Raw genomic sequence first — 70,528 nt, 5'->3', positions numbered from 1 at the left:
GTTTGGGTGTGGTGGCTCATGCCTGTAATCCCAGCACTTTGGGAGCCCGAGGCAGGATAACTGAACCCCGGTGTTTGAGAACAGTCTGGGCAATGTAGCAAACCCCATCTCTAGAAAAAATACAAAGAAAAATTAGCCAGGCATTGTGGCACACACCTGTAGTCCTAGCTACCTGGGAGGCTGACACAGGAGGATCGCTTGAGCCCGGGAGTTAGAGGCTGCAGAGATCCATGATGGAGCCACTGTACTCCAGCCTGGGGGATAGAGCAAGGCCCTGTGCATCTCTGAAATAAACCCCCCCCCCAAGTCATGTCTTGTCAGGACCCCACCCCACCCCCGTCTCACTGTAAGGGGTTCATGACACCAGCAGGGGTTTCCAGCACCTGAGGTGGACTTGGAGGCTTAGGCCCCACAGACCTCCCCACCAGCTGCTGTGAGCCCCACTCTGAGCCGCTCTCCTCTTCCCCACTCTGCCCGGGCAGGTCCAGGTGCTGCTGTACTTCCTGCAGCTGGAGGCCATCCCTGCCCTGGACAGCAAGAGACAGAGCATTCCCTTCTCCACTGAAGTCTAAAGGCCCCAGTCCATCTCTAGGAGGCGGACAGACGGCCTGGAAACTTCTGGCTAATAGGGCCATCTGTAGAGTGGGAACCAAACCTTCCTGAGGTGTCCTTGGGCCACCCCCCCAAGTGTCGGGTCATCTGCCAAGAGACAGTGACCTAAAGCAGAAGGACATTTGGCCTGGGTAGATCCCACCCAGGTCTGAGAGCTCCAGGCTGGCCTCAGACTGTGGTTTTTCCATGTGGCCACCTGAGGGCGCCCCAAGCCAGTGTATCTGAGTCCAGGCCTGGCCCTGGGAGACAGAGTGAAGGGAGTGGTTTTTATGAGCTTAATTTATAGAGTTTAAAAGGTTTCTACTGGATCACTTGTCAAGATGCTCCCTCTCCGGGGAGAAGGGAACGTGACCGGATTCCCACACTGTTGTATCTTTTTTTTTTTGAGACAGTCTCGCTCTGTCGCCCGGGCTGGAGTGCAGTGGCCAGATCTCAGCTCAATGCAAGCTCTGCCTCCTGGGTTTATGCCATTCTCCTGCCTCAGCCTCCCGAGTAGCTGGGACTATAGGCACCCGTCACCTCGCCTGGCTCATTTTTTGTATTTTTTAGTAGAGACGGGGTTTCACCGGGTTAGCCAGGATGGTCTCGATCTCCTGACCTTGTGATCCACCCGTCTCGGCCTCCCAAAGTGCTGGGATTACAGGCTTGAGCCACTGCGCCCGGCCTCACTGTTGTATCTTGAATAAACGCTGCTGCTTCATCCTGTGGGGCCATGGCCCTGTCCCTGTGTGGGTGGGGCCTCTTCCATTTCTCTGACTTAGAAACCACATTCATTTAGAACAGGGTTGGAGAGGCTTAGTCAGCACTGGGTAGCTTTTTTGACTCCATTCTTGGCTTTCTTCTTTTTCTTTCCAGAAGGGTTGTTGTGCAGAAATGGGTCTTTTGTTGCCATGTTTGTCCTCCTTGGAAGGCAGCTCCAGGAGGCCTGTGAAATGTCGGGGGACAGGACCCCCGGGGAAGGAGTCCCAGGCTATGCACTTCAGGGCTTGTTCTCCAGGGAGAGTGACCTCATCCCCGGATCCTGACCGCCCTTCCGGCGCACACTCTCCTGTTTGGCTTCCACAGGCCTGGACTTCTCTGGCTTCTCTCTGCCCACACACTCCCTGCCCCAAGTGTCACTGCCCCTGCCCCAGCACAGGTGACTTCATTTCTGGTGACCTGGCTGATCTTCCCTTGCTGTGCTGAGCCCTGGGACAGGGAGGACTCCCACCACACACAGCCCGGTCCTGGGTTCTTACCTGTAGCCACCGCTCTGGCATGAGCCCCTCAGTCTCCGGTGGTTTCTGCTTGGTCTGGGATTTGGTGTTGCTGCTGAATCCAGCCTTTCCACCACCTCCACATAGGCCATGGGTGTTGTCAGCCACCTCCCTCCTTGGCCTCAGTAGTTCACCCAGCTTACAGGGGAGCTGCCCCAGGCTGGAGATGGGCGTGCAGCCTGGGTCCTACTTGGGTGAGTGCAGGTTGAGTAGACCTGGCTACATCCACTGGGCCACAGGTTACCCTCAGCAATGCCCACATCAGCCGTCAGCCTCCCCAGGAGAGCAAGGCTCACATGACAAAGACTGTCTGTGGCCAGTGAGGAGGCTGAGCCCACGCAGAATCTTTCTCTTACTCCTGGCATGTGGCTCTGCTCGTGAGCTGCCTGGTCAGCTCTCTCATGGTAAGAGGGGCTTGTCACACGGGCCCCTGCCTGCAGTGTGACCCTTCTCAGCTTCTCTCAACAGCTCTGCCTGCAGAGTGTCACCACCACCATGGCCATTTCCCTGACACTGCGAGGGTGTGAGGACTGTCCTGGGTAGAGACAGGCCCATGGCAGCAGCAGGCTCAGGGGCGCCCTGCACTGGTGGGCTGGGGACCTGGCAGAGACCACACCAAGGGCTGGACAAGGGGACGAGCCTCCACCCTGGCCTCTCCGCAGGCCTCAGCAGCCCCTCCCACAGGCAGAAGTGTTGACACTGGGTTCTGCCCTCGCTGCAAGAGCTGCGAGTGCCACGTGCTCTTCTGCCCAATCTGGTGTCTGCAGGCAAGGTGAGGGCTGCTGCTGGCCCATTTCTGAGTGTTCAGCACCTAAGGGTGACCGCACTCTCTGTGCCCTACCTTCTGGGTCCTGTTTGAAAATCAAACCCACCCTCACAGGCCAATTTTGTTTTTCTTTTAGAGACAAGGTCTCACTTTGTCACCCAAGCTGGAGTGCAGTGGTGCCATCAAAGCTCAATGCAGCCTCCAATCCCAGGACTCAAGGGACCCTCCTGCCTCAGCCTGCCAAGTAGCTTGGACTAGAACTGTGTGCCATTGCACCTGTTTTATTATTATTATCTTATTTTGCAGACATTCGGTCTGGCTGTGTTATCCACACTATTCTCAAAACTCCCAGCCTCAAGCAATCCTCCCACCTCGACCTCTTAAAGGGTTGGGATTACAGGTGTAAGGAAATGCACCCAGCTCAGCCACAGAGCCCTATTGCGTCTCTCTTACTAGAAGCTAGAGCTGACTGCCCCCTCATTCCCATTCCAGATGTTGGGGCTGTGTTCAGCCGAGGCTGGACCACTGGCATGACCCAGGGAGCAGGATCATTCACTGCTGCCCCAAATCTGAGATCATTCCACCTTGACGAGACTTCCTCATCCAATCCTTTTACTTGACAGCTGGGGAAACCAATGAGCACAGAGCACCCCCAGCTTACTCAGGGTCTCAGAGCTGATCCATAAGCAGAGGCTGAGATCCTGGGATCTTGTGCCCCAGCCTGGGCCCTGCAAGCTCGCTCCCTTTCTGCTAGACAAGATGGGGCCAGACCTTGACTGGCAGCCCTGGTCTTGACATGGCTGTGCTTGTGCAGGCACCTAGGCCAAGATAAATCTGGCATCATGCATTTTTTTTTTTGTTATTATTATTTTGAGATTGAGTCTTGCTCTGTTGCCCAGGCTGGAGTGCAGTCGCGTGATCTTGGCTCACTGCAACCTCTGCCTCCCAGTTAAAGTGATTCTCCTGCCTCAGCCTTCCCAGTAGCTGGGACTACAGGTTCATGCTACCACACCTGGCTAATTTTTGTATTTTTAGTAGAGACAGGGTTTTCCCATGTTGGCCAGGCTCATATCGAACTCCTGACCTCAGGTGATCCACCTTCCTTGGCCTCCCAAAGTGCTAGAATTACAAGTGTGAGCCACCGCATCATTTAAATGTAGTGAGAAGCTGGGCACAGTGGCTCACACCTGTAACCTCAGTACTTTGAGAGGATGAGGAAGGCAGACCACCTGAGGTCAGGAGTTCAAGACCAGCCTGACAAACATGGTGAAACCCTGTCTCTACAAAAAAATAGAAAAAATTATCCCTACATGGTGGCATGTGTCTGTAGTCCAAGTTACTCGGGAGGCTGAGGCATGAGAATCGCTTGAACCCCGGAGGCAGAGGGTGCAGTGAGCTGAGGTGGCACCACTGCACTCCAGCCTGGGCAACAGACATCCTGTCTCTAAATAATAAATAAATAAATGTGGCCAGGCACGGTCCCTTAGGCCTGTAATCCCAACACTTTGGGAGGCTGAGGCAGGTGGATTATGAGGTCAGGAGTTCGAGACCAGCCTGGTCAAGATGGTCAAACCCTGTTTCTACTAAAAGCACAAAAATTAGCTAGGTGCAGTGGCGGGCATTTGTAATTCAAGCTACTGAGGACACTGAGGCAGGAGAATTGCTTGAACCTGGGAGGCTGAGGTTGCAGTGAGCTGAGATTGTGCCACTGCACCCTAGCCTGGGCAACAGAGCAAGACTCTGTCTCAAATAAATAAATAAATAAATAAATGCCTGTAATCTTTGCACTTTGGGAGGCTAAGACGGGTTGATCACCTGAGGTCAGAAGTTTGAAACCAGCCTGACCAATATGGCAAAACTACATCTCTACTAAAAATACAAAAATTAGCTGGGTGTTTTGACTTGCCCCTGTAGTCCCAGCTACTTGGGAGGCTGGGACAGGAGAATTACTTGAACCCATGAGGTGGAGGTCTCAGTGAGCTGAGACCACACCACTGCACTTCAGCCTGGGTGACAGAGTGAGACTTCGTCTCAAAAGAAATCAATAAATAAAATACGAAATAAAAAAACAGACATAGGGCCGGGCGCGGTGGCTCATGCCTGTAATCCCGGCACTTTGGGAGACCGAGGCGGGCGGATCACGAGGTCAGGAGATCGAGACCATCCTGGCTAACACAGTGAAACCCTGTCTCTACTAAAAATACAAAAAATTAGCTGGGTGTGGTGGCGGGCACCTGTAGTCCCAGCTACTTGGGAGGCTGAGGCAAGAGAATGGCGTAAACCCGGGAGGCGGAGCTTGCAGTGAGCCGAGATCGCACCACTGCACTCCAGCCTGGGTCACAGAGCAAGACTCCGTCTCAAAAAAAAGAAAAAGAAAAAAAAAAAAGAAAACAGACATAGTAAGATTGCAGAGTCGTGCCGCAGAAGCGTGCTGGTCCTATCCATGTAGCGAAGGCTGATTTCATACACAAATGTCCCAAGAACTTTTTTTTTCTTTCTTTTTTTTCTTTTAAACGGAGTCTTACTCTGTCACCCAGGCTGGAGTGCAGTGGCGCGATCTCGGCTCACAACAAACTCCGCCTCCTGGGTTCATGCCATTCTCCTGCCTCAGCCTCCCAAGTAGCTGGGACTACAGGTGCCTGCTACCACACCCAGCTAATTTTGTTGTATTTTTTATTAGAGACGGGGTTTCACCATGTTAGCCAGGATGGTCTTGATCTCCTGACCTGGTGATCCACCTGCCTCGGCCTCCCAAAATGCTGGGATCACAGGCGTGAGCCACTGCGCCCAGCCACAAGAACTTTTATACCCACTCCTGAAAGAAAGCCCCGATTGCCTTCCAAAGAAGCAGTACATGGACTAACGCATGGGCTGTCCCAGACAGTTCTGGAAAGATAAACAGAAAACAGAAAATGACATGCTTAGCTCTTGAGACCAAAATGCCCTTCCCCAGAGCAGCTGCCAGAACACAGGAAGCAGGATCAGGTTGGAGGTCACTTCTGGGTGAAGGGGAGAACGGTCAGACCCAGGGCAGGGGTCAGACCCAGGGGAGAATGGTCAGACCCAGGGCAGCTGCTTCGTGATGCTCAGCTGACTGGCAGAGCCTTGCATAACCCAAGTTCTCACGGTACAGAGAGGCCAGCCAGTGCGGGGACAAAGACAGGCACACACTGAAATGTTTTTCTGGAAGACAGGGGCCAGTTGCATCTCTCAAATGTGACCAGATTGGAAGGGAGAGCAACTACTTTGGGCAAACGAGGCCACTTCTGGATGAGCTCCCAAACTAGACGGTGCTGAGGGCCCTGGACCTGGCAGCTGGGCTGGACATCACATGGCCCTGTATTCCAGGAAATGGCATTTCATCTCTGGCCAGTTCTCCAAAAGAACCATCCACAGGCCATTTTTCCATTCCCCTCCTATGCACAGACTGGGCCGGGCCTGACCAGAAACTCCCCCTTAGGGTTTTCAGTCACTGCCAAAATTTGAGCCCAGCAGTGAGGATGTAATGTTAAAATGTGACTCTGCCCCAGGTGGTGGCTCATGCTTGTCCACCCAGTGCTTTTGGGAGGCTGAGCTGGGAGGATCAATTGAGGTCAACAGTTCAAGGCCAACCTGAGGAACAGAGATCCCTACAAAAAAAAATAAAAATAAAAATTAGCCCACTCTGGTGACGTGCACCTGTAGTCTCAGCTACTCAGAAGGCTGAGGTGGCTTGAGCCCAGGAGTTCAAAGCTGCAGCTCTGATGGTGCCACTATATTCCAACATGAAAGACAGAGTGAGACCATGTCTTGAAAGAAGGAACAAACAAATTAGGCATAGAAGAAACCTACCCTGAAAATGGCCGGGTTGGGCCCAGTGCCTCACGCCTGTAATCCCAGCACTTTGGGAGGCTGAGGTGGGTGCATCACCTGAGGTCAGGAGTTCGAAACCAGCCTGGCCAACATGGTGAAACCCCATCTCTACTAAAAGTACAAAAATTAGCCTGGTGTGGTGGTGCATGCCTGTAATCCCAGCTACTCAGGAGGCTGAGGCAGGAGAATCACTTGAACCCAGGAGGTGGAGGTTGTGGTGGGCTGAGATCGCGCCACTTCAATCCATCCTGGGCAACAGAGGGAGACTCCGTTTTAAAAGAAAAAAAAAAAAAGGAAAGAGTTATTAATTTGATGCACTTTTATGCCTGTGTTCTTCAATTTGCTTAGGAAATACCCACACTTGAGAGCTGTGACTGTGGCCCTGACTGTGGACATGAAATATATGTTTTCTTGCAAAAACCAGACACTAAATAGTTACAATTTAGTTTTGAACTAGAAATGCATTTGGTTTCTTCCACATTTTTCCTGTTTGTTTGTTTATTTATTTATTTATTTATTTATTGAGATGGAGTTTCGCTCTTGTCCCCCAAGCTGGAGTGCAATGGTGCAATCTCAGCTCACTGCAACCTCCACCTCCCAGGTTCAAATGATTCTCCTGCCTCAGCCTTCGGAGTGACTGGGATTATAGGCACGCGCCACCACGCCTGGCTAATTTTTGTGTTTTTAATAGACATGGGGTTTCACCATATTGGACAGACTAGTCTCAAACTCCTGGCCTCAAGTGATCTGCCTGCATCTTCCTCCCAAAGTGCTAGGATTACAGACGTGAACCTCTGCGACCAGCCCCATCGTAATATTTTAATCATATTAGAATTATATATGAATGATTCCTGATCTCCTACATGATATCATAATTCTTGCTACATATGTGATAATTTATCATTTCCAGATGGTTCCAAACCTGAGAGAGGCAATATGAAACGATAAAATGGCAAGAAACAGAAATAGTAGTTATCTTTTACATCGAGATACACCTTCAAAATGTTATAAATGGTATGTACTGTAAAGTATAGAAAAAATACACTCTTTCCTGGGCACCAAGGAAATAAAAATGCATATGTTCTGTGAGGATTGACAAAAAAGGAAAAGTTGTGTAAAAGAATTTGATTAATCATAAATATTATGTGGATATAAAATTGAGTCTTGGATAAAACAAACAGCCTGTGATTTATTGGAACTTGAAATATTCTTTCTTTCTTTTGTACTTTCTGATAAAAATTTTAGAAAAGACGTGTTATTGTCTAGTTTCATGTGTGTCTGGGGACATTTTCTGCTTTTTGTTAATAAACTTCTAAAACTACACCTCTGTGATCACCTAGAAAAGTATTTTGGAAGAAATAATTGTGTCTACTGAGTGACATTTTTAGGAAACACTTTTGATGATTTGGGAGGCTGAGGTGGGAGGGTGGTTTGAGGCCAGGAGTTTGAGACCAGCCTGGGCAATATAACAAGATCCCTGTTTTACAAAAATAATACTAATAAATTAAAACAAAAAAATTAGCCAGGCTGGTGGAGCGCATCTCTAGTCCTAACTACTCAGGAGGGTGAGATGGGAGGATCGCTTGTCCCCAGGAATTGCAGGTTGCAGAGAGCCATGATCCTGTCACTGCAGTCCAAACTGGGGGACCCAGTGAGACCCTGCCTTTGAAGAGAGAGAGAGAGAGAGAGAGAGAAGAGAAACTTTTCTTGACCTAAAATGAGACCATTTTTATTTCTTTGTCAGGAACTGGATCTGTGACTACATTCCATACCCATAGATATTATCCCCTTCATATTTGGTTAAAAGACCCCATGAGGCATCCCCAATTCTCCTAGATCTCCAGATCTAATAGGCAGGGTATAAGTCAGGAGCTGTCAACCTCAGCACTACTGAGATTTGGGGATGGCTAATTCTTTAGGGGAGGAGGGTTGTACATGGTAGGATGTTTAGCAGTGTCCCTAGCCTCAACACACCAGATGTCCAAGTCCATATTATGCAAAATATGCTTTAGTCCCTGTGCGAGCTCTCCTTCAGTTATTCCCTGGAGTCAGGCCTGGCTTGCTGGATTCATTCCTTTGGTGACTCCTTCCACAACAGTCCTCAGAGACCTCATGGATGGAGGTTGTGCTGAGAGCTAGGGCCTCAGAGATCAATCAAACTTCATTCCCTCCCCCCATGCCAAGGGGTTGCACTCGGGCTCAGGGGCAAGGGGACAAACAGGTACAGACCTTTGTGCTTTAGGGGGCACAAGCTCCCACGGAGGACTGCTAGCTACTGTGATGCCCTTTGGCTCCAATTACGCTCTGGTGCAGAACTTTCTTCCTGCTCTGATTTAAGCAAAGTCACTCCCCTCGGGCAGGGCCAGGGACCTATCTGTCTTTTCGGACTGTCACACCCCTTCTTGGGGCAGAAACTCTGTGCTATGGCCTGGGAGCTGTGTGGGTTTGGGTTGCTCTGTCCTTCAGCAAATGACTTCTGTGAATATTTTCTGTACAGTGAGAGCTGCCAACTGGGAGGACGGTCACAGCCCAATGACTGCAGCCACCTGCTTCCCACCAAACCTCCAACCCTGGAGATCCTCAGCATGCAACCAATGTTTCTTGACTTATATCACCTGCCCAATGTAGATCGTCTGCACCAGCGAGTTGGGTGGGTAAGAGCTGCCTAGTCTGCCCAGGTGTCTACTCTGCCTGGGATAGCTCTTTCACAAGGCAAACCTTTAGGGGATAGGAGGCTTCATTCTTTGCTGGCTGCTCCACTCAAATCCTCCCTTTGGAGTGAGAGTAGGAGTCTTGAAAGGTGCCCCCACAAGCCAGATAGATCTCCTGTGCAAGAACCTGGGGTGATGGAACCTGCCAATATATACGCTGGCTGCTGTCACTCACCCAACATCAGTCTTTCACATGGGGAGCTGGGGAAGAGGGGATCTGCCCATGTAGCTTTCAAGTCCACTTGAAGAATTGATCTCACAGCATAAAGCTGGGCAGGTGGGAGTGGCCCCATCTCCAATGCTACAGCCTTCCATGTTCTTACTGAGTTTCAGTGGGTTTTGTGGAAGAATTGCTGCTCATCCACTGCTGACAGGAATGCAAATTCGCATAACCTCTCTGGAGGGAAATTTGGCAGTGCCTAACAAACCTACACCTGCATTTAACTTTGATCCAAGCAATCCCACTACCATGAACACTACCCTGAAGAAATACTTCCAATGACATGAAAGGACATAAGCATAGCGTATTTATAGCAGCCATGTGTGCAAATGCAAAATGTGGGAAAATCCTAAATGGCAAACATAAGAGCTGGCTGTATCAACTATGGCGCATTCACAGAGTGGAGTTGTGTGCAGTGTAGACAAAGAATAAGGATGATTTCAAGGAAATACTATGGAGCCCTTCCAGGATAAACTGCGAGTGAAAAACTCAAACTGCAAAACAGTATTAATGCATGCCGCACTTCATGAAAGAAAGAAAGGGATGGAAGGAAAAAGACACCAATCAGCTCATCTGTACAGAAGTAACATAGCCAGGAGAACGGAGGCACTAAGGGGATTGTTACCTAGAGAACACACATGGGCGAAAAGAGAGTGAGAATAGGAAGTGGATCATGGGGTTGAGGAAGAAGCGCCTCTTAGATCTAGCATCATACTCCACAGATCTGGAAAATAAATCATCAAAATCAGCCAGGATCTGGAGCAAACCCTAAACAAGGACAGCTGAATCTCTATCTCTCATGAGAGAATAACAGCCACCCTGAAAGGGGCTGTCTAAATTTCTTTCAAAACAAAAAGTTACATATGAAATGAAAGATGGGCAATTGGGAACCATTAATTGGAAAAATATCACACTTGCATTAAAATGCAAATAATATCCTTTTATGAAAAATAACTATAATCTCTGCTTCAGCATAGCATTATGGCATAAAAGAGAAATAATTATAATCTCCAAAGCAAATAAACAAAGAAGGGACTGAGTGGCCTTGTTGTACATTTTTGCGAAATAAACGATGGTTGGATTCTCCTGTCTCCTCCTGCATTCAATCTGTCTCAATATCTTGTTTGATTGAAATATAGAAAGACAACTCAATCTCACTCTAATATGTCTGTGGAAAAGAAAGTTTGATTTTGATTTCTCTTGATCAGCTGCACAGGAAGGGGAGTGCTGGGTCCTATGGAAAGTACGTTCCTCCAAACCTGCGCTGGCCTACCACAGTTGCCACCTAAGCAAGATCTGGGTGGCCTATGCAATGCTCTTCTAAGCGACGCTCCCCTCCAGGAATTCCAGCAAGGAGGCAAGAGGACCCACAGGTCCTGATCTCAAAGCTGTCACCCCTTGCACCAAATGCTGGGCCACAAATCCTGCTTCCCTGCAGTGCCCTCTCTAGCAGGCGGGGACCGGATCCTGGAAAGTGCACCGACAGCTCTGAGGCCCCGCCAAGGGGAGAAGGAAGCTCTACCCTAGCAAGAAGCTCAGCCACCTCCAGCCCAGCACCCTCAACCCTCAGCAGGAGAGTGGGAACCTCCAGGGGGCTGATCCACAGCCTTTGCACAGGCCTGTACCTCCCACATCCTCTGAGCGAGCCCTCTCTGTCCAAAATTTACTGCCGGGCACCCCGCTGTTACCCGCAGGTGCCTTGCCCGTGGGACCATGCGGCGCCAAATCGTTATACTCCCCCGTTGCTCACCAAATCTTCGCGCTGGTTTGAAAGATGCATTACCCGGCCACAGGTGAAACTGCGCTCTTATTCTTAAGCTGAGTTTACAGCTAGAGGAGGAAACTCACAACCCAGATCTCAAGAATTCAAGCATCTGATGGGTCCCCATTGCTCCCAGGGGCTGTGTCCCTCACCCCTGTCACATCCGGGCCAGAGGACCTGCCGGTAGGGCTCAGTTGCCTGGAGCCTCCCCACTCCATCTCCCAGTTCACTTTGCTTGTGGACAGAGTGGCAGGCCGTCCTACAAGCACCCGGACACTTGGCATCAGTGTCAAGACAACTCCAAGAAGGCTTTCGGTGATCCTGCAAGCCCTGTGTTCCTTCCTGGCAATCCTGCCTTCAATTTGAATGCACAGGTACCACAGCAAGCCAGTGCTGTGTGCTCCAAATTCCAGGATGTCCTGCATCTGAGCCAGTGCACTGAGCACAAGGACTCTCTGTGGGGCTCAGGAGCAGGGAGTCACCCCTTTGGGGCCCATAACACCCCACTGTGTGTGCCCCAGACTTCTGTCTAGAGAAGATCATGTTGAGAGCCCTCAGGGAGAGTGGAGCAGGGATGTCTGAGCAGGACAAGGACCCCAGAGTCCAAGAGAATCCTGATGATCAGAGAAGAGTCCTCAAGGGCACCAGGGATGCACGGTCTGCATTTAGTCCCCTCCAGGACAATGGAGGCCTCTCTCCCTTCATGCCCAGGCCTGGGCCTCTGCAGAGAGACCTCCATGCCCAGAGGTCAGAAGTCAGATCCAACCAGAAATCCCAGCCCTCCTGGATGAGCTTCTGCCCCAAACGAAATGCCATCTTCAGCTCCTACAGCCCCACGGGAGGCTTCCTTTCACTAAAGAGGAGGAGAAGACCTGCCTCATCCCACTGCCAGCTGCCCCTAAGTTCCCCAAAGACAGTGAGTGAGGACAGACCTCAGGCTGTCTCCTGGGGTCACATCAAGTGTGAAAAGGTGGCAGATGCAGCTCCAGAGCAGAAATTCACCTTCAGGAACAGCTCCCCAACATCCCGGATCTCTAGGCCCCATAGATGCAAGGTTCCTCTGCTGTCACACAGGTGAGGGGAGCCTCTGATGCTGCCACCTCCATTAGAGCTGGGGTTCTGGGTCACTGCTGACGACCTGGACCTGGAGAAGGAGGATGGTGCCCCGGTGCATAAACAGTGCACTGCGGGGTGAGGCCAAGGCCATCTGGGACTGCAGACCCTCATGGACTTCCCATGCTTTGTCCTCGCCCACAGCAGGGGCGGCTCATCTTCCTCCTGCACCTCTAGCACCCAGCATGGATGCACAACAGGAAAGACACAGGTGCCAGGACTACCTGGGCCCAGTGGCCCTGATAACATCTGCTGCAGGGGCCCCCCTCTATGCCTTTTGTGTCTGGGAGGAAGCACAGCTCACCAGGCTCCCTGTTCTCCTCCGATCCCCTTCCTGCCATCACTTCCCACTCCCGGGCCTCGGCACCATTCACCTTGCTGACCCCTGCCCCCTCCCCAGCCCCAAGCATGGACTGCACCAGGAGAAGCCCAAGCCCTGCCTCTCCTGCTCCTGCAGCTACTTCAGCAGCCCCTTCCCCACTTCACAGTCAACCCCACGTGGGGGTCCCCTCTGAACGAGGAAGACAGAGGCCCCTCACATTCCTGGGCCTCAACCACAGCTGCAGCAAGAGCTGGCTTTGCCTTCCCCGTCTCTCAGCACCAGCAGGATGGAATTCCCATCCCCAAAGTGCATGGATTTTCCTGTGTTCTCCAGACAGAGCCCCACATTGCCCCTGACTCTAGTGCTTCTCTCTGCCATGGTCTGTGGATTGCTGTATCTGGAGCCAGTTCCAGCCCTGCAGCCAGCACATCTGCTAAACTGGCTCCCCAGCCAACAACTGACTTGGAGGTCACCCCCATGGATACCAGTCCCCCTTCTCAGCTTTTCCTCCTGGGGCCTCCTGCTGGCTCCGGTGAAAGCTTCTTTCTATCTACCCAGGCCCTTTTGGTGCCCCACAGCGACAGCACAGTCCCAGCCAAGGACACCACCGGCCTGGCTGACCTGAGGTTCTCTGGCTTCATTCCAACATTGAAACTTTCTGTTAGACTGCAGCCACAGTCTAGGCCGCATCTGGGATCCCGGATGTGCAGCAGCATGGAGCCCCCACCTGTAGAAGCTCTCTCTGGTTTCTAGGCCTGGCATCTCCAGCTCCAGCCCCGGCCTCAAACTCTGCTCCAGCCAGCCAGGTCGGGGCACCACACCACACTCAGCCATAGGGGGTTCAATACCCACCACTTCCACCTTGGGCACCCCTGCCAGTACCCAGCTGCCTTTTGCTGCGCCCCTGGCTGTGTCCCATCCTGACCCATCCACTGCCTCTGCCTGTGAGCTGCTGCCCACAAACCCCTCCCTCGGCCAATATCCTCCCCAGCATTAGGCGGCTCTGCTCAGCATTTGGCAGCAGGAGTCCAGGCCCCTCAAGCTTGGTGGTTTCAGCCGCACTTACAGGCTTTGGGAGCAGAGAGGCGGCCCCAGCTCTGGGTTTCAGAAATGAATCCCTCAGCAGCAAAGCAGCAATGAGAAGGGCCCCGAGCACCACAGACAGCAGTGAGATGTGGGGGTGTGAACCCCAGGGGCCCCCCAAGCGGAGCACCCCCATAATGACAGGACCCAGCATGAGGAGCAACTCTGTTGGGAGGCACTGTTTCAATCACATCACCCGTGGGGGATCAGTTAAGTAGACACCCCTAGTTACAAGTTGGGGACCCAGTGCCACTGCAAACAAGGCTGGCTTCAGGTGCACGTCTGAGCTGGCCTCTGACCCTAGCAACCCCACTACCCGCGGGGGCACAGTGAGTAGGAACCTGGCCTTTTGCATCCCCTAATCTCCAGGGTTCTGCTGAACACAGGTTGGCTGGGCCATCCTCCAGCTCGACTTCCAGCTTATCCTCCCCCATGGCAGGATTTGAGGTCTTAGCTATAAATTATTTGCCTAGACCAAGGTCCAGAAGAGTTTTGTCCATGTTTCCTTATAGTATTTTTGGAGTTTTGGGTCTTATGTGCAAATCTTTGATCTATCCTGAGGTGACTTCTGTATTTGGTGGAGCACAGGGGCCCAGTCTAACTCTTCTGCTTGTTGTTATCCAACCTTCCCCTACTGTTGAACCGGGTGGCCTTTCCCCGATGTGTGTTTCTGTCGGCTCTGTTGAAGATCGGTTGACTATGCATTTGTGGCTGAGTTCTGTCCCTCTTACTTTGCAGGGTTCAGCTTCCTAGGCTGTTCTCACAGGTTGTTGAGTGGCTGCAGGTTTTCCGGGTGCAAGCAGGGAACACGCTATCAGTGGCTTTACCATTCTGGGTTCTGGAGGACGATGGCTTCCTTCCCACAGCACCATTAGACAGTGCCTCAGTGGGGACTCTGTGTGGGGATTCCAAGCCCACATTTTCCATCCGCTCTGCCCTAGTAGAGGTTCTCTGTGAAGGCTCTGCCCCTGAGCAGGCTTCTACCTGGAAACCCAGGCTTTCCCATACGTTCCCCGAAATCTAGGTGGAGGCCGCCAAGCCTGCTTCACTCTTGCATTCTGTGCACTGCAGGCTTAACTCAACGTGGAAATTGCCAAGGCTTGTGGCTTGCAGCCTCTGGAGTGGTGGAGGCTCTAGCTACATCTGGGACTCTTTGAGCTGAGACTGGAGCCAGAGTAGCCAGCATCGGGGGAGCAGTGTCCCAAGGCTGCGCAGGGCAGTGAGCCCCTTGGCTCTGGTACAGGAGACATTTCATTCCTTCTAGGCTCAGGGCCTGTGATGGGAAGGGCTGTTTCTGAGTTTTCAGCCTGCCTTGGCCTCCCAAAGTGCTGGGATTACAGGTGTGAGCCACTGCGCCTGGCTTATTAAATAGGTTTTTAAAAACCTTTTGATCTCTCTTCACTTTCCAGAACACCAAAACTTTGAATATTTGCTCACTTTTTAGTATCCCAATGTTTTGAAGGCTTTGTTCATTTTTCTTCTTCATTTTTCTCTAACTGGATTATTCCAAAAAAACTGTATTTGAGTTCTTAGATTTTTTCTTCTACTTTGCCTCACCTATTGTTGAAGCTTTCAAGCATATTTTGTATTTCTTACAATGAGTTCTCCAGTCCCAGAATTTCTGTTTAGTTTTTAAAAAAACATCTCTCTCCTTGGTGACTTTTTCACTCATATCCTCAATTGTTTTCCTGAGATTTTTGTATTGGTTTTCAGATTTTTCTTGCATCTCATTGTTTTTATAAAATCAATATTTCGAGTTGTTTATCTGGGATGTGAAGAATTTCTTTGTTGAAATTCTAGTGCTGGAGAATTATTGTGTTCTTTTGGGGGTGTGGCTTTCCTTATGTTTTCACAGTTCCATTGTATGTTGATACTGGCATATCTGGTATAGAGTCACTTCTTCCTATTCTTGAATTTGCTTTCCTTTTGTGGGGGAGGTGGGCTTCTTCCTGGACATGTGTCTATGGTGTTGGTTGAGTAGGGTGCCTTGGCTTTCCTTCTGGGTGCACGCAATAGTGAATTCTCTGTATGATTTCATCGGCTATAAATAGCGTTAGTGATATCTGCAGTCTCCTCGGTGTGTTAGGGTACAGTTATCAGCAGAGCTGGTTGTGTGGTTGTTCTGGGAACTGGATCGCCACATAGGCCCATCTCAGGTTTCAGTGGTAGAGATGGTAGGCTCAATGTGTCTGTCTTTGTGCCATGGGACAGCATATAGTGGCCCCTGTGGTGGGCCAACTTGTTGGTCTCTGAGAGGCTTTCGTGGCTGCTGGTCTGGTAGCAGTGGACTGTGTGGAAGAGCAGGAACTTAAGACAGTGGGCAGCTGGCATGGCATAGGTCATGAGAGTTGCAGTGATTAAATGCTCTTCTGGATCCCGTACACTGATGTTGGCAGTGGTTGTGTGGGCTGTGCATGCCAGCCTCCGGGCCACTAGGTGGTACTTGCACATCGGAGTCAGATGAGGTGGTAGTGGGAGGGTATTGAGGGCCAACTTCAGTCTTTTGAGACTCTGCCTCTGGGTCATGAATTTGGTTGTATAATCCCGAGGACCCTGAACCCTGCATTCTGTCTCAAGAGGCAGACAAAGCCGGTGAAGCCAGGCAGGGTGAGTGTCACTCAGGCCCGTCAATTGTGACTGTGAAGCAGCCGTGATTGGCAGGCAATGAACAATAGTCAGGCCCCAGGTTAAATCTGTGGATGAGTGATAGCAGCTTCCATGCAGAGCCACTGCCACAAGAGGGGTGGGGCCACCTACAGTGGCCACAGCCATGGCATGCCGGTGGCAGATGCACATCCTTCTCATGGCCCAATCCTGGCAGGCTTTCTACTCAGTCCCAGCTTTCACAGCAGACCCAATGGTCTGTCCAGATCCAGCCATATGTGCATAGCTCCCAACTCAGCTCCACGCCATAGGAGCCCTTGCCTAGCTCAGGACAGAGTGTCAGCAGCAACTTGCCCATCATGTTCAAACCCCAGTCTGGTTCTGGTGGTGCCCACTTTCCAGCACTGATGGCTGCAGCCTGTGCCACACTTGCTTCCTACCGGCTGCAAGAACCCACCCCCCCTTTTTTTTTGAGCTGGGGTTTCACTCTTGTTGCCCCGGCTGGAGTGCAATGGCACAATCTGTGCTCACTGCAACCTCCACCTCCCAGGTTCAAGTGATTCTCCTGCCTCAGCCTCCTGAGTAGCTGGAATTACAGGCACCCACCACCACACCCAGCTAATTTTTGTATTTTTAATAGAGATGGTAGTAGATGTTGGCCAGGCTGGTCTTGAACTCCTGACGTCAGGTGATCCACCTGCCTCAGCCCCTCAAGGTGCTGGGATGATAAGCACAAGCCACCGCACCAGGCCGAATCCATCCCTTACATATGCCCAAGTTCCACAAGCAACAGCCCAGATTTCCTGAATGCCTAGGACTGGTGCCACTGTGTCCCAGGACAGCACACAGTCTATTAAATGATGAGATCAAAAGTGATGTTTTGCTATAGCCACCTATGCTTCAGAGAGGATTTGGGATCCAGGGCAGTCTCCCTTCCTAGATATGTTACCTCTGGCTGTCTCCCAGCAGGTCCTTAACTGAGATTCACAGACTGAGAACATCAGAGCGTACGCCCATTGCCTGGACTGCATGGTGCAGCAGAGGGAAAGGGGAGCACAGAATGTCTCTCTCACCCTATCCCTGGAATTTGGAGTCATTCCCGGCTCCTGGCCAGTCTCTACCAAGTATGGTGACTCTTTTCCTTCTCCTCCCTAGCTTTTTGTGTTTTCCATGTCTTCTGTTGAGATCTCATGTTCTCTCTAGGATAATATTCAAAGTGTGGTTGTCTGCACACTATTTCAATTCTTATAAGTAAATCAGATGACTATGAATTGCTTCTAGGCAACCATTTTTTTTTTTTTTTAAATGAGCCCCTTTCAGTGAGAACCACAAGGCTCACCTTGACCTCTGCAATCCCAGAGCAAACTAGAGGCCCAGAGACCCCGACTCCCTCCCCATTCCTTCCCTGCAGCTTTGCCCTCCATGTGGGTGGTGTGAGGCTCTTCCCTTGGTGGATCCCAGTGGTCAGAGTCTCTGGACAGTAGACGGAGGCCCTTGGCTGAGCTCCCTTCAGTCCTGGAGCTGGCATGACACCCCCTACATCCTAGAGCTGACTCCACTCTGCCCTCCCCGACTCCCTCCTAGAACCCTTGTCCTTCCCCATACCTTATCATAAAACTTCTTATTTATATTATTCCCATGTGTCTGTGTCATGTGGACCCAGGGGGAGAAAGCCTTGGTTTGTGTGAGTTTTGATGTGCGAGGTCTGAACTAACTGCTAAGTCTCCTGTGGCCCAGTCAATGGAGCGCAGGCAGTAGCACAACTTGATGGCTATAATGATGGACACCAATTTAAGTGTTCTGTGTTTAAGGGATGGTGGCTCAGGATCAAGCAGGCCCCAGGGAGGGATAGTCTGGGAGACTCATTCTGCCTCTTAATTACTGCTGCTCCCTCACCTACATACACATCTCAACCAGAGAGTATGGGCCTGGCATGGAAGCTCCTGGGCCAGGGAGAAGAAGGAATGAAAAATCACTTCTGCTCTGTCACCAAAGGAAACGTTAATTGTAGTATGTCTCATGTCCCTGAGCAGGGTGTGGCATCCTGCTTTGAAAAAAGAAGGATTCCTTGAGTATGTCTTTACCCTTTTTCAGAAATAGGGATGGTAAGAGAGTATTTGCACAGGAACAATCTAAAGCTAGCGAGATTTTAATTCTAAGAAGGGACTAAAACACTTCCAGTTTGCAGGTTAATATGTACAGAGCTTTGAGGTCATCACTCCCATCCTCACAACAACAAAGCTGAACAAACTGGAAATCCACAACTCTTCTTAGATCCATCAGAGAAGTGAGATCACAGCTGAACCACTGCTCTGTAAATTGGAAAGACAGCAGATGCAGAGAATCACAGCTCAGATGAGCAGAGGCCTGTGTTGGAGCCAGTAGTTGGGCAGGCAAATTTCAGACGGTAATTGGTGGATTGCGGGAGGCTCAGTGAAGACCAGGTTGAGAGGTGAACACTCTGGAGGGAGGGGCTGTGTTATGGGGGTCCTCACATGATCATACGTTTAATCTCCAGAAACACCCCCGCTCTCATGTTCTCAGGGAAAATACCCTTGCGCCTCCAGCAGAGGGAGAAAAAGAGTAACCGTTTTGAAATATGCCCAGAGTATTCTAGTCTCCTTACTCATAAATGAGAGCTAAGCTATGAGGATGCAAAGTCATAAGAATGACACCATGGACTTTGGGGACTCGGGGGAAAGTATGGAAACAAGATGAGGGATAAAAGACTACAAATTGGGTTCAGTATATACTACTCAGGAGATGGGTGCACCAAAATCTCACAAATCACCACGAAAGAACTTACTCATGTAACCAAATACCACCTGCTCCCCCAAAACCCCTGAAATTAAAAAATGTTTTAAAAAAAGTAAAAGATAAAATTGTCCTCAAGAAAAACTATTTTTGCAGAACATTGCCTCTATCCTTTCAATCTCCCCAAAGAGAGGAAAACTGAGAGGCACTTCTGGAGGTCACAGCCCAGGGCCTTGGACTCCCTAGAAGACTTATCACAGGACTAGAGAACACTTTCGCCCCTCCACACCACACCACTCTGTCCTCAGGACCCCTGTATATTACAGGGAGTGCAACAGAAGGAACTGCCAGTCTCAGACCTTGAGGCGAAGAAGTCTCTAGTGAACCCCCAAAACAGTAGGGAAGACGAAAACACGGCCCGGTGCGGTGGCTCACGCTTGAATCCCAGCACTTTGGGAGGCCGAGGTGGGCAGATCACCTGAGGTCAGGAGTTCGAGACAAGCCTGGCCAAAACGGTGAAACCCTGTGTTTACTAAAAATACAAAAAATTGGCTGGGTGTGGTGGGGTGTGCCTGTAGTCCTAATTACTAGGGAGGCTGAGGCAGGAGAATCACCTGAACCCAGGTGGCAGAGGTTGCAGTGAGCCAAGATTGTGCCACTGCACTCCAGCCTGGGTGACAGAGAGAGACTCTGTCTCAAAAAAAAAAAAAAAGTACTGTAGTGGTTCCATTACCACGTGATCTTAGCCATCCCTTTTGTTCTTTCTGCCTCAGTTTCCTGCATAAAATGGATAAGATGAAGACAATAGCGCTGCAGGATTTGGAATGATACTTGGTATTAAGCAGAGACTTGGTGTGCATTTTTTTTTTTCTTTTGGAGAGAGTCTCACTCTGTGGCCCAGGCTGGAGTGTAGGGGTGCAATCTCCACTCACTGCAACCTCTGCCTTTTGGGTTCAAGCAACTCTCCTGCCTCAGCCTCCCAAGTAGCTGGGATTATGGACATGTGCCACCATGCCCAGTTAATTTTATGTTTTTAGTGGAGACAGGGCTTCCCCATGTTGGCCAGGTTGGTCTCGAACTCCTGACTTCAGATGATCTGCCCGCCTTGGCCTCCCAAAGTGCTGGGATTACAGGAATGAGCCACCACGCCCGGCCGGTTTGTTTTGAGTCAGGGTCTCACTCTGTTGCCCAGGCTGGAGTGCAGCAGTGCGATCATGGTTCACTGCAACCTCAACCTCCCTGGGCTCAGGTGATCCTCCCAACTCAGCCTCCCAAGTAGCTGAGACTAAAAGCATGGGCCACCACACCTGGCTAATTTTTGTATTTTTTGTAGAGATGGGGTTTCACCATGTTGCCCAAGCTGGTCTTAAACTCCTGGGCTCAGGAGATCCACTCGCCTCAGCCTCCCAAAGTGCTGGGATTACAGGTGTGAACCACCATGCCCTGCCTGGTGATGGTGATTTCAAGGTGTGGGGGTGATGGGAGCCCAGTGTCGTAATCAGTTGGTCAGTGTCGGTAGCTGACTCACTCCCATGAAGACCCAGCTCCTGTCCCTCTGTCTTGGGCTGTCTTGCCTTGTACCCGTCTCATGCTCTCATCTTGTAATTTTTGACGGTCAGGAATTTACAATGGCTTAGTGGGGTGGAGTTGGCTCAGGATCTCCCACGTGGTTGCAGTCAAGCTATCATCAGTGCATCTGAGCTCCCTTGGGGTGTTGGCAGCCTCAGGTCCTTACTGGTTATTGGCCAGAGGCCTCGGCTCCTCCCATGGGCCTGTCTATAAACAGCTGAGTGTCCCTGTGTCATGGTGACTGGTTCTCCCCAGAGCCATTGACCCCACCAAGAGAACACAGAGGAAGCCTCTGTGTCTTTTATAACCTAATCTCAGGAGCTACTGAGATCACTGTAGGCCACACACACCTACCCGGGGTGTGGGAGGGCCCGGTGGATGCCAGGGCCGGGGGTAGCAGGGTAGCGGGCTGGAGGCTGCCTGCTTTCCCTCTGCCTGCCTGTCCCACCCCCAAGCAGGCCAAAGCTGTAATTCACGTCCTTCTCTCCTCTAACAGTTAGATCTAAGAAAGAGGATCTGTTTCCTAGCGTACCTTTTCAGCCTGGAGAGTTGATCCTTTTATATTCCCATTCCCAAAACCAAATTAAATGGCCTTTTGCCAGGATGAAACTCTTGAATAACACTGGGGGCAGGGAGCAGCCCTCAGCTGAGAATGTGCCAGTGTAGGCCTGGCCTCTTCCTAATGGCCCGCGCTCGGCATTCCCTGAGCAGCCCCACTCCACTTCCATACCTGCCTGCCTCAGGGCTGCTGCAGATCCACAAGCAGAGGGCGTGTGGCTGGTCATGTTGGAGTGGGCTTCCCCCAAGGGTCCTCAGAGCTTTCTGGGGTGGTAGCACAGCCAAGCTGAAACAGGCATGTCCCCCCAGAGCCCATCCCACCACCTCTAGAAAGGGGGAAGCACCAGGAACAAGCTGGCCTCAGCAGGGCCCAGGCCTCCCACGCATACTACAACCGGCTCCTGCAGAGGACAGCAGGTTCTGCCTGCAGAGGCACCCACCAATTTGAGAGTGTCCAGGCCTGGAGCCACAGCTGGGCTGGGGATGAGGCTGGGAGCCAGGGCTGAGCAATGGCTGAGCCACTTGGGAGGGCAGATTTAAGGATGGATTCTCTCAGGACACTGTACTCAACGTGTGAGGGAGCCAGGAGGGCAGGTGCAGCAGGGCCCCGGCGGGTGCTGTTCCCAGGGTGGGCAGTCCTGTCTCCAGTGGGAAGGTGGCCACAGCAGGCAGGCAAGGTGCTCTCAGGTGCGCCTGGTCCCTAGGGAAGAGCTCACCCATCTGCCCAGGCTGTGCTGACCAGGCCGTGACCCCATGCAGCATTTGCACCCAGAGACCTGGGGGTCAGTTAGGGCTCTTGTGTCCCCAGAGGGACCCTGGCACAGCCTGTCCAGGCATCTCTCTCCTCTGGGCATGTGCTTATCTCCTTTGCCATGTGCTTGCCCACCACAGCCCAGGATCTGGTTCCATGAACAGCTGCTAGAACAGCGCCTGGCCTTAGATGAGGAAGACTCCTCTCTCTGAGGCAGTCAGGCCATCTAGGGTGAGGGGAGTGGAGCAAGGCGGGAGGGTGGAATAGGGGTTCCCAAATCAAGACTCAAGTAAGGGCACCACCCCTGAGCATGGTGAAGGGGGCTGGAATGTTGGCCTCATGCAGGTCCCTAGAGGCCAGGGGGAGACAGAGCCAGGCCCAGGAGCCTCCTGGGATATAGGGCCTGGGAGATAACCAGCCCAGACCTGGCACCTGGCTCATGGGTCTGTGCTGAGGAGCAGGGAGAGTTACCCCAGTGGCACAGGATTTTGGCCTGGCCACCTGCTTCCCACAGAGAACTCAAGTCGTGGGGTAGCTGGGGGAGCTCCAGACAGCCGTTTTCTGCAAGATGGACCCCCAAGTAGGCCCCTCCCCTCAGCCCCCCCACCATAGTGCTCCTCACAGGGCGGCCGGGTCCTGGGCAACAGGACCGAGAAAAGGCCTGCTTGGTGGGTGTGTACCCAGCCCTGGTGAGCCCTGACCTGCCTGCAGGAGGTAGGGGAGTGGCTGGGAGCTTGGCAGGAGGAGCCTTCTGAGGAACTCATCCTTGCCAGACAGTGTTTCAGGGGCTGGACCTGGGAATGACAGTGAGCATAGGAGGAAGTGGCCCAAGGGGGTGGAGGCTTGAGACAAGGCCTCAGCCAGCCTGGGGCAGGAGCCTCAGGCAGAGCAGCCCGATGGGCATGGCCATGGCTGCTGAGGACTCTGCTTAGCCCAGCAGTCTCCTGCTGGCCCCAGCTTTGTACTGGGAGCTGTCACTCCTGCTGACCAAGGAGGGGAGCTGGTGCCGCCTGCTGGACAGCATGGAGGGCCTCCTGGCAGAGGAGTGGGATGGGGAGGGGGAGGTGGAGGTGGGGGAGGGGGGGGCTGGAAAGGCAGTGGTTGATGAACAGTGTGGTGGGAGAGTCCAGGCCTGAGTGAGAAGACGGGGAGCAGCAAGGGAAGTGAGGGCCGTGTGGAGGGTGGGGGCAGGGCCTGGAGGCCTGGGAACTGGGGACCGATGCTGAGTAACCGCCTGACCAGCAGCCGTATGGACAGCATTTGCCTCTTAGGCCCATCCTGGCCTCAACACAACTGAGCCCAATTCCTGGCCCCTGCCTCAGGCCAGGAAAGATGTGGCTGGCTGGACAGGAGCCACAGTGCCAGCGTCCACTTTGGTCTTAGCTGGGTTGTTTGGGTTTCAGTCCTGACCTTGTTTCTGAATGCTGCTTATGTGAGCTGGAGGGAGAGTGGACACCACCCCGCATCCCCTCTCACTGCCTTGTGATGGGATCTTAGAGAGGCTGGGCCTCGAAGACTCAGGTGTGGCCCCACTGGGTCAGGTGTACAGCCCTCTTGGGGGCGGGGAGCCCTCTGGGGGTGGGGAGCCAGCCCCCACCAGTATCCTCTTGGGTGGTGAGTGATTTCTTGGCAGCACCAACCCGGGCTGCCCTGTGGAGGGGAGAGACGCCTCAGCCAGGACCCCAGCATTGGCCATGCTCCCCTGCCCAGTGTCCCAGGGCACAGCCTGGGCCCATGGGACCTGGCACAGATGCATAGGAGCCTGTGGGGTGGATGAATCCATTACCCGCAGTGAGCCCATGTCCCCACAGAGGGAGAAGAGCTGGCGAGAGTGGCAGAGGGCACGGGCTTCCCACCCCAGGAGTCACGGCGCAGTCCACAAGTGAAGACGGCCCCCACAAGTTCCCCAGCAGAGCCACACTGCTGGCCAGCAGAGGCTGCCCCAGGGACAGGCGCCGAGCCCACCTGCAGCCAGGGTAAGGCGAGTTGGGAGCAGCCCAGCACCAGCCTGCAGGAGGCTGCCTCACAGCTGGCAGCCAGGGTGGGTTTCCTGGCCTGGCTTTGGAGGGCAGGGCCTGGGGATGCCCCGTGGAATGAGATGGGGAGGAAATGGGGGTAGTGCAGGCCGGACAGGGGAGCCAAGGGAGAGGCCCAGGCTGAAAAGTTTAATGCGTGGACCATTGTGTCAGGGGCTGGGTAAAGAGGGACACCAGAGGCTTATTCTGTCCCTGGCATCATGGAGGGGTACTAGCGAGGGCAGCCTGCTTGGGCGCACTGCAAAACCCAGGCTGAGCCCAGAGTGGGGAAAGAGGGGCAGTCATGGACAGGGAGGAGCATGGGCCCTGTGACAGACACTTGAAGGACATCAGCAGCAGGCAGAAGGGTGGACAGGTTGGGCTGGGCCAAGCAGGCGTCCCTGTTGACAACCATGTCAGATTCTAGCCCCAGCCTCAGTCTGGCCTGTTCCCACCAGCTGCCCCAACCAGGCAGGCCCCTTGGGGACTCCTCCTGGCCTGGGCCTTCCACAGACCACTCGGGATGGCAGGATCTGGTGCCAGCCCCTGGGGGCCAGGCATGGGCTCTGTGTAAACCCCATTCCTTTTAAAGCCATGGGGCTGCAGAGGAATGTGGAGGCGAGCCAGACCAGCCGGGTCCTCCCAGCTCATGCAGCTCCCTAGAGGCTGCCAGGCCTGCAACTGTCCCAGCCTTCAGGCTCTGGGCAAACTCAGCCCCTTGCTCCCCCGGGAGGATGAGGTGAAAGTGGAGGCCCTGGGGCCAGCCCAGTGACCATGCCTGGCTGAGTGACCAGCTCGGGGCTTCAGTGTCCTCCCTGGGGCATAGACACCAATAGGACATGGGTCCTAGGATGGTTGTGGGAATGTGACAGTTCATGCAAGCATGATGCCTGGAGGTCTTGCAGAACCCAGCAAGGCTCGGGGAGTCTCAGGCCCTGGGCTTTTTGAGTTCATGGTGTTACTGGGTGAGGTTCACAGTCCCAGCTCCCCACAGCCCAGGGCCAGAGTTGGGTCCCTGCAGGCTTGAGCCAAGTATCTGCCCAAGGTAGAAGCCTTGGAGCCTGCCAGCTGGCACAAACTACACAGCATAAAGACCCAGGACCAGTGGGGACGAGATAAAGTGCTCACTGTGTGATACAGCAGGCAGGAGGTGCACTTGGTCCCTTTGTCTTCCAGAGGGGAAACTGAGGCCTGAGCCGAGAAGGGAAGGGGAGGCTCAGGAGGCTGCGAGTGAGACTCAGTCCCTGAGCTCTCCCCCAACAGCTGTTAGCTCCAAGGCCCCCAGCGGTGGGAGTGCCCAGCCACCAGAGGGTCACCCAGGCAAGGCAGAGCCTAGCTGGGCTAAGTCCCACTCCTTGCCCAACATACCAAAGCTGGTCATCCCCTCCGCCGCCACCAAGTTCCCCCCTGAGATCACCGTCACGCCACCCACCCCAACCCTGCTCTCCCCCAAAGGCAGCATCTCGGAGGAGACCAAGCAGAAGCTGAAGACTGGGCCGGAGCCACGTGTGTGGGTGGGCGGCACAGGTTACAAGGGGACCTAGGGCGGGGGTGGAGGTGGCAGGAGGGCCTGGGGGTATAGATGAGGATGGCAATGGGGCCTGGGGCAGGGGTAAGGGTGAATTGGGAGCCTGGGGCAAGGGTGAAGGTGGCAGAGGGGTTTGGGGCAGAGCCCAACCATCCCTGACTAGTGCCCCGCTCGGCCCTCTCTGCAGTCAGCCATCCTTTCTGCCCAGTCTGCTGCCAACGTGAGGAAGGAAAGCCTGTGCCAGCTGGCCCTGGAGGTCCTGGAGACATCCAGCCAGGAGTCCTCGCTGGAGAGCGAGACAGACGAGGACGATGACTACATGGACATTTGAGGGGCCCCTGCAGCCCCACCGCCACGCCCCAGGAGACCGGCCAGGCCTGGGATGCCCTGGAATGCCCCCTCAGCCTGGACCCTGGGCAGGGCCAGAGGCCCACATGGGATGCTACTCCCCATACAGCCCCCAGGCCTGCCTAGTCCACCTCCTCATGGCATCCTCCCTGTACCCAGGTCAGGGCTGTGCACACCACGTGGGAGCCCAGAGGAGGAGGGGCCCACCTTAGCCATGTGAAGGTGGATCGGTCGCCATCTGCACACCAGGCGGCATCCTTTTCTATGAAATGTTGACTTTGTAAATCTGCCCACACCCAGCTGGCCATGTCCACCCCTCGACGCCGGGATGAGCCAGCTGTGCCTGTGTCACAGTGGAGGGGTCCTTTAGGGCCAGGCTCGCCCCTCACTTTTTTTGGTTGCTTTTCTAATAAAGATGGAACAGTTGTCTTTGCCTCTTTGCTCACCTCTAGGGGGCAATCCGGCAGAGTCTCGGGCGGAGGGTTGCTGTCCGCAGGGATTCTGGGCCTGGGCCTTTACTGCCATAGGCCATAGGGCAGGGCCCAGCCTCCCTCCTTCTCCAGCATCTCAGGGATCAGCCAGGCAACCAAAGCAGCGACTGGGGGTGCCCAGTGGGGTAAGGAGAGTGCCGGTTTGGGGCTGGGCCAGGCAGACGCCTCCAGTGCAGCTGGAGCCGGGCCTCAAAGGGGTGTTAGGTGCATCCCCAGAACTCCCCCAGCTGTCGGTGGGTGGGAGGCTGTATGGTGGGAGGGCAGGCAGGACTGGGGCTGCTGAGAGGCTGGGAGGAGGGTCTGTCAGGGAGGGAAAGGGGGGATGGGGCCGGCAGGGAGGACACTTAGTCCCAACACCGTCGCCCTAACAGGGCCGGTCAAGAGAATAGCTGTGGGGCTCAGTGCAGGACGTAAATATGAAGCCCCTTGTTCAAAAATGATTAAGGATTTTTTTTTTTTTAGATGGAGTCTCGCTCTGTCACCCAGGATGGGGTGCAGTGGCATGATCTCTGCTCAGTGCAAACTCTGCCTTCTGGGTTCAAGCCTTAGCCTCCTGAGTAGCTGAGACCACAGGCACACGCCACCATGCCCAGCTAATTTTTGTATTTTTTTTTTGAGACGGAGTCTCGTTCTGTCACCCAGGCTGGAGCGCAGTGGCCGGATCTCAGCTCACTGCAAGCTCTGCCCCCCGGGTTTATGCCATTCTCCTACCTCAGCCTCCCAAGTAGCTGGGACTACAGGCGCCCGCCACCTCGCCCGGCTAGTTTTTTGTATTTTTTAGTAGAGACGGGGTTTCACCGTATTAGCCAGGATGGTCTTGATCTCCTGACCTCGTGATCCGCCCGTCTTGGATTACAGGCTTGAGCCACCGCGCCTGGCTAACTTTTGTATTTTTAGTAGAGATGGAGTTTCACCATATTGGCCAGGCTGGTCTTGAACTCCTGACCTCAAGTGGTCCACCCAGCTTGGCCTCCCAAAGTGCTGGGATTACAGGCATGAGTCACCATGACTGACCAAAAATGATTGAGGATTTTAAGGCAGCCCCCACAGAGCATTAAACAAGCCCATAGAGCTGGCCCCGCCCCTGAAGGCTCCAGGCCCATCTGTCTTGGGGATGCACAGGTTCCAGGGGCCCAAACCCACCCTTCACCACCCTCTTCCCCTCCCAGCACCGCTGGGGCCCTCCTGGCCCCTGGGACCGCCCATGGAGCAGGCTCTCTGTCCAGGATGGAGATGGGACCCTCCTCACTTGCCCTGTGCCCCTCATGGGCTGGACACACCCACCACCCAGGAAGGAAGGCGTAAAGGGCTGGGCACCGCCCTTGTGGAACCAGAGGCTTGGCGGCCCTAGATGGTTCTGGCTGAACCTGCCTTTGGAGGGCTGAGATGAGCCAGCCGGCCGCAGTTACTCAGCTGACGCCCCCTCCCTGCAGGGCCTGGGGTAAGGAGCTTCCCAGACTGCACACCTAGCCTCTACCGCACTTCCATCATCTCCAGACACGCACAACAAGGGTGCCCAGGCCAGAAACAGGAAGGAGCAGCTCTTCGTCCTCCAGTTCCCAGGAACCGTATCAGCCGACCCCCAACACCCCTCCCCAGAGCCTCACCTACAGGAGGACGGACACCTCGGACCCTCCCCGGTACCCGGTGCTGTAGGGAGCAACCTCAGCCCTGGACCTGGGATGAGTGCCCTCGCCAGCCTGGGATCAGGAGACAGGCTCTCCCTGGCTCAGCACCTGAGTGTCCACTCACAGGACACTCACCTGCAGAGGTGCCCTGAGCACCGTTGTAGGTTAAGGGACTTTCTCCCCTCTGGAAACAGTCCCTGAGAAGCTGAAGGTCTTGGGAGCCTCTCACGAAATGTCTTTGGGAGGTGGGAAGACATCAAATGCGGGTGTGGCTTCCCTGGAACAGCTGTGTGTGGGGACTCAGGAGCCAAGTCCCCCAGCGCACGCCTCTAACACCTTCAGGAGGGGCCACCTCTCTGGAGCCACAGGTGGCTGCCAACACCCTGTGGTTCCCAGCAGGCACCACCCAGGCAAGAGAGAAAACAGGCCGGGGAACAATGGGCTGGCTTGGCCCCAAGTGCTGGGCAGATCAGAGACCAGATGGCCTAAGCTCATGCCCTGGGGCCAGCTTTGACTCCCTACAGGTGTGGCAAGAGTCCCTTTTGGACACCTTGAGAAGCTGCAGCTGGGAGAGGACCACCCACCTGTCTGGACATCCAGCCCAGGTGGCAGGGCCCAAGTGACCAGTCCCAGGCCACAGCCCTTACCGCCCACCCTGGCTGCAGGGGCTCCCAGAAGCCACCAAGGGCCTGGGTTGGCCTTGCCGGTCCACATCTGAGCTTCCGTTTCCTCATCTGCTCAAGAAGGGGAGGGAAACACTGATTAGATTATGCAAACTGTGAGTGGCAGGATTAGGTGTGGCTGGGAGAGCCAAGGCTCCCCAGTGTGGTGGCATCTCTGGAGCCCAGGGATGGGCCCTGTCTCCCTTCCGGGCCCCCAGCTGGGCACGCACCCACCCCAGTCCCTCCCTGCAACCCTTCCTTCATCCCAGCCCCTGGAAATACGGCCCTGATGCTTTGGGCCCAGCGCCCACAGCCCCTCGCACTGTGCATCCCCACTTCCCTTCCCCCACTGCTGGGACCCTTGCTCGAAATGTCCCTCCTCTCCCCAAAAAGGAGGGGAGCAGCCCTGGCCTTCTGCCCCGAGGGCAGAGCTCTCTTTGGGGTCTCAATTGCAGCTCCTGGGAGAGTAAGAAGAGTCAAGTTCAGACCCTGCACCATTCCCTACCAGGCCTCGAATGGGACTCTTGGCAACCATGTCCCCCACCCCAGTCCAGGCAAGCAAGAGGGGTTCTGCAGGCTTCAGGCCCCTCAGAAGTCGCGCTGTCCACAGACACCGTGGAGAGCCAAGAGAGGTCGAGGGCTCCGGCTACCGTGGCCCTCTGAGGACCCCCACCTGTGGGATAGAAGACTTGGTGGCTGAAGGACAATCGTACCCAGGGGCTTCTCCTGACCCTGCAGGGCTGAGCAAATGCAGCCTTTTGCCTCTTCTCGCTGCATTCTAGCCCATCAGAGCAACAGCCAGATGGTCTGTGCTAAGATTCATCCCATCCCCACGGGCCCTGTGTCTTTCTACCATGTCCACATGGTGGCCAGTGCAGCTCCCGGCCAGCGTTCTCCTGGGATTCTGCTGTCCAATGGGCTGTGGGAGGAACAGAGACAGGCCTTGCACGTGGAGCAGCCAGTCCAGCACCCGCCAGGCCAGGCCCTCAGCATCCTCTCCTCCAGATGCCCAAGACAGCTGCTCCATGCGCTGTGGCGCCCTGGACGGGCCGTGTTCCTGCCACCCGACATGCTCCAGCCTTGGCACCTGCTGCTTAGATTTCTGGGACTTCTACCTGAAGATCTTGCCCTACTCAGGCTCCATGATGGGCGGCAAGGACTTTGTGGTGCGGCACTTCAAGATGTCCAGCCCCACAGACACCAGTGTGATCTGCAGGTTGGGAGGCCCAGGAGGCCGGGCACCAGGGCCCCACACCCTCATCCCCGTGCGTGCTGAGGGCTCAGACCTACCGGCTGGCTGAGTGGAGCCCCTTGGACCCAGGACAGGCAGGAGGCCACAGGGACAGCTGGCTGGCTGGGTTCCCCAGGGAGGTCGGGGGCCCGGACTGTGGAGAGGCTCAGCCTGCGATGGCCCAGCCCCTCCTACCACCACCATGCCCGTAGGTTTAAGGAGAGCATCCAGACCCTCGGCCATGTGGACTCCTCCGGGCAAGTGCACTGTGTGTCACCCCTGCTCTATGAGAGCGGCCACGTCCCCTTCACCGTCTCACTGGACAACGGCCACTCCTTCCCTCGTGCGGGCACCTGGCTGTCTGGTGAGCCCTCAGCCCTCCTCCCTGCCCACAGCCTGCCCCCACGGGGACTTTCCCCAGTGCTAATCTATGCACACCAAGACTTGGCCCGCCCGTGCTTTGCCACTCTGGCTGAACCAGTCCCTTAGGAGGCCTGCCCGCCTGCGAGAGTTCTTTCAGCTCCTTTCCACTCCCTGGCATCCAGACAGCAATCCCAGCCCAGAGTGAGTGGGAGCTGCAGGAGTCCCTAGAGAGGTGGGCCGGTGCCTATCCACTGAGCTCCGCCACGCCAGGGCAGGGGAGAAGCCGCGTGGAGGCTAGAGGCGTGGGCAGTGGAGGGAGTGCAGGCCCCTGCCTCTGCGGCCTCAGTGTCCTTTTCTGCCGTGAGGGCCGGAGAGATCATCACGCAGCTGCTGCCATGCATTGGCCCTGGGGGCTCCCACAGCCCTTGAAGCCTTAGGGCCTTCTCCCTGCACACTCTGAGCCCAGGCCCTCACTCACCCCTCACCTCCCCTGCCCAGTGCACCCCAACAAAGTGTCGATGATGGAAAAGAGCGAGTTGGTGAACGAGACGCGTTGGCAATACTATGGCACCGCCAACACCTCAGGCAACCTCAGCCTGACCTGGCACATCGAGGCGCTGCCCACACAGACCGTCACCATCGAGCTGTGGGGCTATGAAGAGACAGGTGAGGCCAGCTGAGGGCTGGGGTGGCATCCAGAGCTTTGGGCCCCCAGAGGTGGGAGGAAGGGAGTTCCAGCTGTGTGGGGGCAGGAGGGGACTTCCCAGGTGGGGCTGAGGAGGGAAGGGGATTCCTGGCAGAGACTGGGGATTCGGATGGAGGGAAGTGCAGGCCAGGGGGGTCAGGCAGGTGGGAGGGGGCAGCTGCTTGGGGCCTGGCTCCCGGGGAGGAGGCTCATGCGGAACCCCTGCATGGCTGGCATGGCCCTGGGCCTGGCTTCCAGCAGGGAGATGGATCCTGGAGTGTGGCAGGAGGTGGTGGTCACCCAAGCCAGGGTCCCTGCTAGAACAGCTCCTCCTAAGGCGACCGCCTGGCAGTCCATCCACCCACCTGTCGGGCTGCTGTAGGTGCCAAGGCCTGGGGCCAGGCCTCCAAGGAGCCCCAGGGCTAACCAGGCCTCCTCTCCCTCAGGAATGCCCTACTCACAGGAGTGGACTGCAAAGTGGTCGTACCTGTACCCCCTGGCCACACACATCCCCAACTCCGGCTCTTTCACCTTCACCCCAAAACCTGCTCCTCTCAGCTACCAGAGATGGCGAGTGGGTGCACTTTGGATCATTGACAGCAAAAATTACGCGGGGCAGGCCGGGCACAGTGGCTCACACTTATAATCCCAGCACTTTGGGAGGCCCAGGCAGGTGGATTACCTGAGGTCAGGAGTTCAAGACCAGCCTAGCCAACATGGTGAAACCCTGTCTCTACTAAAAATACAAAAATTAGCCGGACCTGGTGGCACAGCCCTGTACTCCCAGCTACTCAGGAGGCTGAGGCAGGGGAATTGCTTGAGCCTGGAGGCAGAGGTTGCAGTGAACTGAGATCATGCCTCTGCACTCCAGCCTGGCTGAGAGAGCAAGACTCCGTCTAAAAAAAAAAAAAAAAAAAAAAAAATTACGCGGGGCAGAAGTAAGAAGGCGTGGAGGCGCAGGGGATGGGCGGAGGGCCCGGCTGCCTACGGCCCATCGTGCTTGCCTGGGCAGCCCGGGTCGGGGGTGCGGAGAGTGGGCGACCATGGGGTGGTGTGGCCTGGCCCCAGCTCCAGCATCATTGTCTCCACAGGGACGTGCAGGCGCTCTGGACCAATGACCACGCGCTGGCCTGGCACCTGAGCGATGACTTCCGAGAGGACCCTGTGGCCTGGGCACGCACTCAGTGCCAGGCCTGGGAGGAGCTGGAGGATCAGCTGCCCAACTTCCTGGAGGAGCTGCCGGACTGCCCCTGCACCCTGACCCAGGCCCGGGCTGACTCCGGCCGCTTCTTCGTGAGCCTCCCATCAGGGCCCAGGAGCGGGGATGAGGGGATCGCCTCCCCACTGAGGACAGCATCAGGGGAGGCAGACAGTGGTGTCCTGGAGAGTGGGGCGGGGGTCTCAGGGCCCCTGCAGGGTTGGCCTCGGGAAGGGGATGACAGAACTGGAGGCCACTGGGTGACGGCCACCTGCTGCTCTGCAGACAGACTACGGCTGTGACATGGAGCAGGGCAGCGTGTGCACCTACCACCCCGGGGCCGTGCACTGTGTGCGCTCTGTGCAGGCCAGGTGAGCCCCCAGGCTGGGGCCGGGGTGGGGATTGGGGACAGGGGTAGGCTCCCAACAGTGGCCTGGCCCTGACCCACTGGCTCCCGCAGCCCTCGGTGTGGCTCGGGTCAGCAGTGCTGCTACACAACAGATGGGACGCAGCTCCTGACGGCTGACTCCAGCAGCGGCAGCACTCCCGACCGTGGCCATGACTGGGGCGCACCCCCATTCCGCACGCTACCCCGAGTGTCCGGCATGTCTCACTGGCTCTACGATGTCCTCAGCTTCTATTACTGCTGCCTCTGGGCACCCGACTGCCCCCGCTGCATGCAACGGCGGCCCTCCAACGACTGCCACAACTACCGGCCCCCGCGACTGGGTGGGTGCCATCCTGTGCCTCAGACCCTGGGAAAGATCGGGCTGGGCTGGGGTGTACCCCACCTGACCCTCCACTCTCACCCCAGCCTCCGCCTTCGGAGACCCACACTTTGTGACCTTCGACGGCACCAACTTCACATTCAATGGGTGCGGAGAGTACGTGCTGCTGGAGGCAGTACTGACTGACCTGAGGGTGCAGGCACGGGCCCAGCCTGGGAGGATGTCCAACGGTGAGGCCAGGGCTAGGGGCTGCTCTGGGTGGCATGGGGTAGATCCAAGGTGGGAGGCTGGAGCCAAGTGGCGCCCATTCCACTCCCACCACCACAGGCACGCAGACCCATGGCACGGGGCTGACTGCAGTGGCCGTCCAGGAGGGCAATTCAGACGTGGTGGAGGTCAGGCTGGCCAACGGGACCAGAGGTCTGGAGGTGCTGCTGAACCAGGAGATTCTGAGCTTCGCCGAGCAGAGCTGGATGGACCTGAAGGGTGAGTAGTTCAGCCATGCGAGGCTGCGGGCTGCCCTCACCTCCTCCCCATTCCTGCGGGGAGACTGAGGGGAAGCCCTGGGCCTTCATGCCTCTCCCAGCCCTGGCTAGAGGCCTTGGTGGTCCGATCTCAGGCCTTCACACCCACCGAGGTGCCCACATCGTACCCACCTGGTCAAAAGCCAAGAGGCCAGGACGGGGAGACATGTCCTCCCTGCGGAACGTCCCGGGAGCCGTCTGGAGGGAACTCAGCCAGTAACGTTCACCACTGGCCTGCACAGAGCCACTTCTATGCTTCTGTCACTCCCTCAGTCCTCAAAAGCCACTGCAAGGTCGCCAGTCCTGCACGGTTAAGGATGTCCCTGGCAAGCGGTAGCTCCAGCATCCGGACCCCTTGCCTTAGGGAACTGAGCGAATGAAATGATTCCTGGTTGGGATGGGTGGGGACCTGGGAGGGGCCTGTCAGCACTGAGGGTGCAAGGACCCTCGGGACATGCCCAGGCAGGTGTGGCTGCTGCAGCCAAGGCCAGAGGGACCCACACGTGCATCTCAGCATGGGGGGTTCACCGCAGGGGCTGCACCTCAGGTGCCGCTGGGGGTTCCATCGCAAGCATGGAAGGGGTGGTGGAGGGTCATGGTCAGCAAAATTGGCCCTCTGGACGCCCTCCCTTCCCCTGCAGGTGTCCTCACCCACAGCCCCTGGGTGCCAACCACCCTGTCCTGGGGCTGCGGGAGGGCAGAACGTGGTGTCCGCAGCAGGTGACCCCGACCCGTCCCGCTTGTGCCCAGGAATGTTCCTGTCGGTGGCTGCCAGGGACAGGGTCTCCATCATGCTGGCATCAGGGGCCGGCCTGGAGGTCAGCGTGCAGGGCCCGTTCCTGAGTGTGTCCGTCCTGCTGCCTAAGAAGTTCCTCACCCACACCCACGGCCTCTTTGGGACACTGAACAACGACCCCACCGACGACTTCACCCTGCGCAGCGGGCGCGTCCTGCCCCTGGGCAGCAGTCCCCGGGAGCTGTTCCTGTTTGGGGCTGACTGTGGGTGACCGTGGAGTATATGGGGCAGACGGGGCGGGGACTGGGGGACACACAGCACGGGAGGGGCTTGGGGACCAAGGGGAGCCACGCCAGCCAGGCCCCGGCGTGTATCTTCCAGGGGCCGTGCACAACGCGTCCTCCCTGCTCACCTACAACTCCTGGTTCCTGGTCCACAACTTTCTGTACCAACCCAAGCACGACCCCACCTTCGAGCCCCTCTTCGCCGGTGAGACCACCCTCAACCCCAGCCAGGCACAAGAGGCAGCCAAACTATGTGGCGATGATCATTTCTGCACCTTCGATGTGACGGCCACTGGGAGCCTGAGCACGGGCAATGCCACTCGAGTGGCCCACCAGCTGCACCAGCGTCGCATGCGGAGTCTGTAGCCAGGTGAGGGCGGGCGGGGGAGGTGGGCACCTTGTCCTGGGACAGGACCCCCCGGGGTGGCCAGATGTGTGGATGCATGGCAGCTCAGGCCTGTTGTCTGCACTCTGCCCCCATCCCAGTCGTGTCCTGTGGCTGGCTGGCCCCACCTCCCGACGGACGAAAGGAGGGCAACAGGTATCTGGCGGGTTCCACCATCTACTTCCACTGTGACAACGGCTACAGCCTGGCCGGGGCAGAGACCAGCACCTGCCAGGCTGATGGCACCTGGTCCTCACCCACCCCGGAGTGCCAGTCAGGCAAGGACACCCTGCTCATATACCTGCCTGCACCTGTCCCCACTCACCACCCCAGAGGGCCCCTCGCTGACACTTGCTCCCCCACCAGGACGCAGCTACGTGGTGCTGTTGGGCATCATCTTTGGGGGCCTCGCGGTGGTGGCGGTGGTTGCGCTTGTCTATGGGCTGCTGCGACGCAGGAAGGGCAACATGTGAGACCCCCCAGCCCCTGTCCCGAGACCCCGGGGCAGCCGGTGGGACCGCCAAGTCTACTTCTAACTGCCCAGCCTGGAAACAGGAACCTAAAAAGTATTAATGACGGAGATAGGAGAGGGATGGGGCCCTGCTCATTTTGTCTGGAGCTTAACCCACTTGAGGTAAAAGTTTGTGGCTGGCAGAGAGGTTGGTAAATGACGGAGAAATTGCAAGAAGGAGAGAAGCACTGATTGTAGGAACCCCAAATTCTAAATACAACTGAGGACAAAGCCCTGGCTGCTCCTGCACTCTGTGTTGGGGGGAGACTGTACCGAGCCCAGCTTCCAACTCACTTGGTCAAATGAGGAAACTCTCTGGGAAAAACGCAGTCTCTACAGTCAGCACTGCTTGGGGAGGAGAGTGGCTGTGGGTGCTCAAGGAGGTGGAACTTCATTCCCCAGGCCTGGGCACTAAAGGAGGAGGACGGCCTGTGTGCTGTGCTGGGTGGTGATGTTCGGCTTCTCCCCAAGTGGGAGCCAGCAGCTGCTGAGGAAGGGTGATGTGGAACAAAAGAGAGAGCCTGGGTCTGAGGCGTGTGGTGGTTTTAATGGATCTGGGTTTCTACTGAGACACCCTCGACACTGATGTGACAAAATCACACCGTTGTTTCCAGTGCTGTGTCTTCCAGGGCAGGAGATGGTGGTTTCTGTCCTGGGAGCTGAGCCCCTGCAAGAGGCTGAACCAGCACGGGGAGATGCAGAGACGCGTGAGCACAGGGCAGGGTCCACCCTGGGGTGGGCAGAGCTGGGAGGGAGGCCTGCAAGCGCCTCAGGGGCCTGTGCTTGGGTCATGTGCGAGGACAGTGAGGAAGAGGGGACCCAGGCAGGATGGGGACACCCATAACCCTCCTCCTGAGGACCCAAAGAGAAAGCAGAGCTGCCTCAAATCTTTCCATATGACAGTTCATTTTGTGTGTCAAATTAGGTAGGCCACAGAACCCAGGCATATACCAAACAGAATTCTAGATGTGTCCGTGAAGGTATTTTTAAAGATGGGATTCACATTTAAAGCAGTAGACTTTGATTAGCCTTCATCTGTTTTTTGCGTTTTTGTTGTTGTTGCTGTTGTTTGTTTTTGTTTTGAGACAGGGTCTTGCTCTGTTACTCAGGCTGGAGTGTGGGAGTGCAATCATGGCTCACTGCAGCCTCAACCTCCTAGGCTCAAACAATCCACCCACCTCCACCTCTTGAGTAGCTGAGACCACAGGTGTACAGCCCCACATGTGGCTAATTATTTTATTTTATTTTTTGTAGAGACTGGGTTTTGCTGTGTTGCCCAAGCTGGTCTCCAATTCCTGAGCTCAAGTGATCCACCCACCTCAGCCTCCCAAATTGCTGGGATTACAGGTGTGAGCCACAGCACCTGGCCAAGCCCATCATTTATAATGTGAGTCATGTCCTTTACCCAATCAGTTGACAGGCTTGATAGAAATAAGATGAAGACTGAGCTGTTACCTCTGAGATGACAATAAGAAACACATCACCCAGGTGGAGATGACAGAGACCTTGCTTGGGTAAGAGCCCTATCAGATCCATGTCACCCCAGGTCCATGTTGTAGGTGACAGCATGGTTTTAGCTCAGCAACGCTCAGCCCCAGGCCAGCTGCACCCAAACTCTGCCCATCAGCCCCAGAGCCGTGTGTCTTGCACTGGTCTGTGCCTCTTCCCCGACTCCAGCTGTGCTTGCTGCTTGGCTCACCCTCTCTGGTTCCTCTAACTTTCCACCAGCATCCTTCACCTCCCCTTCCTCAGATACAAGCAGGCCCCGTGGACCCAGAACAGGATTCTTTCAGGACTTAAGTTTTACTTCGACTTTTTTACACTTTTCAAACTAAGCTTGGCTTGACCCAAATCAACATCTTTCAACCTCCACCAAAGTCTCCAACGAGATATTTTTATCCTAAACCACAAATTTCTCCTTGAAAAAACATAATTAGGGTGAGGCAATATGAACAATGGATAGAGCTAAAAGTTAAACTAAATACAAGCATGTGGCCCTGTCAGATCCAGTTGTTTGAGGAAAATCAGGTGTTGTTTGAAGAACTGACAACAGAAGGCATCCCTGAGCTAGACTTGGGAAAAGTCACCAGCCAAGATGACTGTGCAAACCCAGAGAACAGAAGGGAGGCTTTTGCTCACTTCTCTGTAGGTCTTGGGCACTGAGTAAGTCTTAGAGTTGTTATGCCATATATTACAGTAATAGCCTCATCCTCAGGCTGCAGCCCAGAGGTGCGCAGAATCCCTGCATTGGCCGAGGCATCTTTACATCCAGAGAAGCAGCTGGGGACTCCAGAGCCCTGGTGTTTATTTGAGTCTGAATAGTATTCTCAGGAGAAACTGGGGAGGGATCCCTGGCTTTTGCTAGGACCGGAGTATTGAGAAGTCATCAACACTGAAGCACTAAAGCCACTGCTCAGGGTGCAGGTGAGTCTGGCAGATGCTCCCAGGGATGCAGAGAGGGAGGGCGGCTGAGTCAGCATGGGCTGGGAGAGGGAACCTGCAGACAGATAGTTGTAGGTGCTGGGACAGTGACCAGGGTTAAGCTGTTTGGGGGTATGAGCCAGAGGAGGATGACACAGGCTCAGGACCTGACCCTGGACATCAAAAGCCTGTTCCTACCTGTGCAGTGAGAGAGGAACATGAAGAGGAGGGGATCCAGGCCCCGGTGGACACAGCCCTCCTGAAACCTGAGTGCTGTGCTGGGCTGCACAGGCCTTTTTTTATCTTCTCCACTTGCCTGGTGGGGAGGAGCTGTTCATGTAAATTTGTTTGATCCACTGGTAATCTCTGCCTCACCCTGAGAACCAGCTGAGGTCTGAGCTTGGTTCTTTAGACAGAGGGTCTGAGGGGTGAGACTCAGAGTTTGCCCCATTGGAGGGACCAAGGAGGAAGCAGCTTCTGGGAACTTCCACAGATCTGTGAGCAGGAGACTCTGCCCAGCTTGGAAGGACACAGCTGCTGACTCCCCAGCAGCAAACACAGGCTTTGCTGCCCTAGCCCTGGGGAGATGGGGGGCGGCACAGCTGCTCCCGTACAGACCCTGAGACAGACCCGCAGTGCCTCTGCTGCTCGCTGGCCACCCTGCAGTCTCTCAGCGGAAACTGTGAGTGGAGTCACCTGAGAGCCAGGCCACTGTCAGGCCACAGAATCTGTGAGTCAAGACTCTAGCTCTGCCCCGTGTTACTAACAGGAATAAGAATCCTTTACTCATGAGGTTTTTCTGGATTTCCAAGAGAAGCCCATGAGGGAAATCTGATGACCATCCAATGTGAGGAGGCTGCAGGGAGGCGGGAATGCAGAGGGCTCTGGAAGCGAAGACCTGAACAGCTCCCTCCACAGGGGCCAGGGAAGGAGGCAACTGATAGTTGGATATTGTAAATGGGAAAATGTCCCACATGTCTGGGCTCCATCCTGGATGATTTTGCTCTTAGGCCACATATGTTGCTGCCTTTCCTGCCACAGGATATCTCTCCTGAGACCCAATACCATGGATGGGTGGCTCAGCATAGCCTGCGCCCTGGACCCTGAGGGATGAGTGTGGTGCAAAGGAACATGCTTTAGTCCACTCCGGAAATACTAGCAAAAGACCAGGGCAAAGCAGCAGTGAGACAGGCATGAGGATGTCAAGGTGAAACCATGAAAGGCCACTGTGGTGAAGCCGTGGACAGAGAACAGGAGCAGTAGAGGTGTCCCCAGGGGCAACACCAGGTTTTGTCCACTGAGGTACAAATTTACTTGTTCAGGTCATCTTAGTGCCCTGGATCTTCTTGAAGTGAAAAATCACTGAAGTCTTTGTGCTTTCTGATATTCTGGGTTCTCTCTTCCTTCATCTTCCTTTGCTGCCCCAGCTTGAAGAGGGTCTGCATTGGCACATTCAGTGAGGGGCTCTGAGGCGGTGTTGTCCTCCCTGCATGGACATTTTCCACCAGAGACTGAGAGGTAGATCAAGTGCTGAGTTCCTCTTCTCAAATGCAGCTCACTCCCCGGCTCTCTGAATGAGAACGTGTTATCTATGTGTGTTTCTCTTATTTTCACCCAGGGACCCTCTTGTTAAAACTGTGTATATCTCCTCTGTTTAAGGGGCAGCGGTGGCTGCAGGTGCTCCTCATGCTTGACGGAACGGGAGGGGAGTGTCCACAGTGGCCTTCACCTCCGATCAAGACTGAAGAGAATGACAAGGATAATAAGGAGGTTCGCATTCCTCATCTGGAGGAATTCCACTTGAAAACATCAGTGAGTGAAGAGGCCCTTGTCCTTTGATAAATTTATAGTCAAAGATTTCGCCCCTGTTCACTTTCATTACAGCAACAATAAGGATGTGAGGGCCGGGCGCGGTGGCTCAAGCCTGTAATCCCAGCACTTTGGGAGGCCGAGACAGGCGGATCACGAGGTCAGGAGATCGAGACCATCCTGGCTAACACAGTGAAACCCCGTCTCTACTAAAAATACAAAAAACTAGCCGGGCGAGGTGGCGGGCGCCTGTAGTCCCAGCTACTCCAGAAGCTGAGCCAGGAGAATGGCGTAAAAACCCGGGAGGCGGAGCTTGCAGTGAGCTGAGATCCAGCCACTGTGCTCCAGTCCGGGCGACAGAGCAAGACTCCGTCTCAAAAGAAAAAAAAAAAAAAAAAATGAGGATGTGAATTTTAGACACACACGTGCACACAACTTTCATATCATTGCAGTTTTGAAATTAAAATAACACAGACTGGAAGTTAAACCACTTCTATTTCCATTGCTATTCTAGCAAGCGCGGAAGAAATCTAGGCCATTTTGGAATTCTGACACGTGTTCAATAACACCTTCATTCTTGTATATGTTCAGACACGACGTGAGGAATGGATTCCGTGTGCTCCAGGACCTGTTGGTGCAAGACCTTTCCTGAATTCTTCGAAACAAAGGTCAGCACTGTGGTCATTGAGTTTCCAAAGCTACCCACAGAGATGAACTTTGCTGCAGAATTAATTTTACCATAGAAGCATGCTGTATTTGTCTCTTTTACCTGCTATATTTTAATCTTGAATCTAATTAAATTGCATTCTCCATGAAGCTATGACAACAGGTGGGATTTGGGAGGGTGCAGGCTTTAGTGTCCTATGAACATTAGTGAGTGTGTCACATCTAAATGCAAAGTAGACATCAGTGGTAAGCACTAACCTCCTGGTACCTGGGGTCTCTTTGACTCTATGAACTAACGGATGAGAACATTATGTCATGCCAGCCCCGCCTCCATTGCTTCAGTTTCTTGTTATCTTTGCCACCAGGCTCCTCCTTACAGCTAAGTCTTTAATTCTCAGCACTACATTCATCAGCCTGCTGTGCGCAAGGCCAGCCCTGGTGCTGTCCCTGCTGTGGATACTGAAGGGAGGACAGAAGTCTCCCTGTGCCAACCCAGGGATGGGCACTCTCTGAGCCAAGGAAAAGACATTGGGGAGGGTGGCAGGTCAGCTCAGGCAAGGACTGAACGAAACCTTTCATTGCAGGCTGCCTGCTGGGTGTGATTGAACCTCAGCATTGTACACACCTTAGTGGTAAAATTCCTCTCAGACCCTTGCAATTGCATGCTTGCATTCAATTAGAAGTTTTAAAAATACTTTGTGTTTATTTGATGAAATACAGGATGACAGTTTTTCACCTGGATATTTACTCTTTGTAATAGTATAAATACATATTAACATTTATAAAATAACCATCATAAGCTAGCACCTGCAGAGATTGTATCTGTGCTACATTTCCCCATCTTCCTGTGCAATTCTGAGAGTCAGGATGGTACCAGATTGCACAGTAATAGCCTCATCCTCAGGCTGCAGCCCAGAGATGAGCAAAAGCTCTGCATCATCCAAGGCATTTTTGGATGCAGAGAAGTGGCTGGGGAGCCTGAAGCCCTGGTACATATTTGAGTCTGAGTAGTAGGTCAGGAGATAGCTGGGAGGGCTCGCTGGCTTCTGCTGATGAGAGTGTATTGCATAGATACCAATATTGAGGCTTCTGTGCAGGGCGCAGGAGTCTGGCTCGTGCTCCCAGAGGTGCAGAGAGGGAGGGCAGCTGGGTGGGAAGAGGGAACAGTCTGGGAGCGAGAACCTGGAAACACAGACACTCATGGGTTCTAAGTGTCTCTGCAGTGAGAGAGGAACACAAGGAGAAGAGGAGCCCAGGCCATGGTGGACGTAGGCTTCTATGGCCCTACCCACGTGGACCTGGGTTGCCTCAGGCCTGTCTTATCCCTGGCCCGTTCGTCCCCCAAAGAAGGGGATGCTTATGCAAATGTGTTTCCGAGCAACGTCTCTCTCTCCTCCATGTATTCAGAGTCTGAGGCCTGGGCACAAGTGAATGCAGGATCAGCAAGGCTCCTGTTTACCTGAGGGGAAGGACCTGGGAGGAGGCTGATGGTGGGCCCACACAGACCACACACAGAGAGGACCCAGCAGCTGAGTCCACATCAGGGACCACAGGGCCCACCTCCCTCTGCCCACATCCATCCAGATTTGCAGTTTCTATGGGATTTCTCCATCTGTGAACACACTTTGTGGTCCCCAAGCAACTGCTCCCTGTGGAGCGCATGAGTCTAGTCTTTGCCATTCATGTTTTCACTGTGAGTCCGTACATATTTATTGCAACATTTGATTGCAAGCACCGAGTTCAGCTCAATATAATTCACGTAAATGGGATCTGTATTTTTGAGAGATTTATCATTTCAAAATAAAGATTCACCAGGAATCTCATCCCCTTGAGTGTGAGCAGGACCTATGACTTGCTTCTGATAGAGTATGACGACAATGATGGAATATATGTAATTATATTACAAAAGATTGTAGCATGCTTCTTGCAAGGAAACTTCCCCTTACTGGCTTGCAGCAAGCATGTGGATACGCTAGGGAGGGCCATGTGGCAGGAACTGAGAGTGACCTCCCACCAGCAATCACTGTAAACTAAGGCCCTGGCTCTAGCAGGCCCCAAGGAACTGAGTTCTGTCAGTAACCACGGGGCTTGGATGCAGATGTTTCTCTGTCAAGCTTTAGCTGAGCCTGTAGCTCCAGTTGGCATCCTGACTGCAGCCTTGTGAGGCTGGAGCATGAGACTCAACTAAACCACACCCAGACTCCTGACCCGCAGGAACGGTGAAGTGATAAATTTGGGTTGTTTTAAGCTGCTAAGTTTGTAATATTGTTACACAGTAATAGATAATTAATATGCTAACTGTAATCTAGTATTGACTTATCGGTGCTTAATCTTAAGAACTTTTATTTATCCTGAATGATCTCTAACCAACAAACTATGTAATTTGCCAATTAGAAAAACTCACTAGAAATTAATAACAGTGAATATGAAAGTGCCATAAGAGGAATGAATTTAGAAACTCTCACTATTTGAGGCATTTAGAAAAACAAAATTTTAACATGTATATAAATAGAATATTATATTGAATCTTCACACACTTATCACCAAGATTAAATAAGTATAAATACTTTGACAAATCTCCTTTATCGTAATCTTTATTTTTATTTTTGGCTTTTTATTCAGAAGACCCTTGGGATTGGGCCAAAGCCCCCAGCCGGTATCACATTATGCTGTCACCATCTGACCAGTCCTAGGTCTCCAAGCAAAAACAGAAACTTCTAACAGGTAGGAGAGTTCTTGGGGGCTTAGAGAAGGCATCTCAGGAGCCATGGGCAAGGGCCAGGCTTACTTTTTGGAGACATAAAGTTCTTCATCCCACTGTGGTCTGCAATGTGCCTAGACTATGGCTTGCAAAGTTGGGTGTGCGCTTGTGGGACAATCTCCTCAGCAGAGATTCGGGGAGTGCCACAGCTCCTGGCGTTCTAGTGGACCTGTGAGGACAGGGTGAGAGTGGGCCTTGTGGCAGTTTACATTAAGTGATGGTTGACATAACAGCATCAGACCCCTCAATTCTTAGGGAAAAGATGACAGAGAAATGGATCCTTCAGCTGCTGTTGGTCACAGGCTATTACAGTGAGTGATTGACAACCCAGGGAGGCAGAGGGTGGGTTTGTGTCTCAGTTTTCCATGTGTCTGGAGCACTGTGTGAGTGTTCATGCTTTTGCCCAAAGTTGAGCAGTAATGATCAGTCTCATCCTCAGGCTGAGCCCGCAGATGGTCAAGGAGGCTCTGTTGCCTGAATGAGAGCTTGAGAATGGAGCCGGAATCCCTGAGGGCCGATCGATCCTACCGTACATGAGGAGTTTGGAGGCAGCACCAGGAAACTTGCAACCAGTCAGCACCATTGTATCCAATGTTGCTGCTGTTCCCAGTGCAGGCGATGTTGACCATCTGACTCAGAGACCCTAACACCAAGGCTTCCTGGGTCAGCCCAGGTTGTGCCCAGGACCTGGAGTAAAGAAGAGAAGGACACAGGGAGGGTGATTCTGGAGTTCCAGCCAAGAGCATAGCCTGGCACCTGGGGAAGGGCAGAGCTCCTACGTCCTCCTTGGGCCATGTTCCTAGAATCTGAGGGGTCAGGCACCTCTGTAGGGAGTGAGAAGGGAGAGGAGGAGAGGGGTCCAAGCCATGGCAGGGCACTACTGGGCTCTACCTTCTGAGATTCTCCGCATAGACAGAACACCTCTAATTGATTCTGTTCCTGCCCATACCCGAGGGGAGGGAAGTGGCCTTCTTGCAAATCTATTCTTCCCCTGACTGTCTCAGCCCAAGCCTGTGCCCTAAGTCTGTCATTTTAGGGTGTTTATTTGAAAAATGAAAGATGGGTAGAGCCTGGCCTGGCACTCCCAGGAGCTCCGGGGAACACCAGGCAGTAGGGCCCACACGGCGGGGAGCCAGATGGCTGGTTCCTGCTGAGAGCATATCCATCAGACCTCTGAAGGAGCTGCTGCATGGCACCCCTTGCTGTCCCAGGCAATGACTGGCTGTGGCTCTGTTTACTCCATTTTCATTCCAGGATGTGGGCTGGCAAACCAAATTCTCCTGAGAACCCTGATGACATCATCATGTCGGAGAGACAGGAGAACTTGGAAAAGCACCAGCCTGTCTCCTGCCTCCTGCTCAGAAATGACCCATGTCCTGTCTGTTTATCTCATTGGCCAAAGCTAGTCACATGGCCAAGCCTGAGGACAGCAGGGTGAGAAGGCATGACATGCATTTCCAACAAACAGGGGTGTTGCCCGTTTTAAGTTAGAGCTTTACTTTATTCCCCATTTTGAAGGTGAGGAAACAGAGGTAAAGTTATGCTAAGTAAATTGTCCAAGTCAGCACCATCCAGTAAGATCCTCTGCCATGATGGGAGTGTCCGGTGTCTGCACTCTGGCATGGGAACCACGGGGCACGTGAGTTAATGATGCAATTAAAACACAGCCGGTGGGACTGAGAGATATAACTTTTAGTCTTATTCAAGTAATTTAAATTTAGACATCCGCATGTAGTTAGTGGGGGTATAATGAACACTGTAGGTTCGAGGGTAAAAAAGTAGAGGTGGGACCAAATTTGATCCAGCCCTATGGGAAAAGGAAGGACGTCACTGTCCACTCAGCTCTGTCACTGCTCTTGTTTGTCGTCTCATATATTCTAAAATCTAAACTCCGAGGGTACAAGAACCTGTGTTAGATTATTATTCATCTTTGTATCCTGTGCTTGAGAAGTGCTCCCTGGAAGAATAAATAAAGATAGGTCTATATATTTTCATGAACTTTCTCTAAAAATTTGAAGTATTCATGGCACATCTGGTTTGCCAAAAGTTATACTCCACAGTGGGTGAGAGAAGATTCCATTTGAATAGGAAATGGGTTTTCTGACCCCATTTTGCGTAGAACCTGATCCATCCATGGAAACCATAATTTGAGTTCTAGGCACCTGTTTTCCTGCCAGACGGGAAAGCAGAAGCAGAGAGCTAATGCCTCCAGCCTCATGTCCAGCTGAATGGTACGAATGGGATTGCCTGCCAAAGCCTTCTTAATAGATGCAGCTTTTCCACATTCTCCTGTTCTCAAACTAGTGTGACCCTCCCTGGGCCTATAGGGAAATAGTTATTCATTATTGTTTGTCATAACAGGGAGCAGGTTGCTACTGGTGTCTGACTTGTGGAGACAAAAGATGTTTCTAAATTAACTGTGATGCAGAGAGCTTCCCTCATCACAAGGGATGATCCAGCCCACAGTGTCAATAGCGCCGATGTTTAGAAACACAGTTTTGAACTACGTGTGTTCCATGAAGTGATCACAAAGGGATTAGAGGATCACTCATCAAGACTTGGGAGAAAATATTTGTGTTTTGGAAAGAAAATACAGGAACTATAAACAAAATTTTAACTCCAAAGTTCAAGCAGGAGACAGGAAAATGCAGCCCTCACTGGTGAGGACAGGCTGAGGGCAGATCAAGGTAGGGACATTCAGGGGAGATTTTGTCTCACTTCCCCATGAGGCTGGAGCACTGTGTGATAACCGCTGCTGTCATAAGACTGACAGTAATAGTCAGCCTCGTCCTCAGACTTCAGCCCAGAGGTGGCGAGGGAGGCAGAGTTGGAGGAGCTGTCAATGGAGCCAGAGAACCGATCAGGGACCCCAGAGGGTCTTCAGTCATCACTGTAGATCACAGTGGTGGGGGCACTGTCTGGGCGCTTCTGGTACCAGTGCACATATTCACTGTCAATGCTGCCACTGCTGCGGGTGCAGGAGATGGTGACCGTCTGTCCTGGAGACTCCGACACAGAATGGGACTGAGTGAACACAACCTCAGCCCAAGACCCTGCAAGGAGGAGCAACACAGAGATCAGTGAGGACAGGTCAGGGCTGGTTCCCAGGGAGAAGGCAGAGGTCATCATCCCAGGTGACATCCAGGAGCCCTCCCTGAATTCCCTGCAGGCAGCTACTTGTGCAGTGAGCGAGGAGGGTGAGGAGGAGTGGAGCCCAGGCCATGGCGGAGACGCCCCAGGCTCTGCTTCCTGAGCCACAGCCAGGAATGAGCCACCAGCCCTTCTTACCTTTGACTGTAATGCTCAGGGTGGGAAATCCCCATGCAAATCTTCCCCATTTTAGAGGTGGTGCAAGCCCCACCTTTGACCTCAGTACGATCTTCAGCTGAGGAAAAGAAAGACTGTAGGAAGGAGGAGACCCAGAGAGGGCACAGAAACACCTGCCAGATGCAGGGAAAAGGGGCTCACAACTGTGGAGCTGGGGAGCTTGAGCAGGTGAGCAGGTGCTTAGGTCACAGCGCCATCTGGTGGATTCAGGAGACACGTGGACCGTGGGCCGGCGCTGGTGCTGAGGACTCATGCCCCTCCCCGCTGCTCCCCTCACAATTCCAGCCTTTTCAGATTGGTTTCTTTCACCTAGCAATATGCATATAGTCTTCCTCCATGTCTCCTTGTGGCCTTATAACGCCTTTTTCTTGCAGAATGACATCTCATTGTATGCATTATCAGGGCTTGTGTATCCCATTCACCTATTTAAGGACACATTCATTCTTTTCCTGTTTTGGCAATTGTGTTCCAAGCAGCTGTAAACATTTCTGTGCAGGTTCTTGTGTGATGCAAGTATCTCATGCAGGTAAATATCTAGGAATGTTGTTTCTGAATTGCACGTTAAGAATTTGTTTAACTTTGTCAGAAACTGCTAACCTGTTTTCAAAAGTGGCCGTAGCATTTTTCACTTCTCACAGCAATGCATGGATTCCTGTTACTCCACATCCTGTAAAGCATCTGCTATTGTCAGTATATTGAATTTTAGGCTTTCTAATAGGAGCCTATTGTTGTCTTGGTATTTTAATTTGCAGTACCCCAGATGTATAACAAATATTTTGATATTTATTTATAAATATTTATTGATGATACAAATATAATTGTAAGTATATAACATAAATACAAATAAGACATGTATAAATCATTCATATATTATATAATTATAATATTAATATGTATGTTATATATATTAATAATATAAATCAAATAAACTTCCCCAGAGATAAAAATATATTTTTATGCTTCTTTTAAATATCAAATTACTTTTATGCAGTCTGGATTATTTTAATATTATGTTGCAGATTTCTGATTTATGGTCTTTCTTTTAATGCTACTATGATTTGTCCTGTACTGTGTGTGCCTTTCAGCTTGATCCTTTAGAGGATTGCTTTTCATTATTCCTAACAGTTGTTCTAAGGGAGCCTACATGCTATGTCTAGTTTAGCCTTCCTGACCGTTCAGCTGCTGGGTTCAATAGGCGTTTTCCACTCTGGTGGGTGAAAACCCGGAAGTCTCTGTTTCATCTGAGCTCTAGTCATTTATTGGGTTACTATCCACCTATGGAAGTTAATTCTTTGATAGCAGTTTTTTGCTTACTTCATGAAGTTTAATTATATTTACATTTCTTAAGATGCATCCGAAGGCCAGGGGACCCTGTGCATGTATGTGGGGCTCTTTCTCTGCCTGGCTCCCTCTTCTCTCCTACTCTGCTGCTGATATACCAATCATTTCAGTTGTAAGATTTGAAATCAGTGCCGCGAGACCAGCCTGTTCTTCTTACCACTTGAGGTGTAGTCTGGGAATTGCTTCAGGCAGAACACCAGGGTGATCACAGGGCTGGCCTCATTCTCACTCTATCTCCGGGACCACAGTCATGAGCGGCCTAATTTCTGGTGTTCTAAAGAGTTGTATTTTATTACTGTGTCCTTCCTCTTATGGTTTATGGTGAGAAGACTTCTACTACCTCTTACTCTATTATTATTACCAGCTACAGTCACAGTCTGCTTTTCAGAGTCCTTTTTCCCCTTAAATTGTAAATCTTCTAAGTCTACCCAAGCCACAAATTTCACAGTTTTGAAAAAAAAAAACAAAAAAACTCCTGCGGTGAAACCCAGTTCCTTACTTGATTGCCCTGATTAATGTAATCCACCACCCACCTGATCCAAACAGTGTCGGGGTGCTGGAACTAAGTTTGATACAGAGACCCCAAAGGGAGTGAGCACCTGCACAGGTGAGCACAGTTCCCAAAAATTCTTCCTTATGGGTTTCCTTGTCCCAGCCATTTTTTCCTATTCAAGGAGATGTCTGATGTCACAAAAGACATGATTTTGCAATTTTAAGGATAATTTCCAAATTTCCGTTTGAATGACGTTACCTATATTACCATCCTAAGCAAATAACGTATTGTACTATCCAGAAGTAGATTTTCTGGGATGCCATTTTGGAAACCTGTTTCAGCCATGGGAAAAAGTATGGTCTGTTTTCTGGTCTCTTGTCTCTGGAACAAGATACACAGAGGCTGCAAAGTCTGTCCTATTCCTATTGACATCCTCGGGCTGAGGAATAAATTTGGGCCATTCTTTTCTTAGGAATCGCTCGTGTGTCAAACCCACCTGCATTCCTCAGTCCATGAAAAATGACTGAGGTGCAGGGAAGTTTTGCCCTCCCAGTCAGGACACTAACACCAAGAGGCCACATAGACAAGTGTGGCAAAGTGGTGACTGTCTTTGTGGGGTGCTTCATGCCCCAGTTTGGATTTAGTCCTCAGAAAAGTCTCTTCTGTGATGGCAAACGAGCTCAATATTTCCATAAATGTGTCCTTGGCAGGGGTTGCCTGATGACTGGCTTTGGACCTAAAGAGCACGGATGCTCCATCCATAAAAAAGCTGATGGAAAAGGGTGTATTTTTCCACTTTCTTTTTGAATTTAGAACTCAAAAGAACTTTCATAATAGAGACAAGGATCTAAGAGATCAGCTCTGTTGTTTCATTCATGTTCTTAAGTAATTCAAAGGGTCTGGACTTCTGAGATATTCAACATATTCCCCTCACCAGTTTGGCAGTGACTATTTCAACCAATAAAGCTTCCACCAACATAAAGGGGATGCCTCCTGCTCCCAGAATGGCTCAGGTGGTCCACGGTACCAAAAGCTCACATTGAAGAGAAGCCATTTTCCTCACTGGGTATCACCTGCAAATGCAAACACCACAAAGTCATGTGGTCTTGACACAAAATGGCCTTTATTGAGGGAAGATTAGAAGATATGACTCCACAAAAGCCACAGCTTTTCCACCCTCTCATGCACCTCACAAGGAGCAAAGTGAGCAGGGCTGGGGGCGGTGGGATGGATGTGGGTAAATAGCCATCCCTGGAGCTGGTCAGAGGAGCAGCTGGCTTGGTGCCTGCTGGGTCCAGGTGTTCACACTGCATCCCTGCATGTCTACATGCCTGACCCCCATTGACAGCCCGGCGCATCAAGGCCTCATGTAACTTCCTTGGTTGAAACACTACACTCGTGTTGTCACACACACATGCTGGGAATTGTGTTTGTCCACAAGACTCTGGAGAGGGTACCTGGAGGCTTGCCCCGATTTCTCCCAGACTCTTCGTCATGGGCCTTTCTTTCTGCTGATGTTTAACATGCATGATCACATTACAATAAAGCAACAAAAACCACAACTAGGAGAACAGCTTTTATGAGTTCTGTGAGTCCTGAGGTTTGTCATGGAGCCTGTGGATGGTCTTCAAAACCCAACACACCACGATACAGGTCCTGTTTGCCAAAACTAGTTGTATCCATTTCCTATTGCTTCTGGAACTAATAGGGTGCCCTAAAACAACAGAAAAGTATTTTCTTACAGATCTGTAGGTCAGAAGTTTAATGCAGGACTCAGTGGGGTAAACCCAATGTGTCTGCAGGGGTGTGTTTGTCTCTGCAGTTCCTAGGTGAGACTTCTGTCTTTTCCAGCATAAAATGGACTAACACAACAGAATCTTCTGAAATATCACACAGAAGTAACCATAGAAGTAACCATAGGTTGAAAGAAGTGCCTTGGTATATAACAAAATTAAAATGCTAAACTTACAGGTTGCAACTAAAGCATTGTGGGCTTGTTTTTGTTTTTGTAGAGATGGGGATCTCCTTGTGTTGCCTAGGCTGGTCTTAAACTCCTGGCCTCAAGCAACCCTCCTAGCAGGGCCCTCAAAGCATCATGATTGAGATTACAGACAAGAGCTACCATGCCCAGCAAAAGCACTGTTTAGAGCTACGTTTATAGCTATTTTACAGCTATAAATGCCCATATTAATAAAAAGATCTCAAATAAGTAACCTCAATTTCCACTTTACAAATCTAGAAAAACAGAAAGGCAAATGAAATATAATGAATGCAAGCAGAAGGAAGGAAATGAAGATTAGAGTAGACATTAATTAAACAGAACTCTGAAAACAATCAAAACCAAAGGTTTTTTTTAAAGATTAACAAAATTGACAAATCTTTCATTAGACTAATACAAAAAGTGAGAGTCGAAGAAAAAAAATCACTCCAATATTAAAATCAGTAAAAAGAGAAGACATTACTTTACTACCTTATATAGAGAAATAAAATAGTGAAAGAATAGCAGAAGCAAACTCATGCTGAAAAAATAGATAACTTTGATGATAACAGTGCCACTCACAAAATCAGTCATGGGTAAACTGCCATTATCAACCGGCTCCTTAATCCAAGTGTTCTCACCTGCTGTCTCTACAGGATCCACCACATCCACAGTGTTATTGTCTTTCTCCCTTTCAACATCCTGCAACAGTGCTAAGTCTTTCTCAGAAGCACTGGACTGATTTTGTGTAACAGACAAGGCAGTCACAACCAAATGTGTACCATAACTGCCACAGGTGTATTCCCGCAGCATCCATGGCTGGTGATGAGACATCCGTGGAAGGAATATTCTCTTTATCTTCCTCATCTTCACCTTGAGTCTCAAGAGTAAAAGGTATCTGAATCAGTGAGGTCCGATACTGAGTACCACCTTTACACATCTCAAGTCTCATAGGAGACCAATTTTTAATTGGCGAGCAGCCATCTATATAAGGACTTTTGATACACGGATTAGTAATCCCATTAGAATTTGTTCCAGATGAAGCATCAGGAGAATGAAGAGTAAACGTCCTTTGTTCTGAGAGTGGGGTCTTTCCTATCTGAAGTTCAACTGGTGAGAAAGTGGGTGAAGAAATAGGTGAAGGACTAGTTATGCGTCCCAAGCTGTATTTTTTTGCACTAGCCTGAATAGGGCTAGAAGAAAACTGCAAGGGGCTCCTACACTTTACAGGTGACAAATCTATTGAATAAAACATCTCAAGTGATGTTTGAACACCACTATGAGGACTTCTGGGAGAAGCTGAAGGTAAGGAGTCAGAGATGCTTCCGTTCCCATCTAAAAACTAAACTTTCTTCTGAGGGATGAAGAATTGAGGTTTCCAGGAGATTGATCTGCAAATTCGTCAGCTCTAAAATAGTCACCTAATATATTTTATAAATTAAAATCCACAGGAAGAGACAGCAATGTCTGACAAACAGCATTGCTTTTCTCAGAATAAATGGTCAGCTTTGATCCAATTGGAGAGTCACTATTTACATGAGTGCATTTACTGGAATGATATTGTGAAAGCTGTTTCCCTTCATGATCAGTCCAAGGAGAGGGTACGATGTCATCTTCAGTGAAAAACTCTTCAATGGCTTTTTGTCTTTTGTCTTCCACATCTTTATCTATTCGAGAATGACTTAAGTATAAAGCTTGATGATGCATATCTTCTGGGTCTATTTCTACAGGATTTATTACAGCTAGTTGACCAATAGACCATCTAAATTTCCCTGGAGTTGGTAATTTTGATGATTTAAAAACAGAAGGACTGGTGAGAGTTTGTTCACGGAGATTAGAATAATCACTAGGACTTTCAAAAGGATTTAAAACAGGGATCCTTCCTGGAGTTTCTGGTGTTATTTGCATTTTTGATTCCTTGACATCTCCCATAACACAGAGAGAAAACGGTGCATACAAAACAAAGCCACCAATACTGACTCCAGGGAGCTCCCGGGGGCCAAGCGCTAAATCTTTAAAAGTTCACTGGAGGCTGGCTGAGGTGACTCATGCCTGTAATCCCAGCACTTTGGGAGCCTGAGGTGGGAGAATTGCTTGAGCCCAGGAGTCTGAGATGAGTCTGGGCAATGGGGTGAAATTTGTCTCAATAAAAAATACACACAAAAATGATACGGGCTTGGTGGCACGCACCCATCGTCCTAGTTACTCAGGAGGCTGGGGTGGAAGGATGGCTTGAGCCTGGGAAGGGGATGTGGCAGTGAACTGAGATCACATCACTGCAGTCCAGCCTGGGTGACAGAGCCAGGCCCTGTTTCAAACAAACAAGCACAAACACAAAAATCCAAAAAGGTTCGGAATACACATATTTAAAAAGGCAGATCATAACAATTGCTGATAAGGATATGTACCTTACCACCCACATTGCAGGTGGGAATTTTTAAAAGAGTGGCCACTTTAGAAAAAAATTAGTACTGGCTGGGCGCGGTGGCTCATGCCTGTAAATATCAGCACTTTGGGAGGCCAGGGCGGGCGGATCATGAGATCAGGAGATAGAGACCATCCTGGCCAACATGGTGAAACCCCATCTCTACTAAAACTACAAAAATTAGTTGGGCATGGTGGCACGTGCCTGTAATCCCGGCTACTAAGGAGGCTGAGGCAAGATAATGGCTTGAACCAGGGAGTCAGAGTTTGCAGTGAGCCGAGATCGCACCACTGCACTCCAGCCTGGGCAACAGAGCAAGACTCTATCACAAAACCAAAAACAAAAACAAAAACAAAAACAAAAACAAAAAACCACTATTACAACTATATTTCTATGTGAAGTCACCTTTCAGTGGCCTTATGCTTACATCACAGCTCCTGGAGGGCAGGAAAAAGAGAGGACTGACCTGATAAGTGTTTGATAATTGATTAATAGAAGCACAGGCTATTTTGGAAAACAGAGTTTGTTTTATGAAGCTACTTGGATGCACTCTATCATTTTTATGACCTCTCTGTATTTGGCACTACCTGACGGGTGTCATTGGCTGTATATGCCTGGATGCAAAATCTCATTTCTGATCGGTCTGCTGCACTGGAACAGGACTGGGCCTATCCCTTGCCCTGAGCAAGGATGTTCATCTTCATCCTTAAGGTAAAACCGAGAGCTGTTGAGGGAGACTGACATGAAGGCAAAAATAGAAGCAAGATTCTAAAACATGTGGTTGTTTCAATGAGTCCAGAGTTTTAGTGAGATATCCTGGATGCTGAGGAGTCAAAGTCACACCATTCCATCTCATGCTGTGTCTTCCAGGGCAGGAGACATTGCCTTCAGTTCTGAGGGCTGAGCCCCAGCTGAAGGTCGGACCAACAGGGAGAGACAGGGCATATGAAAATTGATTAGGATGGCCGGGCGCGGTGGCTCAAGCCTGTAATCCCAGCACTTTGGGAGGCCGAGACGGGCGGATCACGAGGTCAGGAGATCGAGACCATCCTGGCGAACACGGTGAAACCCCGTCTCTACTAAAAAGAATACAAAAAACTAGCCGGGCGAGGTGGCGGGCGCCTGTAGTCCCAGCTACTCGGGAGGCTGAGGCAGGAGAATGGCGTGAACCCAGGAGGCAGAGCTTGCAGTGAGCCCAGATTGCGCCACTGCACTCCAGCCTGGGTGACAGAGCGAGACTCCGTCTCAAAAAAAAAAAAAAAGAAAAAAGAAAAAGGAAAATTGATTAGGATTAACCCAGGGTGATGTGTCATCGATGCCTTTAAAAAATTCAATTTCTTTGTCTAAATGTCTACCTTATCATTCACTGCAGACATTTTATAGGAAGACCTTGTAGTCAATCTGTTTTAAAAAATGTAATGAGCTGTTATCTTAAGCACATTGATTGTTTGAAAACACAAATGGGAATACAGAAAAAATAAGCTGGGAAAACATTATTCATTTATTTAATATTTATATCCCTTGTAATGTTTTGTTATTTTCAGGTTATAAGACATTGATTTTTTCTCATTTTATGATTAAGCATTTTATATTCGTGTTATTATAAATGCTATTGCTTTTCTGTTATATCAGATGGTTCATTACAAGTATATAGAATGCAGTTCCCACTGCATGTTGGTGTAGCATCATTAAAACCACACAGAAGCTCTCAGGGCAGAGCATTTGTGAGTTACTCCTGGACTCTGAGTGGGGCATGGATGGGATCGACCTCTTTGAATTCCACCAACGAATCTCATGCAATGTTTTCGTGGTGGTGGTGGCAGTGGTTTTGCTTTTGTTTTTGTTTGGTTGGTTTCTTGTGTGTTTGTTTTAATCTCTGGGCAAGAAATTTCCACCTGGGCAAGGTGAATGAAGTAAGGACGTAAGAACAACGCATCGACCTAAAGGTTAAACTTAAGAAAAAAGATAAGCATGGTCAGATCTATTCTTCTGATGAAAATCAGGGGCTCACAATAGAAGTCACCCCTGAGCTCCACTTGCCAGAGCCACCAGCAGGGTAACTGAGCAAAGTCCAGATAGAGGAAGGGAGGCTTTTGTGTGATTTCTCCTTGGGTCTAGAACGCTCTGTGAGTCTTAGAGCTGTCTTGCCGTGTAGTACAGTAATAGTCACCCTCATCCTCAGACTGCAGCCCAGAGGTGTGCAGAATTCCTGCATTGGCTGAGGCATCGTCGGATCCTGAGAAGCAGCTGGGAACCCCAGAGCCCTGGTGCTTATCTGAGTCTTATTTGAAACCCAGGAGACGCCTGAGAGTGCTCCCTGGTTTCTGTTGGTACCACCATTATCAAATAGTATTCAACTTTGAGGCCACTGCTCAGGGTGCAGGGGCGTGTGGCCCTTGCTCCCAGAGATGCAGAGAGGGAGAGAGGCTGAGTCAGCACCGTCTGGGAGAGGGAGCCTGCAGACACAGACACAGCACAGTGGGGAGCAGAGCCAGGTTGCAGCTGCTGGGGGATCTGAGTTATGGGGGGCGGATCAGGCTGAGGCCACCCTGGGCTCAGAGCCCAGTCTCCACTCATGCAGTGAGAGAGGTGCAGGAGGAGGAGAAGAGTCAGGGCCATGCTGGACACAGCTGCCTCTGAGGCCACAGACCTGGGCTGGGCTGCCCCAGGCCTCTCCTATCCCAGCCCCCCCGCGGTCACAGAGGAGGGGCTGCCCATGCAAATGAGTCCCCCCATTGCCTCTGCCCCAGGTGCACTCACAGGGTTCAGGCCTTTGGACAGGGAGGCTGGCATGAGGCAAGAGTTTGCCCCATGGGTGCGGCCTAGGAGGAAGCAACTGCTGGAACCACACAGGCCATTGTCCAGGGGACTCTGTCAGCCCCAGAGGGGACAAAGCTGCAGAGTTCTCAGAGGAAGCAGTGAGTTAGTCCGGGGGCGTCTATCAGTTCAACGTTCCCCAGCTGTGAGCACCTGTCCCACAGAAGCCCCTAGAGAAAGTCTCACCGCACCCCCTGCCGGCCTCTGGGTGAACTTCTCCTTTCTAATGGTCCGGAATCTCCCCTTCCCTTGTCTCCCTGACTCCAGGATTCAAACATGTGAGAGGAACCCCTAAGGGGAATAATGGAGCTGTGGTCCCCACGCAGCCGCCCCTGAAATGGGGCCTCTCTCTAGGGATGGTGGCCCAGTAGGGAGGCCCACGTGGAATCGTGGCCCAGGAGAAAGCTTGATCTGCTGCGAACTGGGCACACAATGCCTGAGCTGAGGGCAGAGGGGCTCTCTCCACAGGGACAGCTCAGAGGAGGAGGCGCTTGCTGGGGATGCTTAGTGTGACCAGGAGTTCACCGAGAGTGAAACACAAGGGAAAACAAGCCGCGGAGATGCTCAGCCCCTTCCAGGGCAAGGCACTGAGACTGTGGGCACTGGAGCGGCAGCTGCAGGTATAGAGGTGGGTGTGTGTCCCAGGCCTCCCGCAGGGAGGATGTGCGGGACCCTCAGGTGATTCTTTTCCATCTGCTAGGGAGATGTTGTGCCTATTGTCAGTTCTATGAGAGACTCGGCTCTGGGGAAGTTCCAGGACAAGTTCTAGAACTTGGGACAGGAGACCTTGCAAGGGACGTTCCTGGCCACCTGCAGGAAGATGACAGCAGAGGAATTAGGGAGGGAGTGGAGTGGTATGTGTCTCAGAGGTGGGGGACAGGGACAGGGACAACTGAACTGCAGGCTGTGGCAGAGGAGGAGATGGTCCAGAGTGTGTGGTAGGTGGAGGGCGACTTTGAGAGAGGCTGTGAGGCTACCGCTGACAGGGGTGAGGCAGGTGGAGAGCATATCTGAGGGGCTGCAGTGGGTCTGGTTGTACCTTTGTCACATTGTGGTCATGACACAACAATGTGGAAACAGATTAGCATAATTTAGAGATAATCAGGGCCACAGGCTTGCTTTTGTCTTCTAAAAGTGTAATGCAGATGTCACCCACCAGACAGAGGACTTGGAATAAGTCATTCATTCATTCTTTAAACACTTATTTAAGGAAAGCCTGACATTTCAGACACTGGGGATGTAACAGAGGTTTGGGGACAAGGCCCAGGCCACTGGAGCAGGAGGAGCTGGACACAGAATGGGAAGGGAGATGACCCCAGAGCACAACCCAGGATTGAAAACTTTCTAATGTCCACTAGAAGAACTGACTCTATTTTAGAGTAAGGGTTATTCAAAGATCTTTCCCTCTCCAGCATGCAGCTCAGGCTGAAGGGGCATCTCAGTGACTGCAGGGCCTATGGGTGGCAAAAGCTCCGAGACACCTCGGCTCTGACCTCACATGGGGGTCAAGTGGAAGAGCAGGCAGTGGGGAGAAGGGCACAGCCCCTGTCCCAATTGAGGATACAGCAGCAATGCTGGTGATGGTGGCCATGGGAGTGTCCCAGTCAGACATCCCTCCAGAAGAACCTGCAGGAGGAGCAGAGGTGACTGATGCCCTTCTGTCCCTGGGCTGCATCCAAGCAATGAGGAGCCAAGGGGTGGCCACAGCCAGGTCTTCCCGCAGGAAGCAGGGATCCTCTAATGAGCACCCCCCCCATGTAAAGATCTGCTCAGTCTGCTGAGGCTGTTTCTGACCTTCCTGTGGTCTGGGGCTCTTCACACGCCCCCTTCCTCCCCATCTGCTTGCACAGGGGTCAGAGCTATGAAGCATCCTTCCTATGCCAGTTCCTTCCCCATGTGTCTTTCACCAGTATCCTTTGCCTCTCCTAAAATAATTTCTGTGTGTAATCCTCTCTTGTCATCTGCTTCTCACTGGCTCCACACTAAGAAGAAAAAGTAGAGAAGAAAGAAAAAGAAAGAGAGAGAGAGAAAAGAAAAAGAAGAAAAGAGGAAGGAAGGAAGGAAGAAGGAAGGAAGGAAGGAAGGAAGGAAGGAAGGAAGGAAGGAAGGAAGGAAGGAAGGAAGGAAGGAAGGAAGGGTGACAGCCAGCCAAGAGCTCTTACTTGAACTGGTCTAGAATCCTGGCTTTCCTCTCTTCTGCCACCTTTCTACCCCGAGGCCAGGTGCTCCTCAGGGGACTCTGTCAGACCCAGAGGGGACTGGCCTCAACCCTCCTCCATCCACCTTCTTCATGATAATCGAGCAATAGGGAGAGATGCCAGTTCATTATGGGATGATGATCGAGCCATAGGGAGGTGTTGAAGGAGAAGCACTCATCAATAGGGAAAGATCCCAGTTCATCCTGTGGGTGTTCCACTCTGAGGAATAGGAGGGACCGCCCTGGCTTCCCTGGACAAAGCCTGGCTTCATCAGCCTGAGATGGGACCAAGGGGCTGGTTATGTGTAAATGTTGGGGGTACTTAGACAAGTAGAACTGGGGAATTGGAGAGGAGCAGATGTCTGAATTGAAGGGAAAGGAAAGGACTGCAGGCTCCCAGCTCCCCATACCTCTGTAAGTCACCATTGTCTTTGTAGCACAAACCAGAATCTCCTCTCGCCACCACGTACCCTGGAGAGAGTGTCCCTGCTAAGCCAGTACTATCTGCATGTTCTGTGCAGAGATAACCAGACTGAAAACTTCTATTAGCATTGGCTTAACTTGGAGACTTAGTGGAGAAGTCCATGTATCTGAGAAGCCCCCAAGGTCCTCAATGGCAATGGCAAAAGTGTCTATGAGATGGCAATGATGGGAAGCAGTGGGCTGGGCAGGAAGGAAAGAGGTGTGATCTGCATCCACAAGGCAGAACCATGCTGCTGCACCGTGAGGGAGAATAACAGTCAAACAGCAGCCCAGGGAGCCTCAGAGAGGCCACACTGACAGAATATGAAGGCTAGGATGGGTCTCAGCCCCATGATGGTCAAATTCATCTCTCAGCATGATTTTGTGTTTTCTCATTGATGGACACTGATTTAAGCATCAACATAATAATAATCCACACTAATTCCTTCAGTGCAGGACAGAGTGACCTTCTGAACAAAGGTCCCAGACAGTGTGGGAGACTGAGTTGGCTGTCCAAACCAACAGGGAAAGTTTGATCAGGAGTTTCCCTGGCTATGTCTCCATTCCTCATCCTCAGCAGCAGCCACCTGCTTATGTAGATGACACAGTGAGAAAGAATGAAACCAGGCCACAGGAAAGGGGCTGTGGAGTCTGTCTCCCAGGATCTCATTTCAGTGGCTCTGCTGCAACATCTGCAGCCACAGGGCAGTAATGAGATGTCGACAGCTTCATGAATGTGCCATGGCAGTGATGAGTCGCTTTCTCTAGTGCCCTAGAGAACCTTGAGTGGTTCTCCACCTGGCCTGGCCCATCCAGGCCTGGCACCTGGCTGCCCTTTCAAACCCAGCTTCACAGCACAAGTACATGCTTATTTTATTTTTTATGTTTTAATTTATTTTCATTGAGGTGAAATATACGTATATAATTTACTATCTACAGTTTATAAGTGCATGGTTATTTTAAGACTCCATATAACACAAAAGTACATACAATTTTAAAAAACCATACATTCCTTTTTTCATCTTCTACCCTGAAGGAGCTCTCCAAAATTACCTTTCCTCCCCAACATCCGATAGTGTCCACAAGGAGCCCACACCATGTCTTCCCACAGGTCCATTGGACCGTTCCTCAGTACACTGGATAGATTGGAGGAAGCTCACAGGTTTGTATCTTGTTTCCCTATGGGCTCCCACACAATGCAGTCCTCAAGGTTCCTGTCCTGTGCTAAATAGTAAAAATCAGCACAGAACCAATGCGGAATGCTGAGGAAATCAAAAACATAAGTGGCATATATTTTGTCATAAATCTATGACCCCAGGGCCCATCTTTTAGATAGTGGATAAGAATCCTTCCAAAGCCCCAACCAGACATGTGGTGCTCATCTTAGATGTTTATTTTTTTAGGACCCCCAATAGCCTCTCAATCTCACTCATTTGTTTTACCAATTACTTCTTCATTTTGTATCTAAAATTGCTCCTTTTACTTTTTTTCACTTACGAATCTATAAAAAGACACCACCATCTCATCCTGAATTATTTCCTCTGAAACATTAGTCTGCCTGCCTCTGGTGTTGCCTCAGTTTACCTTGCAATCCATCCTCCATTCTGTACCTGAAGAGCTCATCAATACCAGCTAAGGATAATTCAGTGACTCCATGTGGCCTCTGTGATCATGTGCACACTTCTCAGGATCTGTTCTCTTTGTGATCTGTGTCCGTGACACCTTTCTCTCATCTGGACACATCTAGAATCACTTCCCCTGATCCTGTCCCCACTGAGATCTGCCATACCCAAGCCAAACACAAGTCATATTAATTAGTTAAATGAGCAGCTGTTTTGTCCCTATTCTTGGCAAATGCTATTACCAACACCTGGCATATTCTATCATCATTCCTCCTTATAGCTCACCTCTATTAATACTAAAGATATCATATTAGATCTCTTATTAGGCCTCTAAGGTCAGGCATCTGTGACCTAAAGCTTTCCCTTCACAAACCCTGTCTGGTGAGAAAACTCCATAGGTGTCCCCATGACAGACTTTAATTCTCCTCACACACCTGATTATGGTGAGTGGCAGAAACAGGAGGGGACGGAGCTCTAGCGGCAGCATTGAGAAAGTTGGCCTCTGGAAAACCACAGAAGGAAGTTGTGTTGTGGCATTGCTGTTCCTGTGCTAGAAATGACAGCAAGGGGTCAATGCACACTGTAATGGTGCACAGTCCCCTTAATTGATCACTACGTGGAATTGAAAGATTATTAGCAAAAAAGATGAATAAGCGAACCATCTTTTAGCTACTCCAGGCATCCTTCTTTTTCTCTATGAAATGAAATCAGAGGTTAAGTAAACACATCTAGACTCTCTGTTCTTTATGATATTTACTATTAACAATCTGTGTAATGTTTATCATTAAACAGATCCTAAAACTTTAGAATTGGGCTGCATGTCAATATTAGTTGAATGAGTAATTCTAAACAGTCTTCACTGAATTTGTGGAGCATTGTTAGTACTCCCAACTTTAAAAAGGTCCTTTAGTTAAGAGCCCCTTCGAACGTCCAATAGTGTCCACAAGGAGCCCACACCATGTCTTCTGAGAGGTCCACTGGACAATTCCACAGTGCAGTGAATAGGTTGGAGGAGCTCACAGGCTTGTATCTCATTTCCCCATGAGCCCCCACACAATGCAGTCCTCAAGGTTCCCGTCCTGTGATAAACAGTAAAAATCAGCACAGTCCCCAGGCTTTTCAGCCCAGAAGTGGCGAGGGAGGCCATGTTGTTTGACTTGTACCTGGGGAAGAGGAGAGGCTTGGTAGTAAATGTATGAGAAGATAACTCATAAAGATACAGAGGGAGAGATCTGGTATTTTTGCAGAGAAAATAGGGGAAGTCATGAGTGGACAAGCCCACCTCCAGCATTCAGGCAGGAAATTGGAGACAGCTGATGGGGACAGGCTGAGAGCTGAGCTGGGGTGGGGTCACTCTGGGGAGTTTCTGTATCACTTCCCCATGGGTCTGGAGAACTGTGTGATTACTGCTGCTATCACAAGAATGACAGGAGTAGTTGACCTCATCCTTAGACTGCGGCCCAGAGATGGTCAGGGAGGCAGAATTGGATGGAGCTGCTGGAGCCAGAGAACCAATGCATAACACGGAAGGGTCTTTTGTTATCATTGTAGATTATGGTGGTGGGGGCACTGCCCAGGCGCTGATGGCACCAATGCACCAATGCACATATTTGCTCTCAATGCTACCACCGCTCCAGGTGCCAAAGATAGTGTTCTTTTGTCCCAGAGACCCTGACACAGAGTGGGACTGACTGAACACATCCTCCTACCAGGACCCTGCAAGAAGGGAACAATACAGAGAACAGTGAGGACAGATCAGGTCTGCTGAGAGGAGGGAGAGGTCATCATCGCAGGGGACATCCAGGAGCCTCCCTTGAATTCTCTGCAGGCAGCCGCCTGTGCAATGAGTGAGGAAAGTGAGGATGCATGGAGCCCAGGCCACAGTGGAGATGCCCCAGGCTCTGCTGCCCGAGCCCGTAGCCAGGACTGAGCTCACCATCACCTCTGATCCATCACACCGATCCTCAGGGTGGGAGGACTCCAAGCAAATCTTCCCCATTTCTGGAGGCTGTGCAAACCTCTCCTTTGACCTGAGTCTGAACTACAGCTGAGAAAAAGAAAAACTACAGAAGAAGAAAGACTTTCACCCAGAGAGGGCACAGAAACACCTTCATGATGCAAGACAAAGGGGGCTCTCAGCTGAGGAGCCCTAAGCAGGTGCTTAGTCCACAGCACCCTCTGGTAAATGTGGGAGTCATGTGGACTCCAGGCAGGTACTGGTTCCCAAGGATCCTGCCCTCCCCACCACCACCACCATAAAATTTCCATCTTTTCAGATCGGCTTCTGTCATTTAGCAATATACATGTAACCTTTCTGCATATTATTTTGTGCCCCAGTACCTCCTTCTTACTGTAGAATAATACTTCATTTTATGAGTTACCAAGGCTTGTGGATCCATTTGCTTATTGAAGGACACATTGGTTGTTTTCAAGCTTTGACAATCATGATTAGAGTAGCTATAAGCATTTGGGTACAGGGTCTTGTGTGGTACATGTAACTCATTTAGTTAAATAGCTACAAATACATTCAGTTCAGCTAGGCTTCTAAATTGTAGGCTGAGTGTGTTCAGCTTTTTTAGAACCTGCCAACATGAGATCACCAATATTCTCATGTGTCGGAGAGATATGCCCTCACTTTGGAACATGCCAAGGCAAGGAGGGAGGTGATAGTTTTGTTAGAAGAGACAGCCGGGCGCGGTGGCTCATGCCTGTGATCCCAGCACTTTGGGAGGCCGAGGCGGGCGGATCACGAGGTCAGGAGATCAAGACCGAACACTGAAACCCCGTTGCTAAAGAAAAAAAAAAAAATTAGCCAGGCGCAGTGGCACATGCCTGTAGTCCCAGCTACTAGGGAGGCTGAGGCAGGAGAATCGCTTCAACCGGGCAGATGGAGGTTGCAGCGAGCCCAGATTGCACCACTGCACTGCAGCCTGGGTGACAGAGCAAGACTCTTTCTCAAAAAAAAAAAAAAAAAAAAAGGTTATCTGGGCTGGGCACGTTGGCTCACACCTGTAATCCCAGCACTTTGGGAGGCCGAGGTGGGCAGATCATCTGAGGTCAGGTGTTTGAGACCAGCCTGACCAACATGGAGAAATCCCATCTCTACTAAAAATACAAAATTAGCCAGGCATGGTGGCACATGCCTGTAATCCCAGCTACTCAGGATGCTGAGACAGGAGAATCACTGGAACCCAGGAGGCAGAGGTTGCAGTGAACCGAGATCATGCCGCTGCACTCCAGCCTGGGTGACAGCGAGACTCCATTTCAAAAAAAAAGGGGGGGGGATTATCTGTGCATTTACTCAAGTCTTCTTTAAGACCTACGTCTAAGCAATGTTTTATGACTTCTAGTGTGTAAAACAACAATTTTTGTCATACTTATCCTAAAGTATTTCATGTTTTATGCTATTTTCAATGTATTAACTTTTCAATTACTGATGGTTCATTACTGATATGGAGAATACAATTCCCTTCTGCATCCCTGTATTGTATCCCAAGGCTCGTATTAAAACTCTCAGACCAGCAGCATCTCTGAGTCACTTCTAGACTCTGAGCTGAGATGAACCCCAACCCACCCCTCTTGCCTTCTTCTATGTCAACACTGAGAGATTTTACCCCTGAGCAAGGGATGTCTGCCTGTGAAATGTGAGCAAGGTAGGACTTCGTTAGACCTACTTGTCAATGGGAGCTCCAGTGCTGTTGGTGTGACAACAGATGTCACCCTGAGTTAGATTTGGTCAGAGTCACCAGCAGGGGTGACTTCACCAGGCCAGGAGAGTAGAGGGGAGGTTTTTGTCTGACTTCCTCATGGGTCTGGAGCACTGTGTAAGTCTTAGAGTTGCCATACCATGTACAACAGTAATAGCCTCATCCTCAGACTGGAGCCCAGAGATATGCAGAATCCCTGCATTGGCTGATGCATCCTTGGATCCAGAGAAGCGGCTCGGAACTCCAGAGCCTTGGCCCTTGTCTGAGTCTGAGTGGTAGTACAGGAGATACCGGGGAGGGCTCCCTGGCTTTTGTTGGTACCAATTTATCCAGAAGTCACCAACACTGAAGCCACAGCTCAGCGTGCAGGTGAGTCTGGCTGGCGCTCCAGAAGATGCGGAATGGGAAGATGGCTGAGTCAGAACAGGCTGGGAGAGGGAATCTGAAAACACAGACATCATGGGTAATAAGGCAGTTCCCAGGGTAAAGTTTCTCGTAGGTCTGAGCCACAGGGGATGGTGTAGGCTGGTCACTGAGTCTCGGTTTATAAGGACTTTCCCTACCTGTGCAGTGAGAGAGGAGCATGAGAAGGAGAAGAGTCCAGGCCATGGTGGACAGAGTCCCTGAGCCTTAACAGTGGGGCTGGGCTGCCCCAGGTCTCCTTTTCTTCTCCACCCTCTGCCAGAGGAGGGGCTGCTCATGCAAATGTGTTTCCTTCCAAGGACTGCCCAGCCCCTCCCTGAGCCCTGGGGCTGGAGCTCAGCTCACACTGCAGACTGATGAGGAGGAAGGTTTGGTTCCCCCTTGGGAGGGCCCTGGGAGGAAGCACCTGCCGAAACTGTACACAGGTCTCTGCTTAGGGGACTCTGCCAGGCCAGAGAGGACACAGCTCCTGAGTCCCCATCACTGAGCACAGGGCACAGGTTCCTTGGAGTGAATGGTTCTTGCTAAGCAGCTGTGTAGGGACCATAGGGCAGTCCTGTGGCATCCCCTGCTGGTTGCAAGGCACACACCTCCCGATATAGTGTGGATGTGCGTCCTCTAAATCTCCTGTTGAAATGTAATTCGCAATGTTGGATGAGGCAGCTGGTGGGAGGTGGCTGAGTCACCGGAGAGGATTCCGCAAGGCTTGGTGCTGTCTTCTTGACAGTGAGTGAGTTCTTGCAAGATCTGATTGTCCAGATGTGTGGAACTTCCCCGCTTACTCTCTTTCTTGCTTCCAGTCTGCCATGAGAGATGTCTGCTCCCACTTCATGTTCCACCAAGTAAAATCCCCTTGAGGTATCCTCAGAAGCCAGGCAAATGCAGGCACCATGACTCTTGTACAGCCTGCAGAACCATAAGCCAATTCAACCTCTTTTATTTGTAAATTTCCCAACCTCGAGTATTTCTTTGTAGCAATGCAAGAATGTCCAAACACAGATCACTGGTGCTGAGAAATAAAGTATTGCTAAAAGATACCTGATAGTACAAAAGCAGCTGTGGAACTCAGTCATGGGCAGAGGTTGGAAGGGTTTGGGGGGCTCAGGAGAAGACAGTGTGAAAGGAAAATAAATCTTGGGACCCCACCCAAGCTGGGAACTGCTTAGAGCACACCTGCCTCCCATTCTATTGAAAGTCTCCCCTCTGCTCACTGAGATAAATGCACATCTGATTGCCTCCTTTGGAGAGGCTCATCAGAAACTCAAAATAGTGCAACCATGTGTCTCTTATCTATCTAAGACCGGAAGCCCCTTCCCCGCTTCAAGTTGTCCTGCCTTCACCTGGAGCCGTCCCACCTTTCAAGACTGAACTGATGTACATCTTACACATGGCGATTGATGTCTCATGTCTCCCTACAATGTATAAAACCAAGCTGTACCCCGGCCACCTTGGACGCATGTCATCAGGATCTCCTGAGGCTGTCACAGATGTGCCTCCTCAACTTGGCAAAATAAGCTTTCTAAGTTAACTGAGACCTGTGTCAGATTTTGGGGGTTCACAACAGGAAGATTAGAAAATGCTTCGAACTTTATAGAGACTGGCTCAATGGTTGTGATCAAAATGCTGATGGTGTTATGAACAATGAAGTATAGGCTGTCAACGTCTCAGATGGAAAGTGAGTAACTTATTGGGAACTGGGGCGAATATCTCCCATGTTATGCCTTAGGAAAGAGTTTGGCTGAATTCTATTCATGTTCTAGGAATCTGTGGAAGTTGGAACTTCAGAACCATCATTTAGAGTATCTGGCAGAAGAAATTTCTAGGCAGAAAGAGTTCGAGATGTGGCCTGGCTGTGTCTAACAGCCTATACTCAGATGGGAGATCAAAGAAATGACTTTAATTTGGAATTTATATTTAAAAGGAAAGCAAAGCATAAAAGTTTCAAAAATTTTCAGCTTGACTATGTGGTAGAAAATAACATCCTCTTTCCTGAAAAGAATCCCAAGTGGGCTGCAGAAAAGTTACTTGCTAGAGGTATTTGCATAACTGAAGAGGAGCCAAGTGTTGATAGCCAAGACAATGGGAAAAAGACCTCAAAGACATTTCAGAGGTCTCTGAGGAGCCCCTCGCATTACAGGTCCTGAGCCTAGGTGAATTGAATGGCTTGCTGGGTCTGGCCTAGGGCCCCACAGTCCTGTGTAGTGTCATGGCTGATTCAGCTCCAGCCTTGGCTCAAGAGGCTCCAGATACTACTGTGCCATCGTTTTGGAGAGCAAACACCATGAAAAGCGTTGGCGGCTTCCATGTGGTGTTAAACCTACAGGTGCACAGAATGCAAGAGTGTTGGAGCCTCAACAACCTCCACCTAGATTTCAGAGGAAGTATGGAAAAGCCTGGGTGCTCAGGCAGAAGCCTGTTGGGGGGGCAGAACCCTCCCAAAGAACCTCTGTTAAGTCAGTGTGGAGGGGAAATGTGGGGTTGGAGGCCCCAGACCGAGTCCCCACTGGGGCACTGCCTAGTGGAGGTGTGGGAAGGAGGTCACTGTCCTCTGTATTCCAGAATCCACTGGCAGTTTGTATCCCACACCTGGAAAAGCTGCAGGCACTTCACAGCCGATGAGAGTAGCCACAGGGGCCGAACCCCACATAGCCAAATGGGTAGAACTGCCCTCTGCCTTGGTAGCCCACCCTTTACATCAGTGTGCCCAGGATGTGGGAGATAGAGTCAAAAAAGGTGATTTTGGAGCTTTCACATTTAATGAATGCCCTGCGGGGTTTCAAACCTCCATGACATCTGTAGCCCCTTTTTTATGGCAGTTGTTTCTCTTGCGGAATGGGCATATTTACCTGACGCCTGTACCACCAGTGTATCTGTTGCAGGCACGACTGGGGTGCATAGCCCTGATGGAAGCAGCTCGGCTGTGAGCACCAGGCCAAGACTCCTGAGAACAGGCACCCCAGTCCTGCGACTCCCGCATCCCCAGGACCAGACACCTGGGACCCAGACACTTGATACCTGGGCCTTTAACCCCCTACTCTGTCATCTCAGACCCCAGGCAGGAGGCCCAGATTTCCAACACCCAAGCCCCCTGCTAGCAGCGCTCCGTGCTGTTTCGGAAATACTCATGGCTCTAATCCCCAGACCTGAAACTTCATACCCTGGGATTCTAATACTTGTGTCCTGAGCCCTTTCACGCCCACACCTGAGCCTCAGATTCCAATACCTCACTCCCCAGAGCCTGACGCCGGGGCCCCTGACCGCTGATCTATGGAGGCCTGCTCCCTGACCGGGCGGGCACCAGTGCAGTGCTGCCTTGATTCTTGGACCCCTGGGCCCAGCCTGGGACTCCGGATGGTGTGAGGACAGGCCCCAGAACCCCAGGGCAGACGGCAAGACCCCCAGCGGCAGAGATCTCCCTCGGGACTGCAGGCTTGTAATTTCGAACTCTTCTGGAAGGTCACTCAGGAACACCCTCCCTGCCTGTGCAAGGAGAAAACAAGCGCTTTGTTTCCTTCCCTGGTCTCCTGGTGTTCATGCGGCGCCCTGGTTCTGGAGAGTTCCATGACCACCCCGCGGGGTCACTGTTTGGATGAACGGAGGCAAGATGGCGCACTTCCGGGTTCTTCATCCCCCCCAACTTTCCCCGCGCGCGCGAAAGTCCAGCCGGCGACCCGGGAAGGTGCAGACCAACTAGGCATGCGCCAGGTGATGTCAATCTGAAGAGACCAAGATTTACCTGGTCGCACCTGCGGAACGCCCCCGGACACGCCCGTGCCCCGCCTATCGCCCTCCCACTCCTAGAAAAGCCGCTCCGGAGGATCGCCACGCGCGGACTTCCCAGCTTCCCCACTGTGGTCGGTTCCCCACTGCGGTCGGGACTGTTGGAACTCCGTCCGAGAGCTGTACGGGTGACTCTGGGGGCCCCTTTTGTCGGGGGCCAACAGACCTCTCCCTACCCACCTTCTTCCCTTGAAGCTAGGTGACCAAAATAAACTTGCAGTTTTGCTCCTACCCTTGCCTAGTCGCTGGTTCTTTTGTACCCACTCTGGTGGTCTTAGAAAAACAAAACAGTTGGTGCCGAAGACCCGGGAGGAGACCCCTCCTCAGGCCTCTAAGGGTTGAGGAACCTCCTCCTGCTCCACGCCGCAGACGGACCAGGACCTGAGACCCGCTTCCCTCACTCCCACGGCCTCTCTGGGGTAAGTGCCCTTGTCTCCTCTTTACCTCCCTCGGCCAGAAATCCTGCTCAGGTCCGGGGTCCATTTGGAGCCACCAAGTGGCTCGGGAGACCCGTTCAGGACGGAGACGTCCGCCTGAAGGTAATCTCCACTTAGGCTTCAAGAGCCTCTCGTCTGTCTCTGCTGGTTCCAAAGGACGCTTTGAAGCCAGGCAGGGATCCATTCCCATGTCCATTGGGTCCATTGTGTCAGTAAAGAGGAAACAAATGGGAAACCCCCAGTCCAAATTTCCAAAGAGCACCCCCTTGGGGTGCCTCCTAGCCAATTTAAAAACCTTACAGCTTGAACAAGACCTTAGGAGAAAGCGGTTAATTTTCCTTTCCACTGTGGCGTGGCCCCGATACAAACTAGACATTCAGTCTCAGTGGCCACCAGAGGGCACCCTAGATCGCAATGTTCTGATCGACCTCAGCAATTTCTGCCAGAGGTTAGGCAAGTGGTCTGAAATTACGTACATACAAGGCTTTTGGGCCTTACGCTCTCGTCCCGACCTGTGTAGCCGATGCTCTTTGGCCCAAGTTATGCTAGCCAAGGACGCCGGCCCACAGGAACCCGAAAAAGAGGAGTCTTCATTCCTTTCTGTTCAGCCGGAGGATCTAGGCTTTCCCTCACTTCCGCCCTATACTTCTCCTCCCTCCGCTTGGACTCCTCCTTCCTTTTCCTTACCTACTAGTAATCCACTCAGTCCCGTGCCTCCTTCCGGGCCCCCAACTGGCTGTCTTGAGTCCCCTGTCTCTGCCCACACCCTCCTACAGTGTTAGCACCTTTGCGAGAGGTGGCTGGGGCGGAGGGGGTAGTCAGAGTACATGTCCCTTTTTCATTGGCCCATCTTTCCAAAATTGAGAAGCGTTTAGGGGATTTCTCAGCTAATCCCACCATCTACATAAAGGAATTTAGATACCTTTGTCAGGCCTATGACTTAACTTGGCATGACCTCCAGGTTATCCTAACCTCCACCCTAAACCCTGAGGAGCAAGAGCGCATCCTAGCGGCCGCCAGGCAGCACGCCAACCAACTACATTTAACTGATGCCGCCATCCCACTAGGGGAGCAAGCAGTCCCCTCGGCAGACCCAGACTGGAACTATCAAGCAAACCAGCCTGGGCGCCGTAGGCGAGACATAATGGTTCAGTGTTTGTTGGCTGGTATGTAAACAGCCTCAAACAAAACTGTAAATTTTAACAAATTAAAAGAAATTATTCAAAATCCAGAAGAAAATCCAGCCGCATTCTTAAATAGGCTGACTGAGGTTCTAACCCAATATACCCGGTTAGATCCGGCCTCCCCTACAGGGGCCACCATTTTGGCGTCTTATTTCATTTCTCAATCAGCTCCTGACATTCGTAAGAAACTTCAGAAGGTAGAGGATGGTCCTCAGGCACCAATACAAGACCTGGTTAAATTAGCCTTTAAGGTCTATAACTCCAGAGAGGAGACGGCTGAGGCAGTGCGACAGGCACGCCTCAAACAGAAGGCCCAGCTCCTAGCAGCGGCTTTACGGCCCAGTTGTAACCCCAGACCAGAGAGCACATACTCCGCAGACTCCAAGGCCACGAAAGGAGCCTGCTATAAGTGCGGCAAGGCGGGACACTATGCCAACAGGTGTCCGCAAGGTCCCCGAGCCCCAACGCAGCCTTGCCATAAGTGCAAGGCGTCAGGACATTGGGCCAATGAATGTCCTAAGCCTCGTCCACCAGCAACCCCCTGCCCTGCTTGCCAGCAGGGAGGACACTGGAAGTCTGATTGCCCCACCCTGAGAACAGGTGCTGCGTCTCCACGTGACCCCCTTTCCCAGGATCCTGGGAGCGCCTTCCAGCTCCTACATCTGGACGACGACGACAACTGAAGGTGCCGAGACTCGGGGAACCCCATCACCCTCGCCGAGCCGCGGGTAACTCTCTTGGTAGCGGGTAAGACAATTGATTTTTTAATAGATAGCGGGGCTACCTATTCTGTTTTGCCGTCCTTCTCTGGACCTAGCCTTCCATCTGATATCTCTGTAGTAGGAGTAGACGGAAAGCCATCCACCCCACGAAAAACTCCACTCCTTAATTGCTGCCTGGCCAACAACTACTTTGCGCACTCGTTCCTCATTATACCCTCATGCCCTACCCCCTTACTAGGCCGAGACATCCTGAGCACCTTAAAGGCCTCCATATACATTCCCACCAACTCATCCACTCCCCTTCAACCCCCTCATGACCTGTTGCTCATGCTTTGTGCAAGTGCACAGGCTCCTCCTATGTCGCCCCCACCCCCCATCTTCCCTATTTCTGTACACCCTCAAGTGTGGGACACTTCCACCCCGGTCATAGCTGCTCACCACCCACCAGTTCTCGTCAAGCTCAAAGATCCCACTCGTTTCCCAAACCGCCCCCAATTCTCTCTCTCTCCAACACATCTACAAGGTTTAAAGCCAATTATCACGCGACTACTTAGCCAACATATTCTTGTCCGCACAGATTCCCCCTGTAACACTCCAATACTTCCAGTTAAAAAGGCAGATGGAACATATAGGTTAGTACAGGATCTTCGGCTAGTCAATGAAGCCACCCGTCCCACGCACCCTGTAGTTCCCAACCCTTACACCC

General features: G+C 51.9%; 2 protein-coding genes, 1 long non-coding RNA gene and 2 pseudogenes across 3 annotated transcripts; 3 read left to right on the top strand and 2 right to left on the bottom strand.

Moving 5' to 3' along the window:
• The window catches only part of LOC104672520, a 6,746-nt pseudogene extending 5,775 nt beyond the window's left edge, over nt 1–971 (top strand).
• A 24,939-nt stretch (nt 972–25,910) lies between these two features.
• Nucleotides 25,911–35,616, top strand: LOC104653875 (sushi domain-containing protein 2-like). The gene is given in 16 exon segments (XM_030915358.1): nt 25,911–25,983; nt 27,813–28,103; nt 29,611–29,821; nt 30,049–30,200; nt 30,698–30,865; nt 31,331–31,503; nt 31,821–31,822; nt 31,976–32,177; nt 32,368–32,453; nt 32,543–32,811; nt 32,897–33,040; nt 33,138–33,296; nt 34,085–34,333; nt 34,452–34,724; nt 34,841–35,017; nt 35,106–35,616. Coding segments are annotated over 16 exon segments (2,736 nt in total). The 3' UTR covers nt 35,213–35,616.
• Nucleotides 35,617–39,336: 3,720 nt separating this feature from the next.
• LOC104653873 lies at nt 39,337–43,419 on the top strand. Its single transcript, XR_746738.2, has 5 exons — nt 39,337–39,483; nt 40,072–40,148; nt 42,769–42,870; nt 43,163–43,218; nt 43,347–43,419. It is a non-coding gene; the product is annotated as an uncharacterized LOC104653873 (long non-coding RNA).
• A 12-nt stretch (nt 43,420–43,431) lies between these two features.
• LOC104653871 (protein aurora borealis-like) lies at nt 43,432–52,164 on the bottom strand. The gene is given in 6 exon segments (XM_030915357.1): nt 43,432–43,594; nt 43,664–43,731; nt 45,626–45,743; nt 45,843–45,960; nt 50,625–50,833; nt 50,835–52,164. Coding segments are annotated over 6 exon segments (1,143 nt in total). The 5' UTR covers nt 51,302–52,164.
• A 10,586-nt stretch (nt 52,165–62,750) lies between these two features.
• LOC104653870 lies at nt 62,751–67,473 on the bottom strand (annotated as a pseudogene).
• Nucleotides 67,474–70,528: the final 3,055 nt, after the last annotated feature.

Source organism: Rhinopithecus roxellana, chromosome 13 (assembly GCF_007565055.1).
Source record: "Rhinopithecus roxellana isolate Shanxi Qingling chromosome 13, ASM756505v1, whole genome shotgun sequence".
Taxonomy (NCBI): domain Eukaryota; kingdom Metazoa; phylum Chordata; class Mammalia; order Primates; family Cercopithecidae; genus Rhinopithecus; species Rhinopithecus roxellana.
The sequence above is the reverse complement of the archived record's forward strand: the minus strand, read 5'-3'. Positions and strand labels throughout refer to the sequence as shown.